Here is a 60,948-nt window from a genome sequence, read left to right as displayed (position 1 = left end):
TCGCATCCCCGTCGCGCCAAACATGCTCGCTCTTTCAGCCGTGGGGGCGTTACAATGTGACGGTCAATCCCACTATTCGTTGGTAAAAGAGTAGCCCAAGAGTTAGCGGTGGGTGGTGATGACTAGCTGCCTTCCCTCTAGTCTTACACTGCAAAATTAGGGAAGGCTAGCACAGATAGCTCTCGAGGTGCTTTGTGCGAAATTCCAAAACAAACAAACAAACAAACAAGCTTTGCGCTGAATTCAAAACAAAATAAAATATAGTAATTTTTCGAATTAAAATTTAAACGCAAACTGCAGAATATAGAACGGATTTAAAAAAAACAAACAAACAGAGCTCGCTGGAATGATTAATATGCTTTGTAAATATTAACATAATTAAAAAGTATAAACATTTTAAATACAAACTTTTTTTAACTAGTTAGAATTGGTTTTGGATTCCTTAATTTTTGTGGCTAGTATCGAATGCTATTACTATCACGTTACTATCAACTGCATTGACCCAACTTTGATGGTTATGTGAAGAATACTTGTGTGCTGCAACTGATATTGTGAAAGTTTTCGTAAGCAGTGTAAAAATATTTATATTTTACTGATTTGATAAAACATGTTTCAGTTATAAATATTTATAAGTATATGTCATTTGTCAGATACAGTGGCTAGAGATCTCTGCTGTATTCTCCTACGTAAGTTGTTAATGACATAAGTTGAGGCAAGTTAAGTTGTAAGGTTTTAGTAATATTAACTGTTTAAGTAAGTATTATTGTTAAGTGTTGTATTTTGAAATTATCGTCCAGGGCTTGTAATTTTATAACATGGGGATGGCTATATTAATATATATAGTCTATATGAAAATAATTAGTTTCAGATTCGTGTTGAGAATTTAAGGATTGGAAAGAAAACAGCGACAAAAACCGTAATATACAACCATAATCTCTAATGTAAAATAAAGCAAGTATACTTCATTCTAAAACTAGTAATTTTCATTTAAGAAGCAAAACTGGTCAAAGGTACTACTAGCACCATGATAAATAATTACCAGTACAGTACTTGCACTCTAGTCATAGTAAGTACTTTCTTTTAATTTAAATAAAATAAATTTATAGTTCTACAATTATGTTTAATTATGGATTATATAGGTTTAAGGTGTTGATTTAGTATATATGGATTTTTAGGAAACATTTATAAGTGCTACAGAAAACTCATGTTAAAACTATGTGTGTGTGTGTGTGTTGGGAATCAGCTAGCTATTTAGATGGAAAAAATGGCTGAAAGGTAGAAAGCAAAGGTTTATTTTGAACGGAGTTGTACTGGATTAATTTAATGTCAAAGGTGGAACGTCAGAGCTTGGAGTTGATAAGTGTTGGCTTCTCTTCAGGTTCTTTTTATATGTAATAAATGCTAAAGTTGCCTTCTTTAACAACACAACAAAATCCTTGGTCTTCTCCTATAATAACACATCAGAATATTTGGATGTATGCCACTTTTAAACTAAACACCAAATTCACAGATCCTTATGTTTAAATGTATTTAGCTATGATACACATTTACCAACTGATGTAGTCTTTAGATTTATTCTAAAAATCAAACATATATGTATAAAAACAATCGTTGTTTCCACATTTGTATCTTTTGAACTAAATATGTCTAACAGAAAACTCAAACACAATTTTAGGAGAAATATCAGTAACTTAGATGTGAATAATAATGAACAGTTTCCATGTTCTCTGTAAAAAGAAAAAGAAGAAAAGCACACATGTGAAATGATTGATTTATGGTTTGAGCCTGAGTTCAGAGCAAGTTCTTCCTGGACACGCTTTTTATAAGAATGTGTATAATGTAAGTGATTAAACACTGTACTAGATGTAAATCATATTTGATTACTTATGTATTTGTTAAGAGTAGATGTGTAGTTTTAATTTTGGAAAGATATTTAGCTTAAAAGTTTTACATGTGGAAAGAAACAAATGAGATCTTCATGATGATGGCAGTCAGAGTTTACAGAAGCAAGACTGAATTTTATGACGATTGTTCAAATGCAACTGACCACAAACTGAAATTATAATTTTAAATGCTTAGTGTCATACTATTTCCACTGATTCTCTTTATATTAAAATGTTATATTGCTAATTATGTATGTTTATCTTCTCATGTGTAACAAGATAATTGTAACACTAACATAAAATCATTTTAGTTCATACTTGCCAAAACTATTCTTTCTCCACAAGTTACTTTAATAGAAAAGTTTATTCACAAATTATCTAGTTTAAATATACATGTTAAATTTTGGTTGAGGTTTTTAAGCTCGTAAGTGTATTATATAAGCTTCATGTTTCTGTTGAAATAACATTTATGGGGTTCTTTTCATTCATCAAAACTTCTTTGTCCACCTAAAAGGAAGTTATTCAAATATAACTTGAAATTTAACCATTTGTTTTCCACTTAAATTCTCTGCATTTACCACATGTAAAGATAATCATTTTAAGGGCCAACCACACTGTTTAGTAAAATAGAAATGTCTTGACTGCAGATGGCTCCTACCATTGCAAAAATATATATTTTTTGTACCCTAGTACTACCCTTCTTACAACTAAGTTCGAACAAAATGATGCAGTAACATAAATTTCCTTAAGTGTTTATATACCTTAATCAGATCCTCTCTAACCCTTTGTTCAAGGGAGAAATCTAAACTTGTTTTTATAAGACATTTCCATACCATGTATCCTAGTACCCTTACTGTGAATGTTTTCCAACAATACATTGTTCTTTCTTAGGTAATGTGCTCAAGACTGGACACAGTATTCTAAGTTAGGCCTAGCATTAATATGTACAATGATATTATGTGCATAACCTCTTTAATCTTTTATTCTGTATTTGTATAGATACAACCTAAAATCCTGTTTGCTCCTTCTGTAGCAACAGCAAACTGCTTGGATGGCTTTAGAGAGTGATCAACTATTACACCAAGATCCTTTTCATTCATAATGCTCATAAATTAAATTATAATAATCCACGTGCATTACTTTGCATTTATTATAATTAAAATCTGCAGTCCAGTTTTTCTTCCAACTTGTCAAATTATCCAAATCCTTTTGTAAAGTAGCTCATTGCTTCATGGACTGCATGTTGGATTGACAGCTTGGTAAATGTAGAAAACCTTTGGCAGTTTCAGCAGGACACTAGCTGTTTGTTCTATGGAGAGATTCAATTAAAATACAGTATCACTTAAGTGTTAACTCTTGAAACCACGTTACAACTGGTGTGTGGATTTTTCATCAATTTGCAAACTACTTTTGATGCCATAACATTTTATTCTATCCTTTAAACCCCTTTTCAAGGCAGGACAAGTCTTTTTTCTATAGCTTCAAAGTGTCAGTAGTAGAATTGTTGGATTGCATCCATTACCTCTACCCACTTGTATCTTAAATAACAATTTAGATTTAAATATCTTGATGATGTATGAATTAATTATCCCATTTTTGTTTTTTTTGTTTGTTTCTTTGTTCATCTTCCACACAGTTCACACTGACTTTTAGCTATTATGACACTTTTCAATGTAACATTAGCAACTTTTATTTCAGATTCCTGTTTTAAAGCCATGATATTCTGACTACAAATAAAGTATATGTAGCTACATCATGTTTTTCCTCATCTCCACCACATTCTTGGTCATCTCTGCTCTGACTACAAGTTTTCTAGATTACCACTGCAAGTAGATGCAACTTTCTTACAATTCATTCCTGTCCAGTTTTGATGCATTTAACACACTTTGTCATTTCTACCTTACCCCAGTGGTACTTATGACTGAGTTTGTCTGTAATCAGAAGAAATTGTCTTCTGTTTTCCAAGCACATTTATTTTATATCTTTTTCACTCACATCAGTGTTCTGACCATTCCTAAGATTTATACTCCTCTCAGGCTGTAAAATAAAACAAAATCCAATGCTTACTATCTACAGGGTGGCTTGTAAGTCCCTACCCATCCATATGTTATTGTTATATTCAATTACGCATTATTATAAATTTGTTTCTTTTTTTCAGAGAAATATGGCCGATATAAGCCCATTTACACTTGAAGAGCATATTGTGACAAGTACGTAGGTACATGAGTGCAAGAATACTGGTGATACTACACAGATACACTGGATACATAAGATATATGGATGGGTAGGGACTTACAGGCCACCCTGTATACTCTATATGAATATAAATCATAATTTGCCTTTTAGATACAGTAATGTGGTATCTAGGTTGAAATTAATTTGAAAATAAACTTTTCACAAAGAAATTCTAAAACAATAAGAACTTACAACAGTAAGTTTATTACTTCCATTTCCACTGAGGCCCAGAATGGCCAGGTGGTTAAGACACTCGACTCATAATCCGAGGGGTGCAGGTTTGAATTCCCATCACACCAAACATGCTTGCCTTTCAGCCATGGGGTCATTATAATGTGATGGTCAATCCCACTACTCATTGGTAAAAGAATAGCCCAAAAGTTGGCAGTGGGTGATGAATAGTTGCCTTCCCTCTAGACGTACACTGCTAAATTAGGGATGGCTAGTGCAGATATCTCTCGTGTAGCTTTGTGCGAAATTCAAAACAAACCAAACCAAATCCATTTCCACTAAAATGAGTGGAGATGTTATGTAATAATATTTAAATGTGTATATATATATATATATATATATATATATATATATATATATATATTTATTCAAACACATCATTGAACAAAAAATATCTTTTATAATATTGTTTTGGTTTTTTTAATATATTAAAAACAATTACTTTTAAGTTACTAGGTGACAGTTGTTAATGATTTGCCAATATCTTACAGAAACTGAGAATTGTGTATCAAAATTTGTGTGTGTGTGTAGTATGTTACAAGGCCACACAAATATAAAATGAATCTATTTTATGTTTATGAGAAATTTTTGTTCTAAAGTTTCTTTGATTAAACACTTATTTCATTTAATCCATATTTATTTTTCCATCAGCCTCCACAGCAAAAAAGATGGCATTGTTAGAAGAAGTTGCTGTGAAGTACTTCACTAAAAGGGCTGAGGAATTTTGTTCAAAGAACAATGTTCAGAAAATTCCAATGGTGAGAATTCAGAGGTGCATGAGTCAAGCTCCTAAAGATGTTTTGAAGTACTTTCAACTGAATTATGGTGGAAAGTTAAAAACTTTTTTTATGAGGCATCCAGAAAGATTTATGGTAGATTCTGAAAACAATTTGTTATTGTTGAGAAGGCCTCCAGATTCTTCAGTTGAAGTAAAGCCCCATATATCTCAAAATGTACTTGCTGATGAAAATTTAAAAGAAACAGAGGTGGCTCCCTTGTCCCAAAACATGGTAACTTTGGGTTTTCTAAGTGCTTTTCTTAAGACAAACTTGCAGCCAGTTCCTTTATCAGTAACTTCCTTGGCATACACATTAATGAATGACGACATGAAGAAGTTTATTGGCACATGTGAAGGACATAGTATCTCAGCAAAAATAGCTTCTTTTCTAAGATCCTACTGGTTTTTTGAAATATCAAAATCCAAGAAAATTCACTTTGTGTTACAAGATGACAAAGATAAAGAAGCTCACCACTATCTTTTAAAAGCTGAGAATTGTGCAGTAATGTCTATGTGCATTTCTTATATACTGCAAGGTCACACAGATATAAAACAGATATATCTTATGCTTAATGACAAACATAGATTTTTTATTAACAAAATTTCTGGGAATAGAAAAATTTATTACTTTTTTACATGAACACAGAAATATTTTCTTTCTGCCTGGAGATGGAACAGTTCACACGACTCTTGATCCAGTTAAAAAAGAACCAGTACTTAGTAAATTGAAATTCTTAAAAACTGTCAATAAAAACCTCGATACATCAACAATCAACAATCGTGACCTTCCAAGTCTTCAAACTGGTAAACCCCAAAGCACTAGATATGTGGATGTAAAGGAGTGTAATAATGGAGCTGTGCAGAACAGTCAGGTTAATTCTGCATTCATACATGTTGAAGGTGAATTAGGTCAACAGTCTGATGTCCTATCTTCACCTACTCAGTCCATTAGTACTGGTGAAAGTCAATATACTGACAGCTGCTGCTCTGTGAAACCACAAGTAACAATGGCTTGTGAGTCAACAAGTGAAAATTACTGTGAAACTATTTATTCCACTGAAAATGAAGGTGATAGCAAAGAGATTTCTGCAAATCTGCCAAACTTACCAGAGGAACATGTGAAAATATGGCAATTTGTGAAGGAAGTTGTAGGTTTTGTTGTTTATGTAGGAAAAGAGGGCAGTATTATACAGTGTGTATTAAATAATGCCAAAGGCAGGATATATTGTTTAGTGTATTATTTTAATAATTCATATGATTATGATGACAGAGGATGGAAGGTACCAACATTATCTGTGCTCAAAGTTGGCTCTTTAGTAAGATGCATTATAGATGATAATATTGGATACCAGTTTAGTGACAAGGTTATGATGTTTGCCAAAAACATCATTTTGCAAGGTAACTCTGGTACAAATGGAGTTCCTTGTTCTCTCCCAGAAATGACTGAAACCACTGATTGCTCAAATGATAGAAAGGTTGAAAACTTAGTGAGTAGATTTTTAACTAAAACTGATGGTAATAATGATGATAACAGTGTTGTTGAAAAGAAAAGGACAAATTTATCTTGTACAAAAACAAGTAATGTGAATAACACAACACATCTCTCTGTACTTTCAGACAATTTCTATTCCACTTACTTTGAAGATGAAAAGCTCAATGCCAGAGATAGTTTTCATATTTTGTCTACACCAGATGAAGCTGTCACTCAGCCTGAGCCAAGTACTGGTCCTAACTTGCACACACAGCAGCCTCTATTTGTTTTTTCTGAAACTAACTGTAGTAGATCTGGTGCTGCATCAGAGGAAGCCAAGGAAAGCAACGCGAGTGTTGGGAATACAGATCCTTATTCACAGCAGGAAAGAAGCAGTAGAGACAATCAGCAGGACAATCGATGTGAAGGCACAATAGACGATGTTGACACTACATACCTAGCCGGGTTTCAAGATGCTACTAAAATTTTAATGCAAGTCCAGATGGAAATTGGTTCCATACTTGCACAGAAAAGAAATAGATACAAACGACCTGAAGACATTCTTGATGATAACAGCAAAGATTACAGTAGTGAGAAAGGATTTTATGAGAATTTTCAAAGTAAAATTGGCCACCAAACAAAAACTGAAATTATAACCTTAAATAGTTCCTGTCAGACCATTTCTACGGGTCCTGTTTATATTAAAAAGTTATTTTGCTAGTGATGCAGGTTGAAACTTACTTTGTAATAGTTGTTATACAATGTATATCAACTCATTTTACATCCAGTATAGGAGTTGTTGATCCTAAATTCCTGTAATAACACACTGGAATCCTTGGACTTCTGTAATAATACATCAAAATTCTTGGTCTTCTCCTGTAATAGCACACCAGAATCCTCGGTTCTCTGTGACAACACACTGGAATCCTTGGGCTTTTTCCATAATAATCCATCAGAATCCTTGGTCTTCTGTAACAACACACCAGAATTTTTTGTCATATTTTGTAATAACATGTCAGAATCCTTGGTCTTCTCCAGTAACAACACGCCAGAATCGTTGGTCTTCTCCCATAACAACATGCCAGAATCCTCGATCTTCTGTAATATGACACAAGAATCCCTTATCTTTTCCTTTAACAACACATCAGAAAGTGAAATTCATTAACTCATCCTTGGCCACTTCTTATGAATCCAGGGCACAAGATACGTGATCATTACCATATATTATCAGTGACTTTGGATGGAGTATTAGTTTTACTCCCTCATAGCTTGGAAAATTGTGTGAATTTAGCCACACTGGTGAGCAATTCAGTTTCCAGATTTTGGAAAAAATTCAAATTTCTATATAGAATTAAAAAAAAAGAAAAAAAAAAGAGAGAAGTAACAAGAGCTTTTGATTTTTGAAAATCAATTGATCAAACGTGTCTCTCATATTGGGTGTTAAAGATATTTTTGACAAAGATAAAATACAAAGTATTTTATATAAAGTGTTGGATGCTAATTTTTTGTGTGTTATGTGTAGACTAAATTTGCACATATTTGGGAAAATTAGCAAATGTTTTATGTTTTCAGTAATTATTAAAATAAAAATTGTAAGATATTGAAGGAATTTTAGTTTTAAAAATATCAGAAGAATATCAAACAATTTCTGTGGTGTAAGAGAACTTGATGGGTGATAAAATTCATTCTTTGTGTTTACAACAGATTAGTGTCTGGCATGAAAATATTTCTGAGTAACTTAAGGTGCTGCATATGTTAATAAATTTAGTAATATTAGTTTAGAATTACAATGGTCTGGGTCAAATTAAATGAAATCAACATTGAAAATAGCCTGTCCTTAAATGTTTGAAAAACCTAGAACTTTAGCATTGGTTATATTTCACAAGTAAAAATAATAAAGTCTACTTAAGAATATATTAGTTAATATGAATAACAATGCAGAAACATGTACTTTAATATCATAAGAAAAATGTGGTAGAAAATTCCAATTACAAAATTCATCTCAGTTTTTTAATTCAGATCTTGTGATTATTTGTGTTTGTGCTCTAATAGTGGGCATTATAAACCCATTAGTTCAATATTGGTGGTTGGAAAAGTTTTAAAAACTTGACACAAAGGAGCTTTGTGAAGTTATTTAACAGAGTTGTAAATTTTGTATGAAGATCACCTTATTTGTATTAGAAATAAATGTTGCCTTATTAAATTCAATATTGTTTGAAGTGGTTATTGTTTATGTAGATTGTTACAGGTGTGACTTTGGTGTATATGGCTTTTCAGAAAGCTTTTGACAAGCTGCCACATAAAAGCCTTGTAAATAAAAATATTTAAATGTGTGGGGATGTGTTAGTAAACTGGATAGATGAGTGGCTTGATGGAAGAAAGCAGGTTTGTTATTGTTACAAATGGAGTTCTGTCAAACTGGATTAATGTCATGTAGGGTGTCTTGGCTTCGGAGTATAGACCTTTGGTATTTTTATTTATGTTAATTATGTAGGTAAATTTACTCATGATATTAGAAATTTATTTGGGTGTTGGTGATGCTACTTTGGAAAGGATTTTGATCATTTAGTCTGTTTTACAAAAAACTTAAATAGATTTCTAATTAAGCAAAATGCAAGGTAATGCATTGTAAATTTTAAGTGTTAAAATGATGATGCTGATGTTTTGATTGATCAGTTTTTTTAAGCTCTGTGAAAGTTTGTTGTATTTACAAAAATTAATATAACTCTAAAGAGGTAATAATGTCAGAGTGTAGGTTACAGTTAGGTTTCATTTGGAGTGTTGTGTTCAAACTTAGGGTCCTTGCATAGTGAAGGGCACTAAGTTGTTGGATGTACTGTGACAGATTAAGATCTATGATTTTTTTCTTTGTTTAAAAAAAGAGGAGATATTGGGGGTCTGAATTTGATTAACATGATCAAAAGTATCAAAGGAGTATATGATATTGATGTATCATTATCTTTTCATCAGAATGTATATGGTATTGATGTATTTTTATCTTGTCGTCAGAATGTATATGGTATTGATGTATCATTATCTTGTCATCAGAATGTATGTGGTATTGAAGTATCATTATCTTGTCGTCAGAATGTATGTGGTATTGAAGTATCATTATCTTGTCGTCAGAATGTATGTGGTATTGAAGTATCATTATCTTGTCGTCAGAATGTATGTGGTATTGAAGTATCATTATCTTGTCGTCAGAATGTATATGGTATTGAAGCATCATTATCTTGTCGTCAGAATGCATATGGTATTGAAGTATCATTATCTTGTCGTCAGAATGCATATGGTATTGAAGCATCATTATCTTGTCGTCAGAATGCATATGGTATTGAAGCATCATTATCTTGTCGTCAGAATGCATTATCTTGTCGTCAGGTATTGAAGCATCATTATCTTGTCGTCAGAATGCATATGGTATTGAAGCATCATTATCTTGTCGTCAGAATGCATATGGTATTGAAGCATCATTATCTTGTCGTCAGAATGTAGTTTTAATGTATCATCATTTTTGAAAGTTACAGTAGTTTGTATTGGTATCTTTTAAAAACTACATGACTGAAGTATATAGTAGTTTGTGCTGGTACATTTTGAAAACTACTTGACATTCACATTTTCAACCCCTTGGTGTGGATTTCTGTACGTGTACTGGTTCTTCTACTTATTTCCATGCACCTAGTCAGTCCTTTACTGCTATTGATTTCTCAATTTGCTCCCCTTCATTATTTTCCCATTTTTCATGGAGAGTTGACAATAATTCACGAGGCAGTGATCGTTTTCTTATGATCTTGAGGGAGACTGGCTGTGGCCCATGCCACTTGACCTGTGTGCCCCGGTGGAAGCTTGATCAAGCAAATTGTCACTTTTTCACTGCTCTCGCAGAACTTAATCCTGCCATCATCTGTAAGCCATCAATAGATGACTGTGTGGCAGCAGTAACTGACTGTATTATACAACCAGCTGCTCAGTGTATTCCTAAAACCTCGACACGTTTTCCACTGTATTCTCGTCCATGGTGAAATCCTGCCTGCCACATGGCACAGAAGGCTCAAAAAACGGGGCTGGGATACTTTTCATAGATATCCAACACTCTTGAACTGCATTTCTTTCCAGCGGGCCCGTGCACATGCTTGGGCCCGCTGAGATGTCAAAGCCAGAAGGAATCTTGTATTAAGTTCATAACCAGCATATTTGCAACCACCAGTTCCAAAGTCATATGTGACAAGATTCGAACCTCGATCTTGCTCTCTGATGACCAGGAAGTAGCTGATACCTGGAGTTGTGCTGATTCTCTAGATGAAAGCTTTTGCTGGGTATCTAGCACTTTTGCTTCTTCTTCCACCTTCTTAACCATCAAGACTTGGGCAGAGCAATCACCTTTTTCTTTTCAAGCTGGTTGTCTCTACGACTATAATCATTTCTTTACACTGGTGGAACTCAAATTGGCCTTTCATCGGTCTGGCAGTAAATCAATTGGACCTGATGATGTACACTATGAAATGTTGCGCCATATATCTCCTGTTTCTCTTGCTACTCTTCTGATTATTTTTAACCAGATCTGGCAGGAGAATGTTTATCTTGATGCTTAGTGCCAGTATTGTTCTACCTTTCTCCAAGCCTGGGAAGGATTCCAAGATTCCTTCAAACTACTGCCCAATTGTTTTAATGAGCTGTCTCTGTTAGACCTTAGAGAGGATGGTTAATGCTCATATTGCTTGGTTTATTGAATCAAACAACCTCCTCTCACCCACCCAGTGTGGGTTCTGATAACAGCGCTCCATCATGAACCACCTGGTTCGACTTGAAACGTCAATCAGAGAAGCCTTTCTCAAATAACATTTTTTATCAATACTCTTTGACATTGAGAAGGCTTATGATACAACATGGAAGTATGGCGTTTCGTGAGATCATTTATATGTTACGTGGCCATTTGCCCATTTTTATTAAAATGCTTTTAATGGACAGGAGATTACAAGTTTGTGTGGGTTTGACACTTTCCTGTTCTTTTCTACAGAAACTTGGAGTCCCTCATGGCTGTGTTCTGAGTGTCACACTTTTCGGTATAAAAATTAATGCCATCACTGAAAAACTCCCTCTCACTGTTGCAAACGGGCTCTATCTTGACGACTTTTACATCTCATGTCAGTCGTGAAACATGAGGTATATTGAGAGGCAGCTACAGACTGCCCTCAATCGTTTACTGAAGTGGATCTCCGCAAACGGCTTTAAACTTCTCTCTCTCTCTCTCTCTCTAAAACCGTTTGCATGCACTTTTGTCACCAACAGGGTATTCACCCTGATCCTGAGTTTTGTATCGGTGAGGTTGTGCTGCCTGTGGTCCCTGAGTCAAAGTTCTTGGGGCTTATCTTTGACTGTAAGCTGACCTTTATACCATGCATCAAGCAGTTATGGGTCAAATATACAAGAGCACTGAACATCCTTCGTGTTTTCCACCACTTGGCGAGTGTATCGATGTTCTGTGCTAAAGATATATCGTGCTCTTATTCGATCAGAACTCAACTATGGCTCACTTATCTATGGCTCTGCCAGACCCTCGGCCTTAAAGATGCTAGACCCTATTCATCATCAAGGATTTTGGATCTGCAGTGGGGCTTTCCACACTTCCCCAGTTCAGAGCTTATACATAGTCTCATGAACCATCTTTGCACCTCTGCAGTTTGCAACTGTCTTTACTATATGCTTCGAAACTTCGTTTCTAACCAAAGCATCCCACCTGGGGTTGTGTTTTCCTTCCTCAGTGGGCCATACTTTTTCAGAACAAATGGTCTGCCATTGCTCCTTTTGGCTTTCGTATCCAGGTGCAGTTGGATGAATTGGGTCTGTTTTTGGATAACATTGCTGTATTCACTGGTCAGCCCCTCCCACCATGGCTTCTTACAGTCCCCAAATGTGACCTATCTTTAAGTCATCTGAGAAAAGCAGACATTCCCGATTGGAAATACTGTCTGCTATTTGCTGAACATCTTTCAAACAGTCCTTCCTTTTATACAGATGGTTCAAAATCACGTGACTGTGTGGGCTCAGCCATAGTTTATTGTTGTGGTTCGGTGGTTGCGCACAGAATCCCCTCTACAGCTTCTGTGTTCACTGCTGATCTGTATGCCATTTCTCTTGCCCTGGATCATATACATGTAGAAGCTAAGCAGTACTCAAACTACACTATTTATACTGACTCACTTAGTTCTCTACTATCCCTGGAATTGCTTCACGTTAGTTCACACCCTGTTCTTGCCGATATTCAAAACCGACTGGCCCATTTCTCTTTAACACCTACTTCTATCCAGTTTTCCTGGATACCGGGCCACGTTGGTATTCGCGGGAACAAGCTCGCTGACACCGCAGCTAAGTCTATTTGCTCTGGCATTATCACTGCTGTGCCTGTTCCATACAGTCGACTTGGAGTGATCAATGCGAAAAAAAGCTTTTCCAAATAAAACCCTATATTGGACTTTGACCATCTTGCTTCCGTAAGGATCAGAAAGAGGAAGTTGTTCTAACTAGACTTTGCATTGGTCACAGTTTTTAACTCATCGTTTTCTTTTATCTGGAACTGATGCACCAGTGTGTAGTTTGTGTAACACTCAGATCACAATAAACCACATTTTACTTGTTAGGATTCTCAACGACGGCATCATTTTAAACATGTTCTGTCCCAAGGTTTGTACACAACGTTAGACAGTATTATTGGTGATGGTGACACTGTCCACCTTGGTAATGTTTTTAGTTTTTTAAAGGCCATTAATCTTTTTAATGCTATTTAAGTTTTTTAATTTATACATTACGCCTTTTTAATATATATATATTTTTTAAATCACAGTTCATCTAGTTCGATTTCAAATTAGAAACTGACCGTAACATTAAGTAACTCGAAACCAGGACTAGAAAGGCCAGCTTCAGGTGACTGACGGTGGTTTTTGTACTTACTTGTTAGTCTTCCTGGCAAGTTATGATAATTACAGCTACGCTACAGAAAGCCCTTTACAACTTGAATCACTATAGTTTTTTTCTTAACGTTGTAGACTAGATGTAAACATTGGTTTTATGCTATATGTTGTTTTTTAAACTTTGTTTTGTTTTACCTTAATTCCCTTTTATAAATTTTATTAAATTTACTTTTAATTTTTTACCGGACGTTTGTTGCAGATAGCTTAGATGCTTTGTGCCATAAAACACTAAATTAACCATCCAACCAACCATATTTTCAGTAATTTGTATTGGTACATTTTGAAATCTAATTGACTTTGAAGTGTACAGTAGATTGTAGTGGTACATTTTAAAAACTAGACTTTCAAGTTTACAGTATTTTGTATTGGCACATTTTGAAAACTATCCGAGTTTGAAGTTTACAGCATTTTGTATTGGTACATCTTGAAAACTACTCGAGTTTGAAGTTTACAGCATTTTGTATTGGTACATCTTAAAAACTACCTGAATTTCAAGCTATCTGTCACTATCTATAATTATCACTTAAAATCAAATAACTTTTAATACTTGTTAAAATTAAATAAATTTAAATGAAGCAATCTGGGATCTCCAAAAATAAGCTCCTCTTCAATAAAAAATATATAATTGTATATGTATGAAGATTGTTCCCGATTCATACACGAAGATGTTTTGTATGACCTACACGCACATTTGTAATTTCGTTGTTGGTCTCTCTTTCCATATTTCGGGCGGGCCAAGAGGTTAGGTGCTCAACTCACTATCTGAGGGTCGCGGGTTTAAATCTTCGTCCCAACACACACGTTCGCACTTGTCCACTTTCACCTGACAGTACATTATGTTCGTTACTGCGTGCTCTTCATGAAGTCCTTTCCACCGCAGATAGCAGAACCAAAATCTTCTGCATGACATAAGCATTGTCGTAGAAATGCTCCTTGGTGCCTTTGATGTGTTTATCTTCCTCAGCAGAACTGCATTGATAAATATGATGCGGTACTACTTTTCGGTTTCTGTTGTAAGTTTTTTCTCTGTCTTGTGCTCGACTTTCACTCGGAAACCGTCCCAAACTTTTTGCAGTGAATGAGTCTTTCTTCTGCACTTCCTTCATTTTCCCGTGAAATTACGTTCGGGATGTCACTTTTCGAGACTTGAAAGGGCTTAATGTCTTGCTTGCTTTCCAGTCTGCTTAACAGTGATGAATTTAAATGACTAAAGAAAGTACCTTGTTAGGTAAAACTTAAAACTTCTTTGCTATTGGTTATACAGAGGTCAAACAGTAGCTTGTACTAAAATGATATTAAATAGCTTAAGCCATGTGTTTGTCTCAAACTTAGTTTATTTATTGTATAAATTACAGAGTATGTGTGATAGCTATGGTTACGACGTTACACCAGATTAACTCGTAGTACATGTTCCTGATGATGCCAGGAAACTAGATGTATGTCCGATATTAAATAAGGGTCAGAGTTCGAACTACCGTCTACACCAAACCATTTCAACTGTGGCTCTATCTACAACCTCTACTGAAATATCAGATACACCAAGGGTTTCTGATAGTTCTAACCTTTAAACCTTCCAGAAAAACCATACGGATGTAATAAGATATTTATATTATCAGCTATCGATATGTTACAACTTTAGAATGGTCACACACTCAAAAAGAAATATTTTGAAAACATTTTCATGGGTTTTTAACATTTATTGATATAAGACCAGGAAATTATTGGAAGCTGAAGAACACAGTCAATAAATGTTATTTTTTGTGTTGGATATTTTTTTTTTTCGTTTAGCATAAAGCCAAACACTAAGCTACTTGTCCATTGCAGGAAACTGAACCCTAAATTTTAGGGTTATAAGTTTACTGCTGACCAGCTGGATGTTGTTTATTTAAAATTAACTGCATTAATAAGCATGTTCACTTCCTTGATTGATAATTGTTTTTCCCATGGATTTACAGAAATAAATTTCGTACAAATAATTATGAAAAACGACCATAAACTCCAGATCAAGGATCTAATTATTTCACTCAACGTTTCGCTTCTACAACTTCTCCGTGAATAACTTTCTATCATGTTTATTCAATTCAGAGATTTGTGAGGAAAAAATCTTTTATTCTACCTCTGCTACAAGGTTCCCGATTTTGTTTCGTTACAGAATTCAATAGCTCAAATGGACTTCGATAGGCTATATCCAATTGGAAACGCTAATTTTACTTGTATGTATTATAAGAAATTTATTGGTACGATTATAAACACTAAAAGATGAAGAAATACTGAAAATAAACTCTTAGTTTGTGTAATGAAAAATATTTCATTGGGGAGCATATAGATATTTTTAATATTTAGATAGAAAAAAGAAACAGCGAAGTCGTCATAATATCAAGTAGCAAACAAAATGTTTATTATTTAGTACTTGAGTCTTTTCTTTAATTAACGTGCATAAAATAATCAGTTTCTAGCATGTACCTTTCTATTTTGCTGTTAGAGCTTCGTATGTGTCTATTGATAACCCACGAGATCTGAGTTAACGTACGGTTCTATTTCGCTACCAGTTTACATAAGGATATCACATTTATTTTTTGTTGTATTTATTTACCTGCTATAGCACCCGACCTTCGTTCAGAGGCTTAATGATTGAATGTCGAGTTTTAACTAATTGATCGAACAAATAATTTGTATTTATAATTTATTTCACTCATGAGTTACTTCACAACTGTTTTATTTAACATTTTACAGAAATGGTATTAGGCTACATTTCTTTCTCCTATTACTTGTACTAATACCTCTCTGCACTAACGGAATTCCTTGATTTTTTTCTGGACCAAAAGGAGGATTCTTGGTTAAACGCGCGCCGACCATAGAACTGAGAACATGAAAAACAAGGGTTTTCAGACATATCCCTGCCTCTTTAAGGCTCTGATTTTGTGCTTTGGTTGTTATTGATCCTGGAAGCAATGTAACATTTCAGATTGTTAACTGAAAGAAAACTCGAGAAAAACTTTGAATAAATTTAGGAATAAAAATATTTCCATTATTTTGGAGTTATTAGCTAAATACACATTTTTATTGTGGGATTGTTTATTTGTTTTTGAATTTCGCACAAAGCTACTCGAGGGCTATCTGTGCTAGCCGTCCTTAATTTAGCAGTGTAAGACTAGAGGGAAGGCAGCTAGTCATCACCACCTACCGCGAACTCTTGGGCTACTCTTTTACTAACGAATAGTGGGAATGACCGTCACATTATAACGCCCTCACAACTGAAAGGGCAAGCATGTTTGGCGCGACGGGGATGCGAACCCGCGACCCTCAGATTACGAGTTGCACGCCTTAACCCACCTGGTCATGCTTTTTGTGGGAAGGACCTGATATTAACCACCCAATTTTATAATCCTACCAAGATTGATTGAAGTTAGTCCAAAGACTACAGAAGAGTCCGCGAACAGACAGTTTTTACTTTTTTTTACAAAGATCCCACTGAATTCAAGCTACTAGATAATTTAAAGTGAAACTTTGTATTAGTTAAAACTTTCCAACAGTAAAAAAATTCTGTTATTAAACTTTTGAATTAATTATTTGGTTCAGTAGGTTCTTCACCAAACATTAATTTTTAGGTCTGTTGTTTCACCAATATTCCTCTAACTTACGATTTGTTAAATAGAAACTTTTATAATGTTGTTCTTGCTATAAAAACGATTCCATAAGTTTGTTTTTATCACACTTAACACGAATTGCTTAAGTTCATATTTCACATTTTTACGGCCCAGAATGGCCAGGTGGTTAATGCACTCGACTCATAATCCGAGGGGCGCGGGTTCGAATCCTCGTCACACCAAACATGCTTGTCTTTTAGCCATGGGGTCATTATAAAGTGAAGGTCAATCCCACTACTCATTGGTAAAAGAGTAGCCCAAGAGTTGGCGGTGGATGGTGATGATTAGCTCTAGTCTTACACTGCTAAATTAGGGATGGCTACCGCAGATAGTCCTAGAGTAGCTTTGTGCGAAATTCAAAAACAAACATTTTTGTTTTACAAACATTTCCTAGTTCAATGTGGTAATTTTTTTTCCAGTAGTTTGACTAAAAAGAAATTCTGATATTTTTGTTGGATTTTTAAATAACTTATATATTTTGCAGTATCAAATTTACTATTTAATTTCTATAGTACATATTGCTGTATATAAGATATGTAAGGTCGTTTATATTTAATATTAATATCAAATCTACATACATCTCGAAGTTGTTGAAATTTAATGTAATTGTATGTGCAACAATATTATTAATAATAAAGTCATTGTTGAGAAGAAATTTTTATTAAACAGTATTGAGGTTCCTATGGTAACAAAATATTAAAAATACACTTTATAAGTAGATAAATGTTACCGAAAGTGCAAACGTGAGACACTTTGAGATCTCGAACAAAAATGATTTTCAATAACTTATTAAACGTTTGTTTCCCAGTGAGATTACACAGTGTAATATTTTTTATTATATTTATCACACTTAGTTCAGGACTGAAAAAAGATAAATATATTAAGAAAACATTAAAAGCAGCATTCGAGTCTTGTCACAGAAACCAGGATTTACCAGTGTTTGCAGTCAGTTCTTCATTTATCCCACGTTTGTTGGTCACAGAGAAAAAAATGAAAAAACCTTGTAAGAGTCGTGATGGTAGTTGAAATTGTATATTGTAATTAAGTTGATAAGGATAGAAATATTCTTTGGAGGATTGTAGTTTTATAAAATTCATAACGTCGGCTAATCAGGTTTTAACTGAATAAAGGGTTAACCACCATCTGAAAAACTTTGTGTTTATTCTTGTTTTGTATATTCTCTTAACGGAAGTAAGACACCAACAGTACGTGATATTTAACTAAATGTGAATATCTTTTGTACTAATTTAAACATTTAAGCAGTCGTAAACTGTGAAAGTATAGGTGTTTAAATTATTTTTTAACTTTTTCCCTGTTTTTTTTTTTAATCTCAGCCGATATAGATTCAAGTATCAATTTGGTGTTAAGGCAGTCAATAACTGATGCCGTAGTTAAAACAATTAATAATTTCACCCTTGAACTTGGAATGCCTTTATTTCTCAGATGAAACTGAATGCAGCACTGGAAGACTAGTGGAATGGGACGCTGTGTCTGTTTGGATAAACAGTACGTGGAACTTCTGTGTATATGGAAAGTGCATTAATCAAGTACGTATAACTTGTCAAAGGACATTAGTATTAAGTCTATTATATTTTTAACTCTGCATTATTTATCTAGTCCCTTGATGATTTTCAATAATTAGAAGTTTTTCCATGACGGCCTGATTAGCTGTGGATTGAGCGAAACGCGTCGTCGACAATGGATATGACAAAATGATGTGGCTGGAATACTATTATTGTTCACTCTTCTAATTCTTGAAAATCCCTAAAAGATCAAATAAAGAATGCAGTGTTTAAAATGTAATAGGCCTAATATTAGTGTCTTATGACAAATGTAATTATAATCATATTTCTAAAGCTTTGAAACGGTGGATGGACTTACGCATTAATTCGCGGAAGAAGAACGTACAAAGTTGTAAATAATAAATGAAATTTTATTTTTAGGTATTACATCCTTAAAGTAAAAAAGGAGATAATACTTATTTACATAAGTTTTGCCACGAGGTACCTCTCAACCCGTAAAAAGAGCGAATTCCTTGGAAAATTTAAGATCTATCAAGTGATTTGGAATCCAAAGTTTTTAGTACACTTTGCTTTATAGTGACAAGTTGTGATTATTTCATTAAATGTTTTCATTTTTACTTAAGTTAGAAGGGGAACACACGAACTTGTATTTTTTTCTAGTCTTCATTGCAAATCTTGTTAGTCTTACGTGTTTTCTATTAAACTAAACAGTACATGAATACTTACGTCATTGTTAATTGTATTATTATATTGTTAACAGATATGTGTTACCTGTCAGTGATTTCATGGGTATATACCGCTCAAAGTCCGAAGTCCGAGAAGATTCTGTTATTTAATGGGCCTAACTTCTCTGGTCTTCTGATAATGATTGAAATAGCACATGGACAAAATCTTATGGCCCATTAACTATCATACTGCGGATTCATGGTTCACGCCTTGTTGCAGCCACAAATACAATAAAAAGTTAGCTACGTACTTTAGGATAACAAGGTTGAGAATTAAACCGAACAACTGGATTAGAACATGTGAAGATTTGACAGTGGATGGTATTGACATCCCTGAAAACTATTACTACTAAATTAAGGATAGCTAGTAGAGTTCTCGTGTGTGTGGTTAAACAAACTGTAAATAGTGAATAATATCTGTGTGATTAAATAAACAGTAAATAGTATTTGTATGTAGTGGCATAACGGTTAGTGTGCTGGGCCACAGATCTAAAGATTCAAGGTTTGAGCCATTAATGCTTTTGAATACTCTCTGTACTTTCAACTCTGGAAGTGTTATAGTTGTGACAGTTAGTCTTGCTATTTTGTTAAGAGCAGCCGTTTTAAGCAGCGAGCTTTTCTCATTGGTTAAAATTGTTTCTGAGGGCAGCGTTACTTCGCAGAGTTTGAGAATGGCCTATGTTAGGCTGTTATACTCTCGAGTAATAAATACCCTCGACTCCACGTGTTCCAGTCTACTGAGATGTATTATGGGTATCTAGCTCTCAGCTTGATGTAAATCTCTGAGTCATCATTGGCACCTTCTTGTGGTAGTAGAATCGGACCACTGGTCTTTCGTGTATTTTAAGGCATGACAGAGATTTAGTTATCTATATGACTAAGTTACAAATATCTGATACAAGTGACATATAACATCTTCTTTATCCCATTCAACTTAAAAACCCAGAATACCCTATCCATCTGTCTATCTACCTAACATTACAAAATGAGTGTTACAGAATGGTAACGAATGTTATTAAAAGTCTATATAGTTTACAGGGTATCATATCTTAATTTTATTTTGCAGAAATGTCACTGTTATTATGGGTATACCGGAAAGATGTGTGAAAGGATAAAAGGTTATTGTTGGTTGATGTATTGTTTCATCAGAGGCTGTAATTCTGGCTCCACGAAGTCTTACATACAATGTTATTGTGATCAGACCTTGTACGGGACGAAAATGTTGAGTGAGTGAAACTGGTTTCTTGGTATAATCTTGATAATTCTAGTGTATTTTATTTTAACCTAGATAGACCTATTTATATATTTATTGACATTGTTTTACTTGTTAAGCTTCTGGTGTGATTTTATTAAACATTTACAATTTGAATTAAATAATGTTTGAAACAGGTTATTTTCTCTTAGTCGAACTGACTGTATTGTATTAAGGTTTTATGGTCAGTAAATTCTGTCAGTTGATTAGTTTTTCATGTGGTAGGAAGGTTTAATGACATTAAATTTTGGCATGTAGAAAACAGGAACGAAGTGATATTCTTACACGAGTAATAAAAATTAAGTATGATGTAGGAATGGCAATGCCAAAAAGTAGAGAGATGAGGAAGGATGGATACACAAAACCATATATAAATCACTACATAAGTAACCAGATCTTTCTGGTAAACGTTGAATACCTGTCAGTTACATAGCTTCAGGTTTCAATAACAACATTTAAACTGAATTGTGCTACAGTCTTACAGTGGCTAATAACCATAAGTTTGTGATGTTAGCCCCATAGTTACTGGTGGAATTTTGTATGGTTTTATAATTCATTCCTACCTTGTTTTTATACCTTTTGTCATTATTATACCTACATCATACTTAATATTTAATTCTTTGTTCCCTTTCTTTTCTTTTTGAAACAATTCCATATAATTTGATAAATGGACAGTTTGTTGTGCTATCTAGCGACCATAAATTAAACTGTCATTTATGAAAGATGGAAATAATTTATATTGATAAACTGAACTCACTTTTAAGTAATAGATTTTGTGTTTATTATTTGCCTACACAAATACGTGCGGTTGAAAAAATATTACTGTTATTTGAGCTGTGAAGCACTCGATAATGACAATTATGTGCTGACATAAAGATGTAACTCAAATGTGGTAATTGTTTGTAAAATTGAATGTGGCAGTCATTTTGTACTCGACACACTCCATATATACTATTTGGTTGTCCAGAAATAAATGTCGTTTTTGAATTCGAAGTCTGGAAACGTATAAACCAGTGTTGTAAAAAATGCTTTAATCAAAGTAAGCACAGTTTGCTTCAACACACTTTTGCCAATATGTAACGATGCTGTTAGGCCCGGATGGCCGAGTGGTTAAGGAAATCGACTCGTAATCTAAGGTTTGCGTGTTCGAATCCCGTCACACCAAACATGCTCGCCCTTTCAGCCATGGGGGCGTTATAAAGTGAGGGTCAATTTCACTATTCGTTGATAAAAGAGTAGCCCAAGAGTTGGTGGTGGGTGGTGATGACTAGCTTCCTTCCTTCTAGTCTTACACTGCTCAATTAGGGACGGCTAATGCAGATAGCCTTTATGTAGCTTTGCGCGAAATTTAAACCAAACCAAACGATGCTGTTTATGCCCCTGCTGTAGAAAGCAGAGTTTCTATGGGCAATGAACTCCATGAATCCTTCTTCTGCAGCTGCTTGATTTTGAAAGCGTTTATTGTTCAAAAGTTGTCAAAGTGCTTGAAAAAATGAAAATTTGTATGGAGAATGTCTGGGGAATAAAGTGGATGAGGCAGAACCTCGATTACCAATTCGTTCAATTTTTGAAGAGTCATTCTTGAGAGGTCTCATAACGCCGATTTAGTCAGCTCACGCGGAACCCACGTATCCAACTTTTTCGTCTTTCTAATTGTAATCAGGTAGTTGGCAATGCTTGATTTACTTGTGCTTAGATTTTCTGCAAGCTCATGCACTGTTGTGCGATGGTTTGTCTCAGCTGTTTCCCTTAATGTGTTTTCATCTAAGGATGGCTTCCTTCCACGACCTTCGTGGTTTTCAAGACTTTAATTTCCATGTTGAAACCTTTGGAACCAACTCTGAACTGTACGTTCAGTAACAGATCCATGGCCGAATGCCTGGTTGATGTTCCGTGTAGGTTTGGTAGCTTTTCGTCCAACTTTGAAGTCATAGAGGAAAATCAGACGAAAGTTTTTGTCCATGTTGCCTTGGGGGTTACGAAGCTTACTCAGAGTAGAGCTGAAACAGCAGACAATTAAGACACTTTATAAGCGACAAACGTTGAATTAAACCAGCCAACCAACGATAAGTTACATAATATTCAGCTTCTAAATGTCATCGTGAGAATTCTGACATTTATTTCTGGACAACTTAATAAGTACTGCCCTCTGAATTAGCACGTGTGATAAACAAGTTATGAAGAAAGAAAAATCTTAACTATGTTATTTTTATAATGAATTAGTATTAAACCTCTTATTTTTAATTTGATATTTTATTTTCATGCCAGTCTAGCTGCACTTTCTTATTGTATTATTGGGACCTTTTCTATACAGTTTTAACAGCTGTATTTGTTTTATAATAGCTAATTATTATTGGTACGGAAGTGGTTTACACTGGAAATTTATTCCACCCCCTCGTGGATGGAGAGACAGCATTCATCCAAGTTTCCAATACAAAAAACTGTCAAGTATGGATAATAATTATGTCATGTTTAAAGTTGTAAATAAGTATATTATTTAGTATTTGATCATTCATGTTTATTTTGTAAAGTAATAACTTGTATTCAATCCAAAAAGTCCGTGGTTATAGATATATTGTCTTACAACGCTAAAACCCGGGGATCGATTCTCATCGGTGAACACAGCAGGTAGGCCCCATGTGGCTTTGCTCTAAATCAAATCATAACAAGGCCCGGCATGGCCAAGTGGTTAAGACACCCGATTCTTAATCTGAGGGTCGCGGGTTCGCATCCCCGTCGCGCCAAACATGCTCGCCCTTTCAGCTGTGGGGGCGTTATAATGTGACGGTCAATCCCACTATTCGATGGTAAAAAGAGTAGCCCAAGAGTTGGCGGTGGGTGGTGATGACTAGCTGCCTTCCCTCTAGTCATACACTGCTAAATTACGGACAGCTAGCGCAGATAACCCTTGTTTAGCTTTGCACAAAATTTAAACCAAACCAAACCAAACCATTACAACAGACAACGCCAATCAAAATATGAAAAACATAGCAATATTTATCAACGCACATTTACAACTCATACTTTTGAGTGTTTAACGATGTTACATTAAATTACATAGAAACATTAAATGTGACTGTACTGTCATTTGCTTTAGAAAAGTAAGATAACAGTTTGTTTTGTATGTAAAGATAAGCGACGCAGCTGTTTAATATTTTCGTCTCTTGAACTAAATAATCAGATTTTATCACATACTTTTAAGTAACATACACGGAACCTTCTAAAAACATTATTGTATCATAAGATTATTCTGTGCTTTTACAGTCGAAATGTAAAAAGTAATATGTTTTCTAGGGATCTTAAAACTGTTTATGAAACAATTCAACGGTTGGCTTGTTCTTTGTCATGTCCCTTTATGAAAGAATCCTATGACTGGTTTGGTCTTTATCATAGCTGTTTATGAAACAATCCCATGACTGGTTTGGTCTTTGTCATGGTTGTTTATCCCATGACTGGTTTGGTCTTTGTCATGGTTGTTTATCCCATGACTGGTTTGGTCTTTGTCATAGTTGTTTATCCCATAACTGGTTTGATCTTTGTCATAGCTATTTACGAAACAATCCCATGACTGGTTTGGTCTTTGTCATGGCTGTTTACCAAACAATCGCATAACTGGCTTGATCTTTATTATAGCTGTTTATAAAAAAAATCCCATGACTGGTTTGATCTTTGCCATGACTGTTTACGAAACAATTCTACGATTGGTTTGTTTTTGTCATGACTGTTTATGAAACAATCATATATCTATGATAGATTCATTAAAAGCTTAGGAGAGAAAGTTTAATTGAAATGGGAGCGCAATAAAACTTAGTGTATTGTAAAGATTGAGAATGTTAGATTAAAACAACTTTAAATATGCAGAATAGGATATTACTCGACAACTACAGCAGATACAAAGTCGTGGTGGAACGGAATGTATCAGCACAACATTTAGATAATGTTTGGCTTTCGTGGGAAAGTGATACCATCGAAAATTGATAGCTTTTGTGAAGAATATGCGAGAAGTCTTCCTGATGAATAATTTATATACACTTGGATAATAAAGATGTGCTCATTTCGGAGGTTATGGATTTTTAAGATTTTATTAAATGTCATTTCAAAACAAAATAATATTAATCAATTTGGAGAAAGGAACTTGATTAAGTTGTACTTCCATTGTGGTAAACAAACTGTAACAAATAAGGATCCACGGACATAAAAGTCAGTGGCAAAAACTAACTATGGGCTCCAGATAACAGTATACAACATAATCAAGAAATACTTCTGTCTGGAAAGGAGTTCAACACGGTATTAGTTCATAAAAATACGCTTTCAATCCTGTTTCTATTTAAGCCGTCACATTTCTCAAATATCTGGAGAATGAAACAGGCATTCAAGCTATTCCATTCCAAGGAATACTCGTCAAGTTGCCAGAGGTAAGTTCATAGATGATGGAAACACAAGGAGGAGTGGTGTGCTTTGTACAAAACAAACTTGCTACGAAGCCTTGGCAATGGAAGCTATGTAGCAGGGCTATTCTCAAGTTGCGAAATCTTGAGGCAGAGCATCATAAAACATGACGACTTGGTCAGTAATGATGTGATGAGAGTTCAGATTAAAATCTTATTTTATAACGTACTCAACCATCCACGCAAAATACTTTTAAAAGTTCCCTTTTCATTAAGAACCTCGGTCTACTTTCTGTGTGTAGGTCCGGATTAATATTATGAATTACTTTAAGGACGGCTTAAATCTACTTAGTGCAATGTAGTAGACACATTTTCTATTAACTTGTTATAAAAGTAGGAAATACTTATACAATATTGATCAGCTGGTTGAGTGGTTTGAATATATAAATTAAAATAAGTTATGTACGTTTGTGGCGATCAGATATCGTTTATCCATCTGATTAGTAGTCTGCACGACCATCTAAACCTAATTATTAATTAGTTTGAACTTTAATAGGTAAAAATCACTGACTGGGTTTCATCCTATATTTCCACTGGTAATCTGTTGCCATTTGCAGGGATGTCTTGAAAATAACTCCCTCTCGCTGTGATGATTTAGTTCCTGATTTTATTGCTAAGAAAACTGACACGTCAACCTCTCTTGGTGTTTTCCCATGAGGGCTTCAATGAATAGACTTATGCGAATGTCTTCAAGAGGGGGTACCAGGGGTTTACCTCCTTCTGTGGTGAATTTCACAAAAAAGCTGCACATGCAATAGCTGTCCCTAGTTTAACAGTGTAAGACTAGAGGGAAGGCAGCTAGTTACCACTACCCACCACCAACTCTTGGGCTACTTTTTAACCAACGAATAGCGGGATTGACCAACACCTTATATCGTCCATACGGCTGAAATTGCTAGCATGATTGGTGTAACGGGGATTCGAACCAACGACCCTCAGATTGTAACTCGAACTCCATAACCATTTGGCCATTACGAATGTATTATCAATATATTTGGTGTCTTCTTCCATTAGGGCTTTAATGAACAGACTTATGTGAGTGCCTTCAAAAGAGGTATCCGGGGTTTAATCCCTTCTATGGCAGATTTAGTGGCTATATTACGTGTGTATCATCAATATTTTGCAAACACATTTCGTAAACTACTTGAAGAGACAACATCCTACCATACACTTCACAATGGAAATAGAAGAAGAAAACCAATTCTCAAGAAACCTATAACTATAACTGGTAAATATCAGAAATGTAAACCAACTAACACCAGTACTGAAAGGCAGACATTGTATATTATCTACTTTAGAGAGTGAAAAATATTTGGAATAAAGGTGTCAAGTAACTGTGAGCTTCCTTAATGGTGGATATCAGGAAATTTGATAAAGAAGAAATGAGCACCAAGAATGGGTAGGAAATAATTACAAAAAAAAGAACCATATTCCTGTGTGTCAAAAACATCTAAGAGAATATACAGAGGATAGTTAATCGACATTATAAAACAATGAGATCGCAGATGACAAACACCAAATCACTTGAAGAACAAAAACACCATTTTCAACACCCGTGTGAATGTGGACCCTATTACAGTAGACAAACAAAACACAAATAAAATTCTGGAGCTCCACAAAAATATAGCACTTTGTAATACCGATCTTTCTGCAGTAGTCCATTAGTCCATCATACCAAAGAAGAAGACCATACAATAACTTGCAACAATACTAAAATAATGGAATATGAACCTCACATGAGAAAAATAAAGATAGGGGAAATATTCTGCAATCCATTTAATTGAAAATATATTCAACCAACGCACCACAGAAGTGTTAGCAAAACATAGAAGCCCCTGTTCAAAACATTCAAATAAACCATTTTAGTCATAAAGATAAGTCCCCTGCTGGTACAGCGGTAAGTCTACGGATTTGTAACGCTAAAATCAGCGGTTCAATTTCCCTCGGTGGATATAGCAGATAGCTCGATGTGGGTTTATTATAAGAAAACACACACACATAATGAGAAAGACCATCTCTACACCTAAATAAGTGGATAGCGTACGAGACTTTATCTCATAAGATCTAGGATCAAATCTTGTCTAATACCACCATATAAATAACCCATTTTAGGAACTGCTGAAGACAGTATTGTCGAAATATAGAATAGAAATTAGTAATAAAGATTTTATGAAAGAAATAGAAACTCATTTAGACTTAGTAAACTTAGATTATTGTATAGCCTACTGATCATGGCAATGGTCAGACAAAGGCGTTTCTCATTTTCAGTTGACGTATTGTCCAATTATATTATAGCTATTTTAAGGAACTATTCTGAACAACAAAGTTTTCTTTTGTGTTGTGTTTATGTTATTACATATTCTAGTTTATTTACAGCAGAACAGACAAAAAACAAATTGAAAGGAAACTACAAATATATTTATGAAAAAGAACTACCTAAGAGTGATAAAGAAGACATCATAGTTCATGAAACTATTAAGGTTGATATCAGATGTAGAAGCAAAGAAGACGAAGCAGATAACAATTTTGCCACGGACCAAAAAAGAAACAAAGAAAATGTTAAAGGGGTTAATAAAATACGGAAATCAGATGATTATTTTGAGAAGGAATATGTATGTGATGTGACAAAGGAACGAAAGCCAGATGATGACTTTGGAAAAGATTACGAAGGTAATGTGACAGAGGAACAAAAGCCAGGTGATGATTTTGGTAAAGAACATGATAAAAGTGATATAACAAAGGAACAAAAGTCAAATGACGAATTTGGCAAACATTATGGAGGTGACGTGACAGAGGAACAAAACCCAGATGAAGACTTTGGTGAAAAACATGACAAAAGTGATATAACAAAAGAACAAAAGCCAGATGACGAATTTGGCAAAGATTATGGAGGTGACGTGACAGAGGAACAAAACCCAGATGAAGACTTTGGTGAAAAACATGACAAAAGTGATATAACAAAAGAACAAAAGCCAGATGATGACTTCGGTAAAGATTATGGAGGTGATATGACAGAGGAACAAAACCCAGATAATGACTTTGGTGAAGAACATGACAAAAGTAATATAACAAAGGAACAAAAGCCAGATGATGACTTTGGTAAAGATTATGGAGGTGATATGACAGAGGAACAAAAGACACATGATACCTTTGGTAAAGAACATGACAAAAGTGATCTAACAAAGGAACAAAAGCCAGATGATGACGTTGGGGAAAACAAACTCAAGAAGACAGATAATAGTTTTCAGAAGGGCAGTCGAAATAATGCCGTTAAGGGAAATAAATTAAGTAATGACTCTGAGGGAGATAGTCGAAATGATATTATCGAGAAAAATAATTCAAGTGATGATTTTGACCAGAAAAGTTCAGTTTATATATTTAAGGAACGGGAGCCAGGTGATCAGTTTGAGGAAGATATCTTTGATGATGCAACTGAAGAACAGAAGTCAGGTGATGATTTTGAGAAAAACGCTCCTATTGTTGAGAGGCATAAGCTGGTAAATAATTTTGAGAAAGAAAATCCAAATTGTGGAATTATGGAACGTAAGCTGGGTGACGAAAAACAGCTTAGATAATGTCATTGAGGAATAGAAGTTTAGGTAATAACTGTGACAATGACAATGAAGTCGATATCTTAAAATAGTATATATGTAAAAGAAAACTTGACTATGGTTTAAAATTAAATACCTCGGGTAACATTCGTAGAAAATAATAAAAATAAATCTCAGTGCAGTGATGTAAAAATGGATTTGATAAAATTTTGTCTAAATAAGTTGTTGATGCATAAGAAATCATTCACTATTATTAACTCGTAACTTTCAGAAAATTTTTCAAATAAATTACATTTTTGTTAGAAAACAATAGTATTAAACGTAATTGTATTTTTAACACTATATTTTAGTTGACTCCTTTATGTTTTCCCGAAAAGAAGACTGTATAAGTATTGTGTGAACCAATCACATCTGCCATATCCACGTCATCGACAATGGATATGATGGACATAGTGCTATTGAAATACTAATACTATTATTAACGCCTTTTTCGTAAAAACTGCAAGTGGTTGAATAGAGAATATAGTGTTAAAACACAATAAGTCTAAAACTCTTAACTTTTGATAAATATGACTGATTATAATCATGCTTTGCTGTGAAAGATGTACAAACAATAATAGTTATGCAAACAACCTTTCAAATTTATCATTAATTCGACATTATTATATATTAAAATTAATATTTTTATTATCTCTGCGTGTATTTTATGGATTTTATGCATTTACTGGTCTTAGCCCAGAATTAAAATTATCTTTCACTAGATCTACGTTATAAAACCATAAATTCGTGTTTTATAAATCTCGTAAGTTGTATAAAGATAATTAAACTGAATGACTTTTTCGATTTTGTGATACCGAAAAACTTGAGTTTTTTTATATTTTTCCAGAATATGTAAATTGTAAATTTCATATTTTACTGCCCGGCATGGCCTAGCGCGTAAGGCGTGCGACTCGTAATTCGCGGGTTCGCGCCCGCGTCGCGCTAAACGTGCTCGCCCTCCCAGACGTGGAGGGATAATGTGACGGTCAATCCCACTATTCGTTGGTAAAAGAGTAGCCCAAGAGTTGGCGGTGGGTGGTGATGACTAGCTGCCTTCCCTCTAGTCTTACACTGCTAAATTAGGGACGGCTAGCACAGATAGCCCTCGAGTAGCTTTGTGCAAAATGTCCAAACAAACATATTTTACTAAATTGAAAATTTATTTGGAGCTGTTTATTTTTCTACAGCTATGCTGAATGAAAATTAATTACCATTAATATTATACTACCATTTTGTTGACTTGATAAGTAATAGAAATCAAATGACTTTTTAACGATGAAGAATCAAATGTCACCTTCGATTAAATAAAAAAGTAATATCTGAAAAATACAATATTTTTAAACAAAAATTCTGAGGTTCAACTAAATTTATTTAACAAAATGAAGTATAAAATTTAAGTTGATAACTTTTGTGATGCAAAGCTGACTTCTTCAAAGTAGGCATCAAGAAAAAACAACAACAAACAAACAAAACACAAGAAAAACTAAAACATGTAATAAACGTAACTCTGCGATTATTTTAAACTGGTAAAAACTAATATGCGTTGTTGATTTCAGACTTGTAACAACTAAATGCTTGGGATAGTTTCGTTTAGTACCAGTGTGAAATCATCACATAGTTTCGTTTATTTCAAGTCTGAAATCAACAACACAGTTTCGTCTATTACATGTCTGAAATCATCACAGAGATTCCTTTATTACAAGTCAGAAAACATCATAGATTCGTATATTAAGGCCCTGAAATCATCACAGATTCGTTTATTAAGGATCTCAAATCCTCATATAGTTTTGTTTATTACAAGTCTGAAGTCACCTCTGTTTCGTTTTTTATAAGTCTGAAATGAACAACACTGTTTCGTTTATTAAAAGTCTTAAATCAACAACACAGTTTCCTTTATTACAAATCTGAAATCAACAAAACAGTATCGTTTATTACGAGTCTGAAATCATCCCAGTTTCGTTTATTACAAGACTGAAATCATCACACAATTTCGTTATTATAAATCTGAAATCATCACAGTTTCGATAATTTCAAATCTGAAATCAACAGCACAGTTACGTTTATAACAAGTATTAAATGATCACAGTCTCGTTAATTACAAGTCTGAAATTATCACACTTTCGTTTATTACAAGTACAAAATTAACAACACAGTTTCGTTTATTACAAGTATGAAATCAAAAATACAGTTTCGTTTATCAAAAGTCTGAAATCAACAACAAAGTTCCGTTTATTAAAAGTCTGAAATCATCACAGTTTATTTTATTACAGGTTTGAAATCAACAACACAGTTTCATTTATTGCAAATGTGATATTTTAGTTTTGTTTATTACAAGTGTGATATCATCACAGTTTCGATTATTACAAGTGTGATATCATCACAGTTTCGATTATTACAAGTCTGAAATCATAACACAGGTTCGTTTATTACGAATCTAAAATCAACAACAGATTCGTTTGTTGCAAGTATAAAATGAACAACACAATTTCGTTTGTTACCTGTTTGAGAAACTCAGAGAGTTTCCTTTATTACAAGACTGAAATCATAAGAGATACGTTTACTACAAGTCTGAAATCAACAATATAGTTTCGTTTACTCCAAGTGTGAATTCAGCAACATAGTTTCGTTGATTACAAGACTGAAATCAACAACAGTTTCTTTTATTATAAGTCTGAAATCAACAACATAGTTTCGTTTATTACAACTGTGAAATCATCACTGTTTGGTTTATTACAAGTTGAAATCAACAACGTAGTTTCGTTTATTGTAAATCTGCAATCATCACACAGATTCTCTTATTACAAGCCTGAAATCTAGAATCCAGTATCGTTTATTGTAAGTCTGAAATCGAGAACCCAGTATCGTTTATTGTAAGTCTGAAATTATCCCAGTTTCGTTTATTACAAGTCTGAAATCAACGACGTTGTTTCATTTACTACAAGCGTGAAATCATCACACAGTTTCGTTTATTACAAGTCTCAAATCATCACACTTTCGTTTATTACAAGTGTGAAATGAACAACATAGTTTGGTTTGTTTGAAATCTGAAATAAACAACACAGTTTCGTTTATTCCAAGTTTGAAATCATCACAATGTTTCGTTTACTACAAGTCTAACATCAACAACACAGTTTCGTTTTATTACAAGTCTAAAATCAACAACAAAGTTCCGTTTATTAAAAGTCTGAAATCATTACAGTTTATTTTATTACAGGTTTGAAATCAACAACACAGTTTTGCTTATTACAAGTCTGAAATTATCACAGTTTCGTTTATTACAAGTCTGAAATCATAACAGATACGTTTACTACAAGTCTGAAAGAAACAACATAGTTTTGTTTATAGCAAGTCTGAAATCATCAAATAGTTTCGCTTGTTACAAGTCTTAAATCAACAACAGTTTTGTTTATTACTACTTTCAAATCATCACATAGTTTCATTTATTACAAGTCTGAAATCAACATCACAGTTTCGTTTATTATAAGTCTTAATCAACAACATTGTTTGGTTTATTATAAGTCTTAATCAACAACATTGTTTGGTTTATTATAAGTCTTAATCAACAACATTGTTTGGTTTATTACAAGTCTGAAACCAACAACTTAGTTTAGTTTATTACAAGACTGAAATGATCAACACTGTTTCGTTTACTAAAAAGTCTTAAATCAACAATACAGTTTCCATTATTACAACTATGAAATTAACAAAAGAGTTTTGTTTATTATAAGACTAAAATCATCACACAGTTTCGTTTCTTATACACCTGAAAACATCACAATTTCGATAATTTTAAGTCTGAAATCAACAACACAGTTTCGTTTACAACAGTGGTTCTTAACCTTGTTGGAGGTACTGAACCCCGGAAGTTTCGTACTTGCATTCACTGAGCCCTTCGTAATTGGAAAAATAAAATAAGATTTTTTCAAATTCAAAACATAAGTAGATATTTTATTAGTGCACAAAATGAACCATGCATCAGTTGCACACAATATCACTGTGTTCAAAAACAAAACCAACAAAACATGAATTTCACAGAAAAACAAAAACATAACTCAATGAATATTTACTGCAAATCAATGAGACTTTTGTTGTTGCTTTTCAGAGATAAGTTCAGAAATGCGCGGCTTCACCTTGGAAAGTGCCACTCTCATATCATTTTTGCAACAAAATCTGTTCCTTTTCTTCGTTTTTATGTCTACCATCCTCGAAAAGGATTGCTCGCAAAGATACGTTGTAACAAACGGTATGAGTATCTCAAGGGCTTTCTTAGCAATAAGAGGGTACGCTACGATTTGGTGACACCAAAACGTTGAGAGCGTTGTTGTTCTGAAAAGTTGCTGTTGAACCTGGCTCTGCTGAAGTTTACTGATTTTGTCGAGGTATTCATCATTGACATATGTACATATTCGTCCGACCACTTTCTGTTTATGCTCGACTTAGTATGAAGGGATTGAAAGATTAGGAAAAAAATCACAAATGATGCACGATTACTACAGTCACAAGTCGACTGCTAAGCGCACGAAGTTCCCTGCAGCACAGATATTAAGGCCAAGTGATGTGACGTGATCAGCCGCAATCAATGATGGCCAAGTGCATGACGTCACGAATCATACGAGTGGGGTGAACCAAACGGTCACACACATAGTGTGTGTGTCTTGACCTCCGCTGAACCCCTGAGACTGACTCACCGAACCCCTGGGGTTCGATTGAACTCAGGTTAAGAACCATTGGTTTACAACAAGTGTGAAATGATAACAGTTTTGTTTATTACAAGTCTGAAGTCATCACACAGTTTCCTTTATTACAAGTCTGAAATCATCACACTTTCGTTTATTATAAGTGTAAACTCAACAACACAGTTTCGTTTTATTACAAGTGTGAAATCAACAACACAGTTTGGTTTGTAAGAAATCTGAAATAAACAACGTAGTTTCGTTTATTACAATTCTGAAATCAACAACAGTTTTGTTATATTACAAGTGTGTAATCAAGAACACAGTTTTGTTTACTACAAGTCTGAAATTGTTACTCATTTTCCTTTATTAGAAGTCTGAAATCATCACAGATTCGTTTATTACAAGTCTGAAGTCATCACAGTTTCGAGTATTACAAGTCTGATATCATCGCAGACTTAAAAGCTATAACTTATATTGTGATTTCAGTCTCACATTTTAGTATCATATAAATATTAAAGATCGTGTATGACATAAGAATGACTTCTTTAGAATAATTTTATGTAAGAAGCAAATGTTTATTGGAAACCTTTTTAAGCGACCAGTTTACAGGATTTGATTACTTGGTGTAAACTTAATATATAAGTTTTAATCATATTAGACATAGCAAAACGAAAAAAAATGAATGAATCCATAAAATCCTTCTTTAAATCCCGTGACAAGCAACAAACATGTAAGGCCTAAACGTTTTGTCACTGTTTCTGCTCTAATTCAGGTTTGTTTTTCATGAATTAGTAGCACCTTTGTTCAATTGTTTATTTAGGATATTTACGAATGGTGCAAAAGGTGAAATTAAAAATTTTGGTTTTTCCATATTCTGACAGGTTTCTGGTGACAAATCTTTGCAGACGAAATCAAATATCTCCTCGGTGTAATATTTAGCTTTTCGTGCAATAAGATTGGCTGCTTTATCTCCACAAGAGTTCTGTGTGAGGTTACGGGAACAAAAGACAAACTCTAAAAAGGCGCTAACAAAAATAACAATATTACAGATTACAAAATTAGAAAATATGTGTGTTAGAATAATGCGCTAGAAAAATAAGAATGTTACAGATAATATAATCATAAAATATGTTTGTTAAAATAATATAATGTTAAATAATTTGTACAATAAAAATTTAACGGTATCGATAGCATTACAAGGTACATTAGTTATTGTATATTTATCTATTGTTGAAGAATAAAAACCACTGAATTCTAAACCTATAGATTATCATTTGTCTACTGTAGCTAAGTTTGATTTTACAAGTTTAAATTTCTGTAGGTTTGGAATAAAAGTATTTGATTATCTTACTTCAGTTGTAGATATTTAAAACAGAACAGAGGTTTTCATTTATTTACTTTTTATTTTAACTAAACTGTGTTTAACTTGAATTTTGTATTAGTATTGAAAGTATAATTATTATAATAATGAGTAATTATCACTAATAATATAAGTTACTAATACAACTCACAGAAGGCGGGCCCGGTGGGGAAACACGTTACCTCAACCTCTGACGATAGAATTAAGTGCCCTTATGAATGTGATTCGTCCGTTATTAAACACAAAGATACATAATTAGCTATATATGCTTTGCTCATCATAAGTATCAAAACCAGATTTTTTTAGCGTCGTCAGTCTGCATACTTACTGGTGAGTCACTTTGTATAGGAACAGTCAGCAGTGTTTAGTGAGCCATTTGGATGGGAAATAATAATCTCAGTTAACATGAACCTAGAATATACTAATATGGTACTGGTGCATAAAATACATATATTAACAAATGAAGAAAAACAGTAAACCTGATTAATTTATGTTAGCACCTATGTTTGTTATTAATTTAAATCTTATTAAGTTAGTACTTAGTGGCTTCGATTATAGTTACTCTAAACCTGATTGACGTATGCTAGTACCTAAATTGGCTTCGTTTCTTGTTACTTTAAGCCTAATTGACTTAAGTTAGTACCTAGTGGATTTGTTTGTTATTTTAAATCTGATTAACTGAAGACTCCTTGAACTGACAATCTGCCGCTGCTGATGACACATTGTGTAAAAAATGTAATAGCTGAATACAGTGAAATACGCAGAAACGTTCACGAAAGTGTGAACAGCCTACAATTACAAATATGCTTGTAATAGCATGTTATAATTAAAAAGTTACGTATTTTCACATTTTATTATGAGGTAAAATATTAGACGTACGAAGGTGAATTTGAGTCAAGTTTACAGATAGTTCCTACATGTCTCTGAGCATGCTCACGTTTTCAGTCTGGGCGAAATAACACTATAGTACATTTTAATTTTCGTTCATGAAATAATTTTAAGTGTTTGCGGCAGGTGATGTCGGCTAGTTGCTTTCCCTCTAGTTTATCAGTTCAAAATTAGAGACCGTTATTTTTATATTGTAAACCTGTATTCAGAAGAAAATGACCATACTTACTATTTTAATGTGATGTTTTCACTCTTTAGTTACCATTTGGATTACTACACGACTTCTGTCAAATAATTTTCATAATCGAATAAAAATAGCCTATTTAAAACATTTAATAATTACCATTCTAGCGATGCCTCGTCATCGTTATATAAGAGACGCAAATAGTTTAAATAATTGGTTTGAATAAGATGAGAAGTCAAAGATTTGCACAGTATGTCTTATTTCAAGAACTTACCAACAAGCTGACATCACAGATAGTTCTTGGGGAACTCCTCCGTTTTGAATGTCATACATTCTAGTGATCAGACGAGTTAAACAGAGATAACGGTCTTTGAAAATTTTTCGAAGACATGGTCCGTGCTCCAAGAAGTCTAAACAGAAAAAAAAAAGATCATCGTATCGAAATCTGGGTAAATACAAATCTGATTGGAAACACCTAAATTAAAGTAAAATAAAAACAAAACTGTGTATATTCATAGCTATAATCCAAATGATTTTCATGAAGATAGATTTAGAACAAATTCAGCCGATATAAATTGCACGTTAACACGTTTAGAATAAAAGAAGCTATTTCTTTGTTAAGCCTAATGAACTATATTTTAAACGATTAAAACAAATTAAACCAGTTCTTCATTAAACCTCATGAATAGTATGTTGTATGTTTAAAACAAATTAAACTAGATGTTTAATAAGCGTGATGAACTGTATGTTACACTTTTAGAATAAATTAAGCTGGTTATTCGTTAAGCCTAATAATAAATATCGAAGTGTCACTGAAGTTAGCTCCAATAAAAGCATTCTATTTGTATATAACAACATACTGAAAATACTTTTTTATTCATTATGAACAAGGACAAAACTAGCAATATTAATTCTGTTTACTTATTACAAAGGCAAAAAAACAAAAATAAAATGGAGAAGAAAGAAAACCTTCCCCCACTGAAAATAAAAGATTTAGTTTGTGTGGATTTGATTTTCTTGAAGTATGATGAAATAGAATAGTAATGCCGAACATATACCATCTATTATTGTTCACCTTTAGGAATAAAATTAATATAAATTTAAATACGTTCAACTTAACTGGAATTATCTTATAAATATTCGTGTAACAAACTTTTAGTAAAATTAAACTGTTTGGTAACCAGTTGGAAGGTTATATCTCCGTCGATCTTGTATTTGAAGCTCAGTACTACGCAAGAGAGTTAGGAAACAGAATATTTATTCATTCTTTTCATTTTATGGGTTAATCCTTCCATACCATTATATAATAAAAATTTTAATACTACGGTAATGCTTCACTGATCACTGTTGACAGTTGAGTTAAGATGAGATTACTTCACTTTTGGATTTCTATATACTTGTACCAAGGACGGGTCATAAAGGTTCTATTTGAATGAACATAACGACCAAACTGCTGCAGACTTGAAATGTTCCACAAACACAAGGTACACATTAGATCGTGAAGCCATGATAGGTAAATTTGAAAGTAGGAAAGTAAGACACAGAACACTTAAACTCAGTGATACTGTTGTTAAGTATCTTTGTTCATGTAGCCTTCAGGACAAAAGGAAGACTGCTACTGATCTTAAACATGAGATAAAGCAACCATGACCAAATGACAGAAAAGAGTCCAGATCTACAGTATCAAGCAGACTTAATAATAATGGAATATTTAGCCGTGTAGTAGTTAAAAAAAACATTTGCAGAGACTGGAAGTTGCTAAAATTACAAAAACTGGACTGTTGATTATAATGACTCCAAACACTGTTCCAACCTCTGCAGTAATTACTTAGTTAAGAAAGAAGCTGCTAGAGTCATTCAGTGACACCTATAGAGTCCTATTCTAAATACAGTTGAGCTGATCTGGAATTTGATACATCAAAACTTGATAAATTAAAAGTAACCTCTGAAGAAACGTTATGAGAATGACTTAGAAACATTTGGAATAAATTCCTTAAGGATACTTTAATTAAATATGTTGCAGGAGTGCCTGATATACCAAGATTCGAAATTTTCTAGTTAAAGCCGGACATGTCCGTTAAAATCAAGTTTGACCGGCACTTTCTCATCTATCACCGGATATCGTGACCGGTGTTCATATTCCTAATATATTGGATACAAATACCGTCCCCTCAAAAATAAGTGAGGCAAAAGCTGTGTATGCTCAACCTAAAGATTTTGCTTAAAAGTATATTCTATAATGAGTGGAAAATAACTTGTACAATTTCAGATTTAATTTAAGACAAAAAAAAAAAGCAAATTTTGGAAAACGGTCGTGAACGCTCACAAAATTCGCTTTTTAGGTCGCCTTATCCGTGCCGTCCCGGATAGTCACGTGACTGCCAAACATTCACAACGATCTGACCATGGCGTCTGATAGTAAAAAAACGAGAAGATCTCACGATCTATTTTAGTTTGGCTTTACGAGCAAGAGTAACGAATCAGAAGACAATACTATGGAACCCCGAGTGAAAAAACCTAAGCTTGTTGACCCAAGCCCAAGTGTTAAAGCAAAAACTGTTACTGCTGGTACTGGCACTAAGCCTACTCGTTGTTTCCAGTATGGATGGAACAGAGGCCTGACCATGGCTGGAGTATAATAACACTACCAGACTGATGTTTTGCTCAATTTGTCAGGAATATGACCAAAGTAGTGGAAGGCAGAAGAACACCTTCATAACAGGATCTTCCAACCTGAGAGCAAATGCTGTTAAGGAGCATGAAAACAGTCGCGCCCACAGTCTAAGTTGTCAAGCTAAGACAGCAAAAGAAACACCTGATTTAACTCCCATGATGAAAGAATTGAGCAAACTTAACCAGACTGAGAAAGATCGTTTGCTTGTGCTGTTCAGGACTGCCCTTTATATGGCTTTGAATGCCAAACCATTCAGCGATTTTCAAGAGCTTCTGTTGCTGCAGGAGCACAACTTTGGTATGAACTTAACAGAACATTATGCCAATGACAAACAAACAGTTATCTTTACGAAGTATATTGCAGAAACAATTAGAGTTAATGCCAGATCTCGTCTGCACACCTCATTATTCTTTGGCATTATGACTGACGGCTCAACAAACACTGCTAACATTGAGCAGGAGATAGTCTATGTAAGATACTTGGACAGTGACTGTTTCCCAGTAACCCACTTCCTGTATTTGCAGTCAGTTGAGAAGGCTGATTCTGAACATCTGCTACAGGCACTTAGTTCAGGTAAAGGTTCCTTAATTACCTAGGATGAGAATTTTCTGGATTTATCCTGAATTCCTAATTAAGAAAAATTAAAATGGACAACATTTCATGTACATTTGTGTTTTAATTCAGGTTTACATAGTCATTTTATTATTAATATACATCAGTGAAAATTAAGCATTTCTCAACTGATTTAAACCAAGAAGAACCATGTATTTACAACTGACAGAATTGGAGCATAACCTAGCACAGCTAGCGTAATAGATAATGGAGCAATTGAATTTTTCAAAGTACAAATTTACATTTTTTTTTACAGAAAGTAACTAATATTGGGTACTAATTTTTTGCACTTGCAGCATTGTCCATATATGGCAAGTTTCCTGACTGGCTTGAATCAATTGTATGCCTGACAGCTGATGGGGCAGCAGTCAATTTTGGCACAAATAAAGGACTTGTCAACAGATTGAAGGCGCAAAAACCTTATTTGATTGGGATCCACTGTGTTAGTCACAGATTGGAACTTGCAATTAAGAAGACCATCAAGGACATCCCTTACCTTGATAGTATCCAAACCTTTTTAGAAAATTTATGGAAGTTTTATGACAATTCACCACAGAACTGGGCTAGCCTCAAAGAAGCTGGTAAAGCCAACAACATTGTTGTTAGAAAGCCAACAAAAGGGACAGGAACCTGGTGGGTGGCCTACAAAGAGCGCACTCTGTAGTCAGTTTCTCATAACTGGCCAGCTTTAGCGGAGCATTTATATCAAGTAAAGCTGCATGACAAAGGGGAACGTGGACAGAAAGCTGCAGGATTATACAGTACTTTGACAAGCCTTAAATTCATCCTGTACATGGACATACTCTTGGCAGTTCTGCCTGTTTTGACATATCTTAATCTCAAGATGCAAGACAATTCTGCTACTGTGAACATTGTTTCTGACAAAATCGCTGTTTGCAAAGAGAAGCTGGGCAATCTGTATCATGCTGAGAGATCCCAGAAAATTGTTAAAGAGCTCACAACATGTGAACAAACTGGCAAGTGGTTACCTAGAGGAAAGGTGATTGCTATTAGTGATCAGACAAGGGCCAGAGGCTCAAAAAATGCCACAAAGAGACAGTTGCTCAATCCGTGGCTGAAGAAGCTTTTCATAAGTAAAATTGTCACATATCTGAATGAGAGATTTGAAGAATTTAATAAGGATTTTATTGGTGCCTTTCAAATTTTTGAACCAAGTATTTGGCCTAAAAGCGAGGAAGGATTGTCATCTTATGGTTATAATGAACTCCAAACACTATTGGACCACTTTGGTGCTCTGCAAGAAGCTCACGGTTTCAACATTACAGCTGATATTTGCCAAGTTGACTTACATGAGACACTGCTCAAAGCCACAAGATTTGCCAAATTAGATGAGTCCCTGGCTAGTAGTGCAAGTGGATTGTGGGCCCACATGTTAAGTCAAATTACTGTTAAGGACGGTAAACCTTTCCCTGAATCAATAGTGTTGGCCTTGGTATGCCTCATGCAGGTGATTTCCGTGTCATCTGCTGAACCAAAACGTGGATTTTCCCAGATGGCAGTTATTAAGGATGACTGGCGGTCCAAACTAATAAATGATTCTCTTAATGACTTTATGACAATAAAATTAGCTAAAATAAAATAAGATCTGTGATCTTGCAAGCACAGAATTGTTGTGCAAGTCTGTAGAATCCTGGTGGAAGGATAGTAAAAAAAACAGACGATTTGTGAGTTCACATGGAACTCACACACGTAGAGACAATAGAGATACTGAGTCTACATCAGCTGATGTCTTAGTGCTGGATGACTAAATCTACCAGTTTGATTGATGTGTCGTTTTTAATGGATACAAGGCTTGTTGCCATTTGCTTTAAAATAATGTTTCAGTGCCATAAATAAAATGATTCTGTTTTATATAATAATTGTCTCTACTTGATTTCTTGTTTTTGGTAATGTCCGGTGACAATTTTGAGGTGTCCTGCTAAAATTTCAAATGTCCGGCAAGTTTCACTGTCCAGTAGGACATGTGTCCTGCTGAAAATTCAGAATATTTCTACCCCTGTATATTGTCTACAGTTATTAAAACAAAAGGGGCAACACAAAATATTAACTATTGATTGAACTCAAGAACTTTCACTTAGTTTGAAGATTAATAAAATATTGATGTTTTACCTGCGATTCACCTTCCACTGTTCTTTGGAAATTTCCTGAAATCTAATTTTAGACTCTATTTTAACTTTTATACAGCAGTCCAGAGTTGAAATATATTTTAAAGAATGAAAATTACAAAAATCCTAGACGTAAATGTGTAGATTTTGTTAAAAAATTATAGATATTTGTGGTGTTTACCGGCACGTAGTTCTCCGTCATTGGTACATCTCTTATTTATCCCGTTTTCTAAGCTACTTGTTAAAATTTCCATGGCTTCCTTCGATGTTCCTTCAAAACAATCTTCGGTGTACTTTTGTAAACACTTTTGGGCTTCATATTGTTTCCTGTAAGAATAAACCACACTTTAATTATCTATGTCAAAGGAGCCTGTATCTGTTAATTTCACAAAACAATTAGGTTTAAATGCTGATAGGAGCCAATGAAAGGATGCTGTCTACAATGACATTTAACGTAAAATTCTTGTAAGCAAAACAGACTCTGGATTAGCTTGTACTTTTAGATAGCTGATTGGTAAGACATTAGATGTTTCAGTAGTGGGCTCAGGAGATGGTGCTAGTTTCTGTTCAGTTATGACTGTTTCACGTAAAAGTATAAATTAAAAATACATATTTTTTAAAATCAACGTTATAATAGGCCTAACTGTTTTTGTTTTATTTTTGGTTTGCCAGCACAAGCCGTGCTGATAGCCTTCAGTTATCGAAACTAAAGTCCACAGCCGGAAGTTTGGCCAATCGAGGAGAATAACAGGACTCTACATCACAGATTCTCATTTCAATTTTACCTTATGTGAAATTGGAAGAAACATATGTAACATACATATATATATCTTATATATAAGTAATATAGATTAAGGTAATTACTTCACTCAAGAAATAAGAAACATCTGTAACGTATAAATATGTAATATGGATTTAGTTAACTCCTTTATTTAACAAATCATAACAAATATCTGTAAGATATACACGTAATATGGATTTAGTTAACTCCTTTATTTAACAAATCATAACAAATATCTGTAAGATATACACGTAATATGGATTTAGTTATCTCCTTTATTTAACAAATAATAATATACATTTGTAACGCATATACGTAATATAGATTTAGTTAACTCCTATATTTAACAAATAATAGCAAACATCTGTAACACATATATGCATAATATAGATTTAATTATCTAATTTATTTAAGAAATAATAATAAGTATGGGTAACAGATATGTGTAATATGGATTTAGTTAACTCCTTTATTTAACAAATCATAACAAATATCTGTAACACATATATGCATAATATAGATTTAATTATCTAATTTATTTAAGAAATAATAATAAGTATGGGTAACAGATATGTGTAATATAGATTTAGTTAACTCCTATATTTAACAAATAATAGCAAACATCTGTAACACATATATGCATAATATAGATTTAATTATCTAATTTATTTAAGAAATAATAATAAGTATGGGTAACAGATATGTGTAATATGGATTTAGTTAACTCCTTTATTTAACAAATCATAACAAATATCTGTGAGATATACATGTAATATAGTTTTATTTAATTCTTTATTTGACAGATAAAAAGAAACAACTTTAATATATATATATATAATATGGGTTAGGTTAACTCCTATATTTAACAAATAATAGAAAACATCTGTAACACATATATGCATAATATAGATTTAATTATCTAATTTATTTAAGAAATAATAATAAGTATGGGTAACATATATGTGTAATATAGATTTAGTTAACTCCTTTATTTAACTTACTCGCAGTGTTGTTTTATCTCTTCTTCATTTGTAAATATCACCCTAGGGTCATCCGTGTAGTCCATAATAACAGCACCACACTGGTCAAACTTTTCCAAATTACAGGAGTCAGTAGCTCTCCGCTGAACGTGAGCATCTGCCACTGAAACAGATAGTTCTCTTTATTTCTGAATATATGGAAACGTAATCGTAGATTATAAAATTATGATGTAATAATACGTGCAGACACTTGGAGAACTTACATGTTTAACAGTAACATAAATATTAGATTAAAAAAAAACAAAGCCAAAATCAGTTTGAATAGTAAAAGGAAAAATCAAGTTTTAATATGCTAGGTTTGTAGAAGTTCCTGCATACTGGTGAAATAAAGGGTATAAAAAATAAGTTGATGTTAATAAACAGTCAGTGAGTAAACTATGGAATAACGTTTGAAATATTATGCCAAGTAGTGTCTTTATATATAAATACAGATGATTTAATTTAATGTTGAAGTCATCAATGAAACAATGGACACTGTTCATTTTAACATTGGTAATGTTCAACTGGGTTAGTCACTGCTAATAGTTACCGTATAAAATGGGTTTTACACGGGAATTTTTATGTTTTCATAACTAATATGTACTGTATGCTTTGGAGATTATCAACTCTATTACGTACTGAATAAATTTAGATTTTCGATATTTTCGCTACTGATAGGTACTGTGTATCTGGTTATAAACAGATGTTTTCAGTGCTATTATGTACTGTATAAAGTGAGTTTTATCCGGATTTATCTACATTATAAATGACTATCTCTTATTGGGTTTAGTTGACATTTGAAACAATTTCCCAAGCTTCTCTGAATATTGGTCTGTCTTCACATACAACGATCAGTAGCTGATCAGTTATTTATTGAAGTAGCAGCCAAAATAGCATTTGATACAAATAGTTTAGAGATACTGAGGGTGTGTGATTATTTTTATAAAAATTACGTTCCATGATATTTGAAAAATGACGGAACATTAAGTTCTCTTCTGGAAATAGTAGCGACATTAATCAATAATATCGAAAATAGATATATAAATATAATTTTATAAATTCAAAGGTGTATTTTTTTAGTGATACAGTAATTCAGCCTACCAATAGAGTTAAGTTTTTGTTACTTGAAATATGTAAAATTTCCTGGCTGTTTTAACTAAAGACCTGAAAATAATTACAAGACAAACTACTAGGTAACGTGACAGACGGAAACTTCAAACACGTTACTCATAATTTGTGTATATTCGCAGATGTTAAGGTTTTCGAGTTATGAGCAGGGAAGGCTCGAAGTAACTGTAAAGTAATCATCTATTGCACAGCAGATAATTAATTCAGAAGAGCTTAACCAAATATAACAAAACAAACACTTGTACATAGGATAAACGTTTTATAATTTACACAGACACCAGCTGATGAACCTGTCCTTTGTTCGGGTTATGAACTCAGATAAATATTTCAGTGAATCCTATAATAAGTAAGATACAATTTCTATCTTTCACACAATTTATGTTCAATATAGCAAATTTTTACAATATTATTACACTGTTCATTATTACCTTACTAAATGCTTTGTATAGGTTTTAATAACTCAATACGTATATACTTAAAACATGGTAAACACTGTGTGATGGTCAGAGGAACTTTGTAGCAAGAGGTATTAGCAATAGCGGTGCGGTAGAGTTGCTTTCTGCTACTCGCTTTCTACACCCAGCTCTTAACGACCTTTCACAGTGTTTAATGTGATTAATTAACTGACAGATGTTGACCGTTGAAATGTCTAATGGATGAAGTTGAAACGTTACTGGTTAATGTAAGAAGTTGGTATAACTGAAGGAACAGTTGATATAACTGAAGAAACACTTGATGGACTAGAAACGTCAACTGAATTTACGTAGTAATAATTTTTTAATTCTTTACATTCCTTCTTAGTGAGTGCTCCAGACATTTGTGTGATCTTCCCCCACCCATACTTAGTGGGTGTTGTATTATAGAAAATATAATAATAATTATGTAAGGACATGGCGCTATCTATTAATGTAGTTAAAGCTAACTTACATCAAATATGCTAAATGATCAATAACAGCAATAATAAGGGATTGGGGGATTGTGAACTACCATTGACACGGCCCTATCTCCAATCTATCATCACACAAAGTTTGGTTGAAATTTTTAACCAACATAGGAGTAATTAGATAAAGGACAAATAGACAAATATATTTTTGCGCTTTATATATGTAAATAACTCTCCAATGCCCAGACATTAATAGTTAAAAACTACCTCTAAGGGATACTTTTCAGTGGTGTATTTTGTTTTTAAACACAAAACCACACAAATGAGCTATCTGTGACTTGCCCACATCGGGTACTGAAATTCGATTTGAAACATTATATGCTATCCTCGTAAATGGTGAGCCAGTGGTCAACATGTAAACGTAGTAATTTAAAGTCTTAGATGGAGAACTTCTAAAATTATCAATTATATCTAAAAAGCTTAAAAGGTTTAAAGTTGTTATTTGTTCTCTTATTGTTTTTTTAAACCGACATTTAAAACGTCACAGTAAAAAAGAAGTACTTTAACTTAATACCAAATAACAAGTTTCAGTTGTTGATATATCTGAAAATTATGGTTTTTAAAAAGAATACTAAATATAAATAAAATATTAACAGAGTACAAAAGGAAAATTATTGAGTGAGTCTGAAAAAAAGAGAACGTTAAGCATAGAAGTCTAATGGAAGTATGAATATCTATGAAAGTAATAAAAGCGAAAATGTCTCGAAATTATAAAGGATAAACTGAATACATGTAGTATGTGTACCAGTATAAGATTTAAGAAAATGTTGGTAACTAAGTTTAACAACAACATTTATGTGAAAAAAGGAATATTCTAGAAGTGGGGTTAGAAGAAGAGAGAGAATTGAACATACCCATTAAGAAGAAGATAAATGACCACATATCGCTGGATCAGTGTGAGATACACCATAGAACAATACCTCTTTAGGTACGAACACTTTCCTTATATAGTCTTGGCACGATATGAACACTTCTGTATCTGACCATACTTGGGCATCGTTACTTTCTGTTCCCTTAGAACAAATGTTGGAGCTTGACGGTCACGTGAACCGGCTAACTTGTTTGAAAGTAAAGATAACATTTCAATTTCACGCAACATGAGCCGTTTTTGATTTTATTTTGACTCTTTTAGTTTATATCCTTGATAAATCAAGTTTTGAAAACGAAAATAAGACTTTTGTCCTTGGATTCATACTAGAAGTATATAAATAATTAAACCAAACCTGAAACAAGATAATGAAAATAATTGATGCAGTAGAAATCTAACTTTCGAAAGAAATGTAATTGTTTTCTGGCAGTGTAATAGTTTGTAAAGATTGAACAAGGATAAGTTTGTTTGTTTGTTAATAACTGACTTTGTTTGTTTCATGTTTTACTCTTGGATGTTGTTTTAATATCGTAAGTCCTTGAAAAAATTAGAAATGTAAATAAAAACAAATCGTTTCGAATGACTGGTGAATCATCCACGCGAAATAAAACAAACGCATTTCAAGCCTAAACTCTTCGTTTTGTTAGGTAATCAGATCTATAATGACGTATAGTTTCCAATATTCTGCATAGTGTCTTTAAAGTTTTTCGGTTCTATTCAGCGAACAGTAATTTCCTCAACGTCACGTCACCTAATCGGCGCCAATTATTTTTTTGATTTCTTATAACTTCTTATTTGTTGTTGTTAAACACAAAATAATCTGTGTTCTGTGCAGATATTGAAACCTAAATTTTAACATTTTAAGCTGTAAGACTTACCACTAGGGGGCTATACCTTCTCACGTGACTTAAGCACGGTATAAAAGTAGCAGATTATATCCAAAAAGAAAGTCTGAGCGAAAAATAAACAAGAAATATAAATCTGAAGACATAGTACCTACAGAAGTTTTGAATACTGTAATTTGTGTTAGAGATACTGTTATCAGTATTACTTTAAAAGCAGTGTAAGCTTACGATAAAATAAAACTACTTCTTAATGTTGTCACACTGATACGTTACACAAGTTTGAGTCTCAGATACATTGACAAAGTACACATTTTATCTCGAATACACTGATATACTTTTCAAAAAAAGAAACGCAAAAGGCAAAATTTGAGACATATTGTTAACAAGTTTATTCCGGGTAATTCTGTATGACATGTGTGAAACTTTGCACATTCACTGCTGAACGTCCAAAGTCTGCAAAGGCGAAGTCCACGCTCACTAGTTGAAGTTTAACGTCAATAACGAGTATGCCCCTCGTGAGCAAGAACAACTGCTTGGCATCTCCTGCCCATGGAAGCGATGAGATGACGAATCACACCCTGTGGAATGGCTGTCCACTGAGCCTGCAAAGCTGCTGCAAGCTGAGGTAGAGTCTGCGGTTGAGGTTGTCGCCGTCGCAGACGTCGCTCCAACTCGTCCCAAAGATGTTCGATGGGGTTTAAATCTGGTGATCTGGAGGGCCAGGGAAGAACGTTGATGTTGTGGTGTCTTAAGAAGACAGTGGTGAGTCGGACTGTGTGAGGACGGGTGTTGTCATGTTGAAAAACGTCGTTGACATTCACCATGATGGGTTGCACATGGGGCGTAAGAATCTCGTAGATGGTTGCGTACGGTCTGATCGGAAATCCTACACAGTCCTGGTATGGTTGAGGCAGTAGACGACGCAGTGGTGGTCCTATCCCGAAGGGGACGTAACCGGATGTAGCGATCTTGTGCGGGCGTGGTCACACGAGGTCTGCCAGATCGTGGACGGTCACAAGTTGATCCTTGTTGTTGGTGACGATTCCATAGCCTTGTGATGGTGCTTGGGTGGACATTCACAGCTCTGGCAACATCTGATCGAGATTCGCCTGCTTCCAAACGACCAATGGCGTTGTTGCGTTGTGCTTCAGTCAGTCTTGGCGTAACTGTATTGCGTGTCGGTGGCTTAACACTGAGCTATGAAAACCGAGAACCCGTCACTTTTAAAGAGATTTTGCACATGTTGCACTTGCAGAACATGCAGATCTCTCAAAAAAATTTATTGGAGACGAATGCGTTGTGGCGAAAAATCCGATGTTTTCCTCCGTTTTCAAAATGCACAACTTTTATTGTCGTTTTGGTCTGACAATCAGTGCCTTAACACGTGTAACATCACATAGTCTTAGCTCGTAACGTTATTACATATATTTCTCTTTAAAATAACAAAAATATCCCTTTTGCGTTTCTTTTGTTGAAGAGTGTATATTGCATATGTTTCAGTCTCAGATGCACCAATATATTAAACTGTTGTTTCAGCCTAAGCTGTAGTGATATATTAAACAATTGTTTTAGCCTCAAATCCACTGATATCTCTCCTTAGAAAAATCGGTTCTTAGGATCTTTGAAATATTTTATGTTTCCCCCAAACGAAAGTTACTTTGGAACAAATAAATCAACTGTTATTTCAGTTTATGTGGTTCCTTTACCCATAAAGAGATTATGATATATGTATAAACAGCTTACATTTCAGTGTATTGACTTTTTTATATCGTTATTTCTTGCAAATAAAAAAACACGTGATATTCTAATGAAGGACAAATAAAAACAGGTATTAGTTCATCTTCTAGTTCAATTCACAATTTTGAATGTTTGAACTATTTTTCACGAGAATAATACCTTTATACGGTACTGCACCCTAGTGGCGCAGTGGTAAACAAAATAAAATATTTGTATAAACCTTGGGTTCCAAAAATCATTGCATTAACTCGGTGTCAAGATAATTTTAGTGACTAGAAGCTTTAAAAATATTTTAATAAGTCAGCGATATAACATTCGTTGTCACAACACTGTACAGGAATATAGCATTCGTTGTCACAACATTATACAAAAATATACTATTCGTTCTCACAAAACACTGTGCAGGGATATAACATCCGTTGTCACAGCGCTATAGAGGAATATAACATTCGTTGTCACAACAATGTACAGGGATATAACATTCGTTGTTACAACACTATAGAGGAATATAAGATTCGTTGTCACAATACCGTAAAGGGATATAACATTCGTTGTCACAACATTATACAGGAATATAACATTCGTTGTCACAACAATGTACAGGGATATAACATTCGTTGTTACAACATTATACAGGAATATAACATTCGTTGTCACAACATTGTATAGGGATATAACATTCGTTCTCACAAAACACTGTAAAGGTATATAACATTCGTTGTCACAACATTATACAGGAATATAACATTCGTTGTCACAACATTATACAGGAATATAACATTCGTTGTTACGACATTGTACAGGAATATAACATTCGTTGTCACAACAATGTACTCCCTGCAGAGTAAGTGTTTGATTTGATATTTTGGAAGAGCTAAATAAACAAGTCTATTCCTGATACGTTCTGCAGCTGACAGTATACATACAGTCATGTGATAAAGTTAGGACACCCTATGAAAGCCTGTGTATTTTTGTAACATTTTTTGATATATAGATATTTAATCTCAATTTTAACAATACTGAGAGATTATAGGAATATAACTAAACACTTAAAACCGAAGAAAAGACTTTTCAAGATCTTCTGTAAAATGTAATTCTACAAAAATGCATATTCTAACTGAGGAAAAAGTTAGGACACCTCCACGTTTATTCCCACTTAAATTGGCTCAACTCACACACAGGTGTATCACACCAGGTGCACATGATTATAAGATCGTTACTCAGCATTTTGAATGAGACCTGCCCTATTTAAACCTCAGACATTTAGTTTGGTGTGCTCCTGAGTGTTGAAGTGAGAGTGAGCACCATGGTGAGAGCAAAAGAGCTGTCTGAGGCCTTCAGAAAGAAAGTTGTAGCAGCTTATGAGTCTGGTAAGGGATTTAAAAAGATCCCAAAAGATTTTGAAATCAGTCATTCCACTGACCGGAAAATAGTCTACAAGTGGAGGGATTTCAAAACAACTGCCAACATGCCCAGGTCTGGTTATCCAAGCAAGTTAACCCGAGAGCAGACCACAAAATGCTAAAAGAGGTCTCCAAACACCCTAACATGTTGTCACGGGACCTACAGCAGGTCTGGATACTATTGATGTGAAAGTGCATGCCTCTACAATCAGAAAGAGACTGCACAAGTGTAACTTGCATGGGAAGTATGCAAGGAGGAAACCTTTGCTCTCTTAGAGAAACATCAAGACCAGATTGAAGTTTGCCAGAGAAAATGTGGACAAAGTCCAGGACTTCTGGAATAATGTTCTTTTGAGAGAAGAGTCCAAAATTGAATTATTTGGACACTAGAACAGAGGACATGTTTGGCGTGAACCAAATACAGCATTCCAGGAAAAGAACCTCATACCAACTGTGAAGCATGGAGGTGAAAGTGTCATGGTTTGGGGCTGCTTAGCAGCAGCAGAACCTGGACAGCTCACAATCATAGAATCCACCATGAATTCTACTGTGTATTAGAGGGTGCTTGAGGGTCATGTGAGACCATCTGTACGAAAATTAAAGCTGAAGCGGAACTGGACCCTGCAACACGACAATGACCCAAACATACCAGTAAATTCACCAAGGACTGGTTAAAAACTAAGAAATGGAGAGTCCTGGAATGGCCGAGTCAAAGCCCAGATCTTAATTCCATTGAGATGATGTGGGGTGACTTGAAACGGGCTGTACATGCAAGAACCCCTCAAACATTTCACAGCTGACAGAATTCTGCATTGAGAAATGGGGCAAACTTTCTTCAGACCGATGTCAGAGACTGGTTGATGGCTACAAGAAGCGCCTCACTGCAGTTATTTCAACCAAAGGAGGTAACACTAGCTATTAGGGGCTAGGGTGCCCTAACTTTTTCCTCAGTTAGAATAAGCATTTTTGTAGAATTACATTTACAGAAGATCTTGAAAAGTCTTTTATTCAGTTTTAATTGTTTAGTTATATTCCTATAATCCCTCAATATTGTTGAAATTGAGATTAAATATCTATATATTAAAAAATGTTACACAAATACACAGGTTTTCCTAGTGTGTCCTAACTTTTTCACATGACTGTACATATATACAATGCTGATAAACATTATCCATCCATTCATGAGAAATGACAACCTTTCATGTCTGAGCCTGTTTGTTTTTGTCATAAAATATTACAAAATTTAACCAGACGCTCAATTTAACATTTCAACTGTTAATAACACTATAAGTCATTGAACCTACCTGTTACCTTTGGTAGAATTTAGTATTAAATAAATGTGTATGTGTGTTATTTGCGTATGAATAATATGTTCTCTGAGAACCTTAGCTTTTATTGAAGTAAAAAGTTTGGTAGAAATTGAAACTTAACAGGTGGCTCAGCAATTACTCTTAAGGATAATAACACTAAAATTCAGGTTTCGATACCCGCAGTGTTCATACCACAGACATTCCAGTGTGTAGATTAAAAACTGGAAACAAAATATCAAACTTAATTTTTATCTCAGAGGTGTTGTCACTATGAGCAAAATTACAACCTGTATATTTAGTTTGGAAATGACTCATTATTTCTGAACTTGAATTGGTTGTGGACATTTTGAAAACATGGACTGGAAACTAAGGAGACAGTACTGTAGTTTCAAGTGCAAGGTCGATGAACACTTGTTGGTGGTGAATAAGATTACAACCTGTCCAGTATTTAATCAAAATAACCAGATTGTAGTGAGCTACTCTTTTTTTTTTCTTTTTTTTTTGAAGCCCGGAACCGATCTAATTGTCCATTATTAACGAACTGTTTGTTGTTTTCATTATTTAACTATACGTACTGATAGACTTGTATCAAATTGAATGAAGTGAGACCATAAAATACAAATTTTGCCATCGCTTGAATGAAATTTTTCTATTGAGGTAAAACCAAAGTACATTATTCCGTCATTTAACGATGGGATATGGTGCTTTCTGGCGGCACTGTGCATAATTATTCACCCTGGTGACACACCATGGAAATATCCGCTCTACGGCGGCAATCCCTGTAAATATCAACAGTTCGTGTGAGCTCCGATCGTCAAGGAGTATTCCTACTGAGAGCGTGCGTACCTTGATTTCCACACTCCGACGCCCCCACCCTAGTGAGGCGACCAGTTTAGCCGTACATAAGCTTCTTATTTGATAATCTTTACAATTACTTTATTGAATTTGTTGGGTTTAGGTTTTGCTGTCAAACGTATATTTTTAGTTAGGTGTCAGATATCAGGTGCATCTCTCATATGTTATTTTCTCACAATCCAACTTAATTAGTAGGAATATACTGAATTCAGAATGAAAAGGACAGAGAAGATATATTTATAATGAATAAAAATCCATAACTTATATTGTGATCTCAGTCTCATATCTGAGTGATGTACAAATGCCAAAGTTCGTGTATGACATAACGACGTCTTTAGAATAATTTTATGTAAGAAGTACATGTTTATTGGAAACCTCTTTTTGCGCCCAGTTTACATGAATTGAGTACTTGGTGTAAACTTAATATACAAGTTTTAATCATATTAGCCACAACAAAACGAAAACATTTGAATGAATCCATAAAATCCTTCTTTAAACCCCGTGACAAGCAACAAACATGTAAGGCCTAAACGTTTCGTCACTGTTTCTGCTCTAATTCAGGTTTGTTTCTTATGAATTAGTAGCACCTTTGTTCAATTGTTTATTTAAAATATTTACGAATGGTGCAAAAAGGTGAAATTAAAAACTTTGGTTTTTTCATATTCTGACAGGTTTCTGGTGACAAATCTTTACAGATGAAATCAAACATCTCCTGGGTGTATACCTCAGCTTTACGCCTAATAAGATTGGCTGCTTTTTCACCACAAGAGGTCTCTGTGAGATTACGGGAACAATTGCCAAAGTCTAACCAGGCGCTGAATAAAAAGAAGAATGTTACAGATAACATAACAAGAAAATATGTTTGTTAGGATAATATAATGTCAAAAAATTTGCACAATAATAATTTAATGGTTTCGATAACATTATACAGGGTGTTCGGAAAGTCACTGTGCACTTATATATTTATTAACAGACATGTTTCAATATAGAATACAGGAAGTAAATATGAATGACAATTATAAACAATGTTGAAAGTGACCCCCGTTTGCATCAATACAGGCCTGGATCCTTCTTATTTTGTTTCTAAACACCGCTATCAGTTGCTGGCTTGAAATAGACTGAATAAAATATGATTACAAAACTGCAGTGACTTTCCAACACCCTGTACAATACATTAGTTATTGTATATTTCTTAAAAGGATAAAAGTTACTCAATTTTACAAATTAGAATGTAAACACTTTTCATTTAAAGCGTTTGCCTTTCTTACTTGAGTCGTAGATATTTAAGGCAACAATATAACTAGCAGAAGGCATAACGGGTGGGGGGGACACGTGCCCCATCTTCTGATGATGTTGTGAAGTAAGTGTTGGAATTTGGTTTGGTTGTTAATCACAAAGCTACATAATAAGCTATATATGTTTTGCCAACTACGGATATCAAAACTAGATTTTTTAGGGACGTCAGTCTACATACTTACTGGTGAATCATTTTGTATAGGAACAATCAGTAGTGTTTAGTGAGCCATTTGGATGGGAAATAATTTTAGTTGACATCATGGACTCAGAATATACTAATATGATACTGGTGCATAAAATACACATGTTAACAAATAAAGAAAACCAATAATAAAAATAGTGAACAGTTACGAGTTAACTAACCGAGAAAAACAGTAAACCTGATTAACTTATGTTAGCACCTAGTGGCTTTGTTTGCTATTACTTTAAACCTCATTATCTTAACTTATCGTCCCCCGCTGGTCCAGCGGTAAGTCTACGGAATTGCAACGCTGAAATCAGGGGTCGGATTCCCCTCGATGGACTCAGCAGATAGCCCGATGTGGCGTTGCAATAAGAAAACACACACACACCTAACTTAGCACCTGGTAGCTTCGTTAATTAAAATCTAATTATCTTAAATTAGCACGTAGGGGTTTGTTTGATGTATGATTAATTTAAGTTAGAACCTAATAGCTTTTATATTGTAAAACTGTAATCAGTAGAAAATGACCATACTTACTAATTTAATGTGATGTTTTCACTCTTTAGTTACCATTTGGATTACTACACGACTTCTATCAAATAATTTTCATAATCGAATAAAAATAGCCTATTTAAAACATTTAATAATTACCATTCTAGCGATGCCTCGTCATCGTTATATAAGAGACGCAAATAGTTTAAATAATTGGTTTGAATAAGATGAGAAGTCAAAGATTTGCACAGTATGTCTTATTTCAAGAACTTACCAACAAGCTGACATCACAGATAGTTCTTGGGGAACTCCTCCGTTTTGAATGTCATACATTCTAGTGATCAGACGAGTTAAACAGAGATAACGGTCTTTGAAAATTTTTCGAAGACATGGTCCGTGCTCCAAGAAGTCTAAACAGAAAAAAAAAGATCATCGTATCGAAATCTGGGAAATACAAATCTGATTGGAAACACCTAAATTAAAGTAAAATAAAAACAAAACTGTGTATATTCATAGCTATAATCCAAATGATTTTCATGAAGATAGATTTAGAACAAATTCAGCCTAATAAATTGCACGTTAACACGTTTACAATAAAAGAAGCTATTTCTTTGTTAAGCCTAATGAACTATATTTTAAACGATTAAAACAAATTAAACTAGTTCGTCATTAAACCTTATGAATAGTATGTTATATGTTTAAAACAAATTAAACTAGATGTTTAATAAGCGTGATGAACTGTATGTTACACTTTTAGAATAAATTAAGCTAGTTATTCGTTAAGCCTAATAATAAATCTCGAAGTGTCACTGAAGTAAGCTCCCAATAATGGCATTCTATTTGTATATAACAACATGCTGAAAATACGTTTTTATTTGCTTTTTTAAAAGAAGTTCAGTTTTTATTCATTATGGACAAGGACAAAATTAGCAATATTAATTCTGTTTACTTATTACAAAGGCAAAAAAGTAAAAACAAAATGGAGAAGAAAGAAAACCTTTTTCCCACTGAAAATAAAAGATTTAGTTTGTGTGGATTTGATTTTCTTGAAGTATGATGAAATAGAATAGTAATACCGAACATATACCATCTATTATTGTTCACCTTTAGGAATAAAATTAATATAAATTTAAATACGTTCAACTTAACTGGAATGATCTTATAAACATTCGTGTAACAAAATTTTAGTAAAATTAAACTTTTTGGTAATCAGTTGGAAGGTTATATCTCCGTCGATCTTGTATTTGAAGCTCAGTACTACGCAAGAGAGTTAGGAAACAGAATATTTATTCATTCTTTTCATTTTATGGGTTAATCCTTCCATAACATTAGATAATAAAAATTTTAATACTACGGTAATGCTTCACTGATCACTGTTGACAGTTGAGTTAAGATGAGATTACTTCACTTTTGGATTTCTATATACTTGTACCAAGGACAGGTCATAAAGGTTCTATTTGAATGAACATAACGACCAAACTGCTACAGACTTGAAATGTTCCCCAAACACAAGGTACTTATTAGATCGTGAAGCCATGATAGGTAAATTTGAAAGTAGGAAAGTAAGACACAGAACACTTAAACTCAGTGATACTGTTGTTAAGTATCTTTGTTCATGTAGCCTTCATGACAAAAGGAAGACTGCTACTGATCTTAAACATGAGATAAAGCAACCATGACCAAATGACAGAAAAGAGTCCAGATCTACAGTATCAAGCAGACTTAATAATAATGGAATATTTAGTCGTGTAGTAGTTTAAAAAACATTTGCAGAGACTGGAAGTTGCTAAAATTACAAAAACTGGACTGTTGATTATAATGACTCCAAACACTGTTCCAACCTTTGCAGAAATTGCTTAGTTAAGAAAGAAGTTGTTAGAGTCATTCAGTGACACCGATAGAGTCCCATTCTAAATACAGTTGAGCAGATATGGAATTTGATACATCAAAACTTGATAAATCAAAAGTTACTTGTAAAAAAACTTTATGAGAATGAATTATAAACATTTGGAATAAATTCCTTAAGGATACTTTGATTAAATATGTTGCAGCAGTGCCTGATATATTGTCTACAGTTATTAAAACAAAAGGGGCAACACAAAATATTAACTATTGATTGAACTCAAGAACTTTCACTTAGTTTGAAGATTAATAAAATATTGATGTTTTACCTGCGATTCACCTTCCACTGTTCTTTGGAAATTTCCTGAAATCTAATTTTAGACTCTGTCTTAAATTTTATACAGCAGTCCAGAGTTGAAATATATTTTAAAGAATCAAAATTACACAAATCCTAGACGTAAATGTGTAGATTTTGTTAAAAAATTATAAATATTTGTGGTGTTTACCGGCACGTAGTTCTCCGTCATTGGTACATCTCTTATTTATCCCGTTTTCTAAGCTACTTGTTAAAATTTCCATGGCTTCCTTGGATGTTCCTTCAAGACAATCTTCGGTGTACTTTTGTAAACACTTCTGGGCTTCATATTGTTTCCTGTAAGAATAAACCACACTTTAATTATCTATGTAAAGGAGCCTGTATCTGTTAATTTCACAAAACAATTAGGTTTAAATGCTGATAGGAGCCAATGAAAGGATGCTGTCTACAATGACATTTAACGTAAAATTCTTGTAAGCAAAACAGACTCTGGATTAGCTTGTACTTTTAGATAGCTGATTGGTAAGACATTAGATGTTTCAGTAGTGGGCTCAGGAGATGGTGCTAGTTTCTGTTCAGTTATGACTGTTTCACGTAAAAGTATAAATTAAAAATACATATTTTTTAAAATCAACGTTATAATAGGCCTAACTGTTTTTGTTTTATTTTTGGTTTGCCAGCACAAGCCGTGCTAAAGTCCACAGCGGGGAGTTTGGCCAATCAAGTTGAATAACAGGACTCTACATCACAGATTCTCATTTCAATTTTACCTTATGTGAAATTGGAAGAAACATATGTAACATACATATATATATCTTATATATAAGTAATATAGATTAAGGTAACTACTTCATTCAAGAAATAAGAAACATGTGTAACGTATAAATATGTAATATGGATTTAGTTAACTCCTTTATTTAACAAATCATAACAAATATCTGTGAGATATACATGTAATATAGATTTAGTTAATACCTTATTTAACAAATAATAAGTAAGATCTGTAACATATATATGTAATATAGATTTAGTTATATCCTTTATTTAACAAACAATAAGAAATATCGGTAACACACATATGTAATATAGTTTTATTTAATTCTTTATTTGACAGATAAAAAGAAACAACTTTAATATATATATATATAATATGGGTTAGGTTAACTCCTATATTTAACAAATAATAGAAAACATCTGTAACACATATATGCATAATATAGATTTAATTATCTAATTTATTTAAGAAATAATAATAAGTATGGGTAACATATATGTGTAATATAGATTTAGTTAACTCCTTTATTTAACAAATCATAACAAATATCTGTGAGATATACATGTAATATAGATTTAGTTAATACCTTATTTAACAAATAATAAGTAAGATCTGTAACATATATATGTAATATAGATTTAGTTATATCCTTTATTTAACAAATCATAACAAATATCTGTGAGATATACGTGTAATATAGTTTTATTTAATTCTTTATTTGACAGATAAAAAGAAACAACTTTAATATATATATATATAATATGGGTTAGGTTAACTCCTATATTTAACAAATAATAGAAAACATCTGTAACACATATATGCATAATATAGATTTAATTATCTAATTTATTTAAGAAATAATAATAAGTATGGGTAACAGATATGTGTAATATAGATTTAGTTAACTCCTTTATTTAACTTACTCGCAGTGTTGTTTTATCTCTTCTTCATTTGTAAATATCACCCTAGGGTCATCCGTGTAGTCCATAATAACAGCACCACACTGGTCAAACTTTTCCAAATTACAGGAGTCAGTAGCTCTCCGCTGAACGTGAGCATCTGCCACTGAAACAGATAGTTCTCTTTATTTCTGAATATATGGAAACGTAATCGTAGATTATAAAATTATGATGTAATAATTAGTGCAGACACTTGGAGAACTTACATGTTTAACAGTAACATAAATATTAGATTAAAAAAAACAAAGCCAAAATCAGTTTGAATAGTAAAAGGAAAAATCAAGTTTTAATATGCTAGGTTTGTAGAAGTTCCTGCATACTGGTGAAATAAAGGGTATAAAAGATAAGTTGATGTTAATAAACAGTCAGTCAGTAAACTATGGAATAACGTTTGAAATATTATGCCAAGTAGTGTCTTTATATATAAGTACAGATGATTTATTTTAATGTTGAAGTCATCAATGAAACAATGGACACTGTTCATTTTAACATCGGTAATGTTCAACTGGGTTAGTCACTGCTAATAGTTACCGTATAAAATGGGTTTTACACGGGAATTTTTATGTTTTCATAACTGATATGTACTGTATGCTTTGGCTATAAATGGAGATTATCAACTCTATTACGTACTGAATAAATTTAGATTTTCGATATTTTCGCTACTGATAAGTACTGTGTATCTGGTTATAAACAGATGTTTTCAGTGCTATTATGTACTGTATAAAGTGAGTTTTATCCGGATTTATCTACATTATAAATGACTATCTCTTATTGGGTTTAGTTGACATTTGAAACAATTTCCCAAGATTCTCTGAATATTGGTCTGTCTTTACATACAACGATCAGTAGCTGATCAGTTATTTATTGAAGTAGCAGCCAAAATAGCATTTGATACAAACACTTTAGAGATACTAAGGGTGGGTGACTATTTTTATAAAAATTACGTTTCATGATATTTGGAAAATGACGGAACGTTAAGTTCTCTTCTGGAAATAGTTGCGATATTAATCAATAATATCGAAAATAGATATATAAATATAATTTTATAAATTCAAAGGTGTATTTTTTTAGTGATACAGTAATTCAGCCTACCAATAGAGTTAAGTTTTTGTTACTTGAAATATGTAAAATTTCCTGGCTGTTTTAACTAAAGACCTGAAAATAATTACAAGACAAACTACTAGGTAACGTGACAGACGGAAACTTCAAACACGTTACTCATAATTTGTGTATATTCGCAGATGTTAAGGTTTTCGAGTTATGAGCAGGGAAGGCTCGAAGTAACTGTAAAGTAATCATCTATTGCACAGCAGATAATTAATTCAGAAGAGCTTAACCAAATATAACAAAACAAACACTTGTACATAGGATAAACGTTTTATAATTTATACAGACACCAGCTGATGAACCTGTCCTTTGTTCGGGTTATGAACTCAGATAAATATTTCAGTGAATCCTATAATAAGTAAGATACAATTTCTATCTTTCACACAATTTATGTTCAATATAGCAAATTTTTACAATATTATTACACTGTTCATTATTACCTTACTAAATGCTTTGTATAGGTTTTAATAACTCAATACGTATATACTTAAAACATGGTAAACACTGTGTGATGGTCAGAGGAACTTTGTAGCAAGAGGTATTAGCAATAGCGGTGCGGTAGAGTTGCTTTCTGCTACTCGCTTTCTACACCCAGCTCTTAACGACCTTTCACAGTGTTTAATGTGATTAATTAACTGACAGATGTTGACCGTAGAAATGTCTAATGGATGAAGTTGAAACGTTACTGGTTAATGTAAGAAGTTGGTATAACTGAAGGAACAGTTGATATAACTGAAGAAACACTTGATGGACTAGAAACGTCAACTGAATTTACGTAGTAATAATTTTTAATTCTTTACATTCCTTCTTAGTGAGTGCTCCAGACATTTGTGTGATCTTCCCCCACCCATACTTAGTGGGTGTTGTATTATAGAAAATATAATAATAATTATGTAAGGACATGGCGCTATCTATTAATGTAGTTAAAGCTAACTTACATCAAATATGCTAAATGATCAATAACAGCAATAATAAGGGATTGGGGGATTGTGAACTACCATTGACAGGGCCCTATCTCCAATCTATCATCACACAAAGTTTGGTTGAAATTTTTAACCAACATAGGAGTAATTAGATAAAGGACAAATAGACAAATATATTTTTGCGCTTTATATATGTAAATAACTCTCCAATGCCCAGACATTAATAGTTAAAAACTACCTCTAAGGGATACTTTTCAGTCGTGTATTTTGTTTTTAAACACAAAACCACACAAATGAGCTATCTGTGACTTGCCCACATCGGGTACTGAAATTCGATTTGAAACATTATATGCTATCCTCGTAAATGGTGAGCCAGTGGTCAACATGTAAACGTAGTAATTTAAAGTCTTAGATGTAGAACTTCTAAAATTATCAATTATATCTAAAAAGCTTAAAAGGTTTAAAGTTGTTATTTGTTCTCTTATTGTTTTTTTTAAACCGACATTTAAAACGTCACAGTAAAAAAGAAGTACTTTAACTTAATACCAAATAACAAGTTTCAGTTGTTGATATATCTGAAAATTATGGTTTTTAAAAAGAATACTAAATATAAATAAAATATTAACAGAGTACAAAAGGAAAATTATTGAGTGAGTCTGAAAAAAGAGAACGTTAAGCATAGAAGTCTAATGGAAGTATGAATATCTATGAAAGTAATAAAAGCGAAAATGTCTCGAAATTATAAAGGATAAACTGAATACATGTAGTATGTGTACCAGTATAAGATTTAAGAAAATGTTGGTAACTAAGTTTAACAACAACATTTATGTGAAAAAAGGAATATTCTAGAAGTGGGGTTAGAAGAAGAGAAAGAATTGAACATACCCATTAAGA

General features: G+C 33.5%; 3 protein-coding genes across 7 annotated transcripts in view; 1 reads left to right on the top strand and 2 right to left on the bottom strand.

Moving 5' to 3' along the window:
• The first annotated feature begins 352 nt into the window (after positions 1–352).
• Positions 353–28,933, top strand: LOC143225370 (uncharacterized). Of its 5 annotated transcripts, none has more exons than XM_076454635.1 (7): positions 760–1,066; positions 5,001–5,107; positions 18,068–18,216; positions 18,657–18,760; positions 20,528–20,687; positions 23,057–23,161; positions 27,541–28,933. In XM_076454635.1, the coding sequence occupies exons 2-7, from the start codon at positions 5,088–5,090 to the stop codon at positions 28,734–28,736; spliced, it is 1,734 nt and encodes a 577-aa protein (XP_076310750.1). In that variant the 5' UTR covers positions 760–1,066; positions 5,001–5,087; the 3' UTR covers positions 28,737–28,933. The 5 variants fall into 5 exon arrangements, with proteins under 5 accessions (XP_076310753.1, XP_076310751.1, XP_076310754.1 ...); XM_076454634.1 differs by having other exon boundaries at positions 27,538–28,933; XM_076454639.1 differs by lacking the exon at positions 18,068–18,216 and having other exon boundaries at positions 697–1,066; positions 27,538–28,933.
• Positions 28,934–33,981: 5,048 nt separating this feature from the next.
• LOC143225371 (uncharacterized) lies at positions 33,982–46,154 on the bottom strand. The gene is made up of 5 exons (XM_076454640.1): positions 45,997–46,154; positions 43,054–43,195; positions 41,453–41,598; positions 36,134–36,269; positions 33,982–34,452 (listed from the first exon to the last, which is right to left on the bottom strand). Exons 1-5 carry the CDS (start codon positions 46,022–46,024, stop codon positions 34,209–34,211), a joined length of 696 nt encoding a protein of 231 aa, XP_076310755.1. The 5' UTR covers positions 46,025–46,154; the 3' UTR covers positions 33,982–34,208.
• A 6,349-nt stretch (positions 46,155–52,503) lies between these two features.
• Positions 52,504–60,948, bottom strand: part of LOC143225369 (uncharacterized) — an 8,594-nt gene continuing 149 nt past the window's right edge. Inside the window, exons 1-5 of the mRNA XM_076454633.1 lie at positions 60,940–60,948; positions 57,989–58,130; positions 56,481–56,626; positions 54,407–54,542; positions 52,504–52,975 (exon numbers count right to left, since the gene is read on the bottom strand). The exon at positions 60,940–60,948 is cut by the window's right edge and continues 149 nt beyond it. Of these exons, the coding sequence (XP_076310748.1) occupies positions 52,762–52,975; positions 54,407–54,542; positions 56,481–56,626; positions 57,989–58,130; positions 60,940–60,948 (647 nt within the window). The 3' untranslated portion in view covers positions 52,504–52,761. The remainder of the gene's footprint in view (positions 52,976–54,406; positions 54,543–56,480; positions 56,627–57,988; positions 58,131–60,939) is intronic.

This window comes from Tachypleus tridentatus, chromosome 9, assembly GCF_004210375.1.
Source record: "Tachypleus tridentatus isolate NWPU-2018 chromosome 9, ASM421037v1, whole genome shotgun sequence".
NCBI lineage: Eukaryota > Metazoa > Arthropoda > Merostomata > Xiphosura > Limulidae > Tachypleus > Tachypleus tridentatus.
The sequence above is the reverse complement of the archived record's forward strand: the minus strand, read 5'-3'. Positions and strand labels throughout refer to the sequence as shown.

Excerpts from the sequence above, each read along its gene's own strand:
- LOC143225371 (XM_076454640.1), bottom strand. The coding sequence starts at position 46,024 with ATGTGGTCATTTATCTTCTTCTTAATGG. Across the intron at positions 41,599-43,053 it reads GAGATAAAACAACACTGCGA|GAAACAATATGAAGCCCAAA; the intron begins GTAAGTTAAATA and ends TTATTCTTACAG. Across the intron at positions 34,453-36,133 it reads TCTGTGATGTCAGCTTGTTG|CGCCTTTTTAGAGTTTGTCT; the intron begins GTAAGTTCTTGA and ends TATTTTTGTTAG.
- LOC143225370 (XM_076454634.1), top strand. The coding sequence starts at position 5,088 with ATGTTCAGAAAATTCCAATG. Across the intron at positions 18,217-18,656 it reads GAAAAAAATGAAAAAACCTT|ATGAAACTGAATGCAGCACT; the intron begins GTAAGAGTCGTG and ends TTTATTTCTCAG. Across the intron at positions 18,761-20,527 it reads ATGGAAAGTGCATTAATCAA|AAATGTCACTGTTATTATGG; the intron begins GTACGTATAACT and ends TTTATTTTGCAG.